The sequence below is a fragment of the Pan troglodytes genome, chromosome X (assembly GCF_028858775.2).
Source record: "Pan troglodytes isolate AG18354 chromosome X, NHGRI_mPanTro3-v2.0_pri, whole genome shotgun sequence".
NCBI lineage: Eukaryota > Metazoa > Chordata > Mammalia > Primates > Hominidae > Pan > Pan troglodytes.
In genome coordinates, this window is record NC_072421.2 from 35,231,594 (window position 1) to 35,303,682 (window position 72,089).

General features: G+C 37.2%; 1 protein-coding gene across 1 annotated transcript; it reads right to left on the minus strand.

Moving 5' to 3' along the window:
• Positions 1-23,524: 23,524 nt before the first annotated feature.
• TMEM47 (transmembrane protein 47) lies at positions 23,525-53,800 on the minus strand. Its single transcript, XM_016943833.3, has 3 exons — positions 53,294-53,800; positions 35,733-35,873; positions 23,525-26,952 (listed from the first exon to the last, which is right to left on the minus strand). Exons 1-3 carry the CDS (start codon positions 53,517-53,519, stop codon positions 26,774-26,776), a joined length of 546 nt encoding a protein of 181 aa, XP_016799322.1. The 5' UTR covers positions 53,520-53,800; the 3' UTR covers positions 23,525-26,773.
• Between the last annotated feature and the right edge of the window lie 18,289 nt (positions 53,801-72,089).

Here is a 72,089-nt window from a genome sequence, read left to right on the forward strand (position 1 = left end):
AATTTGAACAAATAGGGCTGGAGCAACTTAATAAATATAGGGAAAAACTAACCTTGTCCCCTTTTTACCCCGTGCACAAATATTAATTTGAGATGGATTAAGACCTTAATATAAAAGCTAAAACTGCAAAAGTTTTTAGAAGAAAACATTACAGAATATTTTGGGGAACACAGAGTCTGCACAGATTTCTTAGAGTGGTCACCACAAAAATATATTCAGCATAAAGAAAAATGATAAATTGGACTTCATCAAAATAAAAGTCTGCTTTTCAGTAATCATTCTTATGAAAATAAAAATGCTAACCACAGAGGGAGTGAAAATTTTAGCAACACACATGTCTGACAAAGAACTTGTGTCTAGAATATATAAATATCTCTCAAAAATGACTAATAAAAAATGAACAAAATACTTGGACAAATACTATATAAAAGAAGATTTGTAAATAGCCAATCAGTGTATGTAAAGATTCGCATGTTATTAGTTATCAGGGAAATGGAAACTAAAACTGCAGAAATACAAACACCTCAGAAAACTGGTTGACAATATTTTAAACAGTTAAACACATACCACTCATATTACTCTATGATGCCACTTCTTGGTATTTATTTAAACAAAAAACAAATTTGATCACACAGACTTGTATGTGAATGCTTATAGTAGTTTTATTCAAAATAGTCAAAAATGGGGAATAATTTTAAAGTCTTTCAGCAAGATGGTACATAAACTGAGATATATTCAAATAACGAAGTAATATTTAGCAATAAAAATGAACTACTGATACACAAACCAACATGTATGAATCTCATAGAAATAATGTTGACATTACTTGGAGTAGAATAATCCCACTCTTCTGTATTTGTCACGAGATGTGATCATTTGCAAATCTGGCTGTTTCTAGAGGAAATATACAAAACACTACATTTTTATGATTCTATTTAGATGAAGTTCTAGAACATGCAAATCTAACCGATGGCAATAGAAATCAGAGCAGTGATTTCTTATCAAGGGGAATATGATTAGAAAAAGGAAGCACCAGGGTCTCTTGACCTTATATTGAGTGGATATAAATTACATGCGTGTATATTATATGTGAATGTTTTTATTACATGTGTGTATATAAAATCTCATGAAATTGTGATACAAACAGGAGACAGGAAAATACTGGATAGAAGAGGGCAATTCCCTGGCAAAGGCCCCACCCTCGAGCCTGGAAACCCACAGCCATAAATGGGAATAGGCATTCCTGTTTTCACATACAAGGGTTGCCTTTTGGTCCACCACATCTCCCTATCCTGTACCAATATAAACCCCAAACCCCAGGCTCCACAAGCAGATGAGCAGATAAGCAAATGCACAGAAGAGCAGAAGAAAAGAGAAGAGAAGAGAAGAGAAGAGAAGAGAAGAGAAGAGAAGGAGAGAAGACAAGGAGTGTATGAACTTCGAGAGGAGTTCAGCTGAGGATGATCAGAGAGGAGATTGGCCGCTGAGCAGCCAAACTCCAGAGGAAGATCATGTTTTCACTCCATCCCACTTCCAGCTCCCCATCCTTCCTACTGAGAGCTACCTCCACCACTCAATAAAACCCCCACATTCACCACCCTTCAAGTTTATCTGTGACCTGATTTTTTCTGAATGTCGGACAAGAACTTGGGATACAGAAAGCTGTCACACTGGCTCACTGCCCTTGCGAAAAGGCAGAGAGTCCACTGAAATGTTTAACACTTAAGCCATCTGTGGGAAGCAAAGCTAAAAGAGCCCAAAGTAACACATACCCACTTGGGTTTTGGGAGTCTCAGACATCCATCCCTAGATGCTACCATCGGGCCAGAGCCCAAAAAAGGGCTCACCCCAGCTCCTGCACCTGCCCCTCTGCATGTTCCCCCTCCTGTAAGGGGTTTGAGTGCTGGACATACGAGCCACACCCCTGTCGCATGTCCTGCAAGGAAGATCAGGGAACTCTCCCATTTCAATTGTACATTTACAGTCTGTTCATTTCACTGTATGTAAATTTAACCTTGATAATATTTTTAAGTTTCAAGTTAATTTGTTGAGAAAATATATTTAGACTGATTAATACAGAGGGAAATTTGCCCAACATACAAGAATTCCTTTTCTTTTTTGATCTAGTTTTGTTTACTTGCAAAAATTTTACATGTAGTTTTGAAACCTCAATTAAAATAGCCGTGTGTTCTGTGGCTCTGTTCTTAAAAGTCATTCAGCATCACCAAAGCACATATATTGATTTAACAGTCAATATTAGCTTTTAAGTATAATAGATATATACCATGTAACTACTATTATACATATATATCTAAGTTATCATTTATGTGGGAGAAGGTTATTTAATTCCTTTTACTCAAGGATTTAAAAAATAGACCAGGAAGATTATTGAATAAATGCTCAAGATGCCTTGTAATCAGCAGTGTTGGATAAAAATCAGAAAAAAAATCTTTTAATTATATTGGTGGTTTGGATAAAATGAATTCAAACCATTTTACTTATTTGGATAAAATGAATTCAAACTTTTACATTACTTAGAGTAGAATTATTCACTCCCCTGCATTTGACATCCCCTAAAGGAGATGTGATTATTTGCAAATCTGACTGTTTTTAGAGGAAATATCAACTATCCACAACTATTTGCAGTACTTAAGTTCAGCGGATCTAAAGACTCTTGACACAAAATATTACTAGGCATGACATCAGAAATATACCATGACAGGTTGCTAAAAATTTAAAAGGGGATACACTATTTTTGTCTTGATTAGGATGCCAGCACTCATCTGTACTAGCTAATCTCAACAAGGAAAGGTATGGGGGAACTTAGATGTCTGCAGCTTTCAGCAATTGGTTCATCTATCTGTTTCTAGAATAAGTGAATTACTTATCAGTGACTCAGCACGTCTCTGGTGTTTGAAGGTGTATTGCACAGATTAAAATGGGGGTTTATTTTTTTCTGGAGCCAGGAAACAAATCCAATTAAATGATTTGAAAAGATTTTTATTTCTGAAAGTTATGAAAAATGTCTTTAATATAAAAATTGAGTGTCTGCATTTTATGAACCACCCTGTACTTAGACTCCAATGTATTTTCAATACTTGCCTTTTCACATGTTAATGGCTATTAAATGCCCATGTGTTGTAAATAAAATTTCAGAAGATATTAGAATAGGAAATAAAAATGAAAAAAAAAGCTGAAGCTACACTTTCTCTTTCCTAACAGAACCTCAATTTTGTTTGGGTATCTACTCCATCTCCAGCTCCACATGGAATGGCTATTTGCTGATGGAATCAGTGCAGTATTTCTCTTGGCTATTCTCGTCCAGATAAGTTATGTAATCTAAGTTAACTAATCAGAGTTAATTATATTCATCTTTTGGAGAGAAGTTATTCTGTTTTGTTTCAATGAATAAATTAAAAACTAAGCATTCCCAGGTCGGACACGGTGGCTCACGTCTGTAACACCAGCACTTTGGGAGGCCGAGGCGGGCAGATCATGAGGTCAGGAGTTTGAGACCAGCCTGGCCAACATGGTGAAACCCCGTCTCTACTAAAAATACAAAAATTAGCTGAGTGTGGTGGCATGTGCCTGTAATCCCAGCTACTCGGGAAGCTGAGGCACAAGAATCGCTTGAACCCAGGAGGTGGAGGTTGCGGTGAGCCGAGATCGCGCCACTGCACTCCAGCCTGGTGACAGAGTGAGACTCTGTCTCAAAAAAAAGTAAGCACTCCCAGTTGCCATAGGCATGCTCCTGAAAATAAGTTGATATTTAAGAGAGCAAAGTAAAGAGATGCATATTTTATTGAATCATTGAAACACTGGTGTTTCTGTATTTGAAGCCTGCCCTACCTCTAATCTTCCTGGTATGCCGAGAAATGTATTTCCTTCTGGTTTATGGAATTTGATTCAGTCTTTCTTATCTTTTTAAAAAAATTTTATGTAATTTTATATATTTTAAGTTTATTTATTTATTTATTTTAAAAACAGAGTCTTGCTCCATCATATAGGCTGGGGTGCAGTGGCTTGATCATGGCCTCAAACTCTTGGACTCAGGCAGTCCTCCTGCCTCAGCCTTCTGAGTAGCTAGGACTACAAGCAAAAGCCACTACACTCAGCTAACTATTTGTAGAGACAGAGTCTTGCTATGTTGCCCAGGTTTGTCTTGAACTCCTGGCAACAAGCTATCCTCCTGCCTCAGCCTCCCAAAGTGCTGGGATTACAGGAGTGAGCAACTGCGCCTGGTTAGTTTTTCTTATCAAAAATATTCTTCTAAACATCATGAAAGTACCTCGTTATATATACTTGGGCCTTGCTTCACAGTAAAACATTTTGCTGTTGGCCTGAGTTTTGGGCTAACATACTCATAGTTTATGGGTCTTGTCTACATTGCAAGCAATAGAGAAAACTTGAGTATATTTTGGTTTATACAGTGTAATCCAATTCTGAAGAGGTTACCAAACTATCTTCAAGAATACAGATAGTAGCATATGTTGATAGGTCAGTGGCACCAAAATTCTCAAAATTATAAAAAACCTCAGGTGTGAAATAAAGCCTCAAAATCAAAATCTCCCAAACACAGCGTCAAACAATCATGAATTGAACTCAAGAAAATTGGACTAAAGTATAGCAATTTTGGAAGAATAGAGATTCAAAAAGGAGTAATTTCTATTTTATCTGCTCTCTGACTATTGAATGATAATAGGTGCCAATGGCCTTGTTGAAGTTTTCTGTTAGAGAATTGTGGTTCAATTTCATTCCAGAGCATGAGATAGTGGTAAAAATATAGAGAGGAGATTATGTTAAGTGGGAGAAGAAGAAAAAAGATGACCTGTGCTTACGTTCCATCAAAACAGAAATAATTTTACAATGCAGGCTTAACTTTCACAAGTTAGGATTGGGAGGGCTGGAAGAAAAAGATCTAGCTATGTTAATAGAGATTCTTTATAGATATAAATTTTCCGCCACAAAGGACAGCTTTGCAGGGCCATTTCAAGATATGGCAAATAAACGTGTTTGGGGGTAAAATATTTTGACTTTCTTCTTTGTCACATAATGTTATGCCAGAGTCAGATTGGAAAGTAAGTCACGATATATAAGGTTCAATAAAACCCATCTGATGAGAATTTGTGGTTTGCAGGGCATGACTCTCCAGAGCCCTTAGATGGGAATTTGGGCAAGATAAAGAAATCAGAGCTTAATTCTCATCTACCTATTAAGCCAGGTTGCAGTTTGTCCACAAGGACTCAAATATAGAGGTATGGAGTCCTTCTCAGGCCATATTTAGTTTGCTTTGACACTAAATTAGGAAGAAAAATACAAATCGAGTTAAGCTGCAGTTCTACTTTCCACAGTAGTAGAAAACAGTAGAACATCAGGTTTGAAATGTGAGATTTGATTTTAGTCAAGTATTCTAAGCCCAAAGAGAAGCAAGTAGCTAACAATGATATAATTTTCTGAGACACATTTGGAAGTTTCAGAAAAGCTATAAAGATTGATTTATCTTGGGGAAATGAAATAGGGTGAGGATGGAAAAGAGAGAGATTTTAATAGTGTACTGGTGTTTACAAATGTAGGCCCAGATTTAGAACTTTGAAAAACACAGTTAAATTGTACCAGGCCAATCTCCTGAATGGCTCTGAGCAGTGAGGTACTTGACAAGTTGCAGAACAATGTTTCCCAAGCACTCATGGTCTTTCCTACCAAACTAGGTCAGTGGTGTTTGGATATGAAGTTTATTTTTTCACAGACATTAAAAATCCTAATCTTTAATTTCTCTCTCCATCAAATTGTAAAGGAAGAAATAAATTTAAAGTTCTAAATTGCCCAGATTGTTATCTAACTTTCTGAATTTGATAGAATACAGTTAAATATATTTTAACTGTCTCTAATTCAATGAAGGATCATGATTTGAAACCCTCAAATAATGAGCATCTACTATGCTTTGCGTTTTGCATGAATTATCTGAATTAATCCTTACTATGTCTCCATAAGATTTATTTCTATTATAATTCCCATTTTACAAATGAGGAAATTGAGATTTTAATTTGTTCAAAGTCACTATGCTAGCAAGTGGATGATTCAGGACTTAAATTCTGATCTGTCTTACTTCTAAACATTTTAAAACGTATGTTGTAACACAAACTGGGATACACATAAACCATTTTTTAAAAAAGTGAATAAATGATACTGGAAAAAATTAGAGTAGAAAATATTAGGCAACAACACAGGTTCGTGAACTTTTCTTTGAGATGTGTGAGTATGTGCACAGCATGTGCATATGAGTTATATTAAAATCATATTTCTGACTGTACCACAGTAAAAAAATGAAAAATACTGCCATCTATACTCTTGAATCAAAATGATCTGTGGCAATTATAATATGCAAAAGAAGAAAAATCTTAAAGTACTATGACTGTCAGATTTGATTGGTAACTTCCTCAGATTTAGAAGCTGTATAGGCTATTTTTTTATTTTCTCCTTCACTAGATAGATAAGCAGATATCTCTCAGATGGTTCTCTGAATTTTGCAATTCAGAATTTGATCAACAACTCCGTGGTGCTTAAGTGTATACAATATCTCATTTGGTGCCAAGCAGCACTGTGAGTTAGGGCTCGTGCAAACATTAGAGACAAGGACACAACTTAAATACCTTTTTCACATGTCACCCAACTAGTACAGGACAGAAATAGGAAACAAATATGGATTCAATGATGCCAACCCCTTCTCACTCTCCTCACCTGCATATGGGAGGTACTCCATCTACACACAACTTTTAGATTTAGAGCAGAAAACAGGATGGTTATGAAGAGTGAGTCCTTACATCACGAGTGTAGATAAGTTGCTATGGCTTGTTGTATGAGTATTAAAGGTATTAAAGGTATTTCCTTCTCTCTCTTTTTTTTTTTTTTTTTGTTTGAGATGAAGTCTTGCTCTATCACCCAGGCTGGAGTGCACTGGCAGGATCTTGGCTCACTGCAACCTCCACCTCCCAGGTTCAAGTGATTCTCCTGCTCAGCCTTCCGAGTAGCTGGGATTACAAGTGCCCACCACCAGCCCGGCTAATTTTTCTGTTTTTAGTAGAGACGAGGTTTCACCATGTTGGTCAGGCTGGTCTCGAACTCCTGACCTCAGGTGATCCGCCCGCCTCGGCCTCCCAAAGTGCTGGGATTACAGGCGTGAGCCACTGTGCCTGGACAGGTATTTCCTTCTTGATTTGACAGCATCAGGAAAATAAATCCAAAGGGTCAGTCAGTTTAGAGAACAATAAGTAACACAGAGTCCTGCAGTCTGGAAATAACCAGTTTGTCAGGAATGAAGAATCTTTTGATGTTGACTTTTGTGGTAACAGGAAGTGGGAAATTAAATTGGGACTATTTTAAGTAAGATGCTAATTGATAGGCCAGGAAACTTAATTTAGCAACAATATATTATATTAGGAGGTTCAATAGCTTATTGCTCTTTACAAATCTCTTATTCTGAATTATATAAAATGTTGATTATAATTGGAATAGTAAGTTGATTCTGATGGTCATTAGTCAATGCACTCAGTAGAGGCCATCTGATAGATGGCAGACAGGACAACTCTAGAAATATTTTGATACATCGTTTAGTGCTAAACATATTATAGGCACATATGTAAAAAGAACCCACCTGTAATTTATCTGTTCACCTAGCTCAAATATAATTAGATATACAAATAAGAAATAAACGTGAAAAAATACAACCACCATGTTTAGGAAAATACAAGTGAGATAAGAATGAAACACTGTATTTTGAACACTGTTGTTGGGAATGTAAATTAATACAGCCATTATGGAAAATAGTGTAGAGGTTCCTCAAGAAACTAAAAATAGAATTACCATATGTTACAGCAATTCCATTTCTGGGTGTTTAACTGAAAGATCTGAAATCAATATGTCAAAGAGATGTCAGTACTCCCATGTTCATTGCAGCACTATCCAGAATAGCCAGGTTATGGAATCAAATTAAGCGTCCATCAGTGGATGAGTGGATAAAGAAAATGTGATGTATATACACCATGGAATACTATTCAGCCCTAAAAAAAGAATGAATTCTGTCATTTGCAACAACATGGATGGCATTAGAGAATATTATGCTAAATGAAATAAGTCAGGCACAGAAAGACAAATACCACATTTTCTTACTTATATGTGGAATCTAAAGCAATTGAACTCACAGAAGCAACAAGTAGAGTGGTGGTTACACAGAGGTTGGGGGATGGGGAGAATAGGGAGAGTCAAATAACACAAAGTTTCATTTAGGAAGAATAAGCTTGATTTTTTTAAATCAATTTCACAACGTGGTGAATATAGTTAATAATTGAGTTCTGTACATTTTAATATAACTAACAGAGTAAATTTCTAATGTTCCTATCCCAAAAAATGTTAAATATTTAAGGTGATGAATATTAATTTGATTAAGCTTTCCTCATTGTATTCAAAAGTTATGACACCAATTTTAACCTCATAAATGTATACGACTGTAATTTGACAATATATACTAAAAAAAATAATTTTTAAAGAATAAAAAACCATATTTAGTCATAACTCACAAATTCTCAAGTGCTTTTGAGATGGCTTTCCTGAAAGTACTAATATAGTATTTAGCTACTACCAGCTTCATTTGCATTTCTAGGTGCAAGTAACCAGGAGACGGAATGCTACAGTGTTGTTATTGTTGGCAAAAGTCCAGGTCTTTCAGTTGTCAGTACTCCCTGGCAATGCATGAGTTTTATGACATTAAAGAGTTAGGAAATTATGTCTTCGTGTTATACATAAATTGATGTCAAAAATTATTTACCTATCACGAAGCATCTCAAACTACAGCTGTAATATAAGACAAGACAACTGGATTTTGAATCAGAAGACTATACTCAAATGAAAAGTTAAAATATAGTAGCTGGGTAATGTTGAAAATTACTTAGGCTTCAGTTTCTTTACCTGAAAATGATAGATGATAATTCCTTTTTACAACATGTTGTAATATTTGAGGTTGAATTATATAAAATTGCCAATATTTAGTCATGTTTATGTATAAAAATGATAATTTCACTTAGATCAACCTAATAGTAATAGCTACACACTTATTAAATCTTTGTTACAGGTACTTTGCTATAGTTTACATGTTACAGTAGATTACAATGATGGTATATTAGTCTGTTTTTACACTGCTATAAAGAATTTCCTTGAGAATGGGTAATTTATAAAGGACAGAGGTTTAATTGACTCACAGTTCTGCATGGCAGTGGAGGCCTCAAGAAAGTTACAATCATCGTGGAAGGGGAAGCAGGCACATCTTACATGGTGGCAAGAGAGAGACAGAGAGAAAGCGAGGGGGGAAGAGCCCCTTATAAAATCATCAGATCTCATGAGAACACACTCACTATCACAAGAACAGCATGGGGGAAACCAACCGCATGGTCCAATCACCTCCCACCATGTTCTTCCCTCAACACCTGAGAATTACAATTTGAGACGAGATTTGGGTGGGAACACAGAGCCAAACCATATCATTCCGCCCCTGGCCCCTCCAAAATCTCATGTCCCTTTCACATTTCAAAATCATGCTTTCCCAACAGTCCCCCAAAGTCTTAACTCATTCCAGCATTAACTCAAAAGTCCAAGTTCAAAGTCTCATCTGAGACAAGGAAAGTCCCTTCCACCTATAAGCCCATAAAATCAACAGCAAGTTAGTTACTTCCAAGATACGATGGGGGTACATGCATTGGATAAGTGTTCCCATTCCAAATGGGAGTAATTGCCTAAAACAAAGTGGCTATAGACTCCATGCAGGTCCAAAACCTAGCGGGACAGTCATTAACTCTTAAAGATCCAAAATAATATCCTTTGACAGCATGTCTCACACTTAGGTCACACTGATGCAAGGGGTGGGCTCCTAGGGACTTGGGCAGCTCTGTCCCTGTGGGTTTTCAGGGTAGAGCCATTGTGGCTGCTTTCACAGGCTGGCATTAAGTGCCTTCAGCTTTTCCAGGTGTACGGTGCAAACTGTCAGGAGAGCTACCATTCTGGGTTCTGGAGGATGGTGGCCCTCCTTTACAGCTCCACTAGGCAGTGCCCCAGTGGGGACTCTGTGTAGGGGCTGCACCCTGACATTTCCCTTCTGCACTGTCCTAGCAGAGGTTGTCTATGAGGACTCTGCCCTTGCAGCAGACTTCTTCCTGGACATCCAGGCATTTTCATATATTCCCTGAAATCTAGGCAGATATTTCCAAACTTCAATTCCTGACTTCTGTGCAACTGAAGGCCCAACACCACATGAAAGCTGTGAAGACTTGGGGCTTGCATCCTCTGAAGCAATGCCCCAAGCTGTACCTTGCCCTCTTTCAGCCACAGCTGGAGCTGTAGTGGCTGGGATGCAGAGCACCAAGTTCGTAGGCTGCACACAGCAGTGGGGCCCTAGGACAAGGCCAGGAAAACATTTTTCCCTCCTTGGCCTTGAGGCCTGTGATGGGAAGGGCTGCCATGAAGGTCTCTGACATGCCTGGAGACATTTTCCCCATTGTCTTGGTTATTAACATTCAGCTCCTTGTTACTAATACAAATTTCTGCAGCAGGCTTGAATTCCTCCCCCAGAAAGTGGGGTTTTCTTTTCTACCACATTTTCTTGCTGCAAATTTTCTGAATTTATGCTCTGCTTCCCTTTTAAACATAAGTTTTAATTTCAGACCATCTCTCTCAAGTTCAAAGTTCCACAGATCTCTAGGGCAGGGGCAAAATGCCACCAGTCTCTTTGCTAAAGCATAGCAACAGTGACCTTTGCTCCAGTTCCCAAAGAGTTCCTCATGTCCATCTGAGACTACCTCAGCCTGCACTTTATTGTCCATATCACTAACAGCATTTTGGTCAAAAGCATTCAACAAGTCTCTAGGGAGTTCCAAACTTTCCTACATCTTCCTGTCTTCTTCTGAGCCTTCCAAATTCTTCCAACCTCTGCCCATTACCCAGTTCCAAAGTCGCTTCCACATTTTCAGTTTATCATTATGGCAGTATCCCACTCTACTGGTACCAATTCTCTGTATTAGTACATTTTCACACTGCTATAAGGAACTTCCCTGAGACTGGGTAATTTATAAAGAAAGAGGTTCAATTCACCCACAATTCCACGTGGCTGGGGATGCCTCAGGAAACTTACAATCGTGGTGAAAAAGGAAGCAGGCACATCTTATATGATGGCAGGTGAGAGAGAGAGAGAGAAAGCAAAGGTGGAAATGCCCCTTATTAAACCATCAGATCTTGTGAGAACTCACTCACTATCATGAGAACAGCATGGGGGAAACTGCCCCCATGATCCAGTCACCTCCCACCCTCCCTCAACACCTGGAGATTACAATTTGAGATGATATTTGGGTGAGGACACAAAGCCAAACCATATCAGATGGCTTCAATTTTTTATCCCTCCCTGTATTTGTGTTTTTTTGCAATTTACATTTTCAGTGTCCTCTCATCATGAGTGGGCTGACTTACCCTGTCCCTTCAGTCTGGGCTCAACGACTTGATTTCTTTTGGTCAATGGCATATTAGCATGTTTGAACAAGCAGAGGCTTGAAGTGAACTCATGCAATGGGATTATCTCTCTTTTGTCATGAGAATATGTCTAGAATAGACTACTGGAGAACGAACACATATAGAAGAGAGCCAAAGATACTATGTCATCTTAACCTAGGCTATCTTAGGTTACGGATATCCAGCCAGTCTACAGACTTGTTGATGAGGCCAAGCATGACTAGCATAGCCAGCTTCTAGCCAACCACAGGTATAGTTGTAGACCACTGAGGAGTTATTTTGCTATACATATTATTATGAAAGTAACTAATGGATACAAATGATTATCTCATTTCATCTACCCAATGCATCTGTAGGCAGCAATGTTATCATCACTGGACAAAAGAAGACACTGAGACCCAGAGAAAAGTTCAGTAAACCACCCTGGGTCACATTACCAGACAGTAAATGACAGAGGCAGGGATGAAATTAGGGAGCCTAGCTCTAGAGGCCATATTCTAACTAGCACACTGCATAGCTTTGTTCTCGTGAAGATGAAATGAGATTATTTTTTGAAAGTACTTTGTCAATGTTAAAGCACACTAAAAATATGAGGCATCATTATAAGGCTGCAACTCCTTTTCAAGGATGTAAAATTCCAGCTAAGTTTTTTCTTTATCTCATAAAAAAATAAACCCCAGGCAAGCACTAGATGATTTAAAATGCACTGTTCTTTGATATGCCAGTTACACAGAGAAAACTGATAAATGGTGAAATTTAACATGCCACCTTCCTTCCAAATCAATGATAGACCGCTGCTATTTGCTAGGCAAATACCAAGTAAACAGAAAAATAAAGCCACAGTTTTCTTGGCAAGTGTCATTAAAAATAGATTAAGTTTACAGTAAATGTAATCTGTGATACAGATCACATAGACAAAAAAAACCTGAAGGGGAAATGAAGGCATTAATAAGAGATTTCTTAATTTTATGAAGCGTTACACACATCAAGCCACTGAACCAAAATAACCTCAGGGAATAGTAATGAAACAAAGCATTTATTCCTCAGCCTAGAGGAGGCATGTATATACAAATGATGCTAAACAAAAAGCTGATTATGCCTTGACATTGGAATAAATATAAAAAAGAAAAGTCTGGAGATGCTAATAGGTATTAAGTTTATGAGCTGTGACTTTATTTACATGGAATATTCTCTTTGGGCATGAATTTTTAAAATTCCATTTGATATTTCATGTTTCCTGTATTGAAATCTCCCAGAGTTATTATCTTTTGGAAAAAAATAAAAATAGAATTCTGCACTGAGTGAAATGAGTAATTAGGAGCGTGACTGGTGAAGTATGGGATCTAAGCTGAGCAGGGCATGACTAGAAGAGGAACTTTCTGATCTGGAAGGTTTTTGTGTGCAGTATTCTTTTTTTAAAAAAAGAAAACACAGAAATTGCCATTTTTAAAAGGGAGAAAGAAAAAAATGGATGTAAAAGAAGAAGAGAGAAGACAAAACAAAAAAGAACCCAAAAGAAATGTATTCGACAGAACAGGAAAAGAAAATTCTGCTTTGGAAAGGGTAACTGAGACTTAAATGATTTATACACAACCTGTTGTTGCATAAATGTTTCCAAAAAACCTTGGGTTTGATTTAACTGGTTCTTATTTTAATCATCTGCTTCTCTGGTAATTGTCACCTATTTTTTTCTATTCTTTAAATAAAAAGGAAATTTAAGGGGAAGAGAGAAAGAGAGCAGAAGAGCTTTGCTTTGGAGTGTCTTTACATTCTTTAATATTCAGCTTTGAGCTCAAAGCATTCACTCATTCACTCATTCACATATTCGTCAACTTAACAAACATCTACCAAGTGAAAGGTTCATTTCTCATTGGCGGTTGGCATATACAAGCTCTACTTAGGGAAAACTTACCCTGCTAGATTAGATTTAGATAGCACTTTTCTTTTCTGACTACCACACACTTTAGTAATATTCCATCACCTTTTTCAAGTGAAATTCCGTGACACTTAGTCTCCTCATACTCTACTTGGTCAGCTGGTGTAACTTTGTTTTGCTCCTGCTGAATTTTACCTAACCATCATTGCTTTATTGTCTTATCCTGTCAATAATTTTTAATACTGAGGCTATAATCCTATAATACTATCTAAAAATTCTTATGTATTCTTTAAAGTCATTGAACAAATTTTCAGCAGTCCGGATGACTAAAATATAAAAAACAAAAGAAACTAGAAAAATTGGCACTCTGTTACATAGCTAGTGAGCAGGCAAATTGGTACTACCACTTTGGAAAACTGCTTGGAAACATGCTAAGCCGAACATGTAAATTTCCTATTACTCATCAATTTTATTTCAAGTTTTAAATATGCAAAAGAACTGTATCTACAGTTTTATCAAGGGATCTGTTCAAGAATAATTATAGCATCAATATTTGTAATAGTCCAAACTGAGAGCAACCTGTATGTCTAACCGTAGTAGGATGGATAAATAGTAGCATCTACATATAATGGAAAACTGTACATCAATGAGAATGACCAAACTACAGCTATATGCAATGACAAAGATAAAGCTCAAGAGCATAATGTTGAGCAAAACAAGACAGGCACAAAACAAATACTCCATGAGTCCATTTTCCTAAGTTCAAAAGACTGACTAAATAAAACTGATGTAGAGAAATGAAGAGTTACATGCTCAAGCTATTTTTAAAAGGTGGACAAGGAAATGACTATCTCTGGGATGGGCAAAATGGAACTACAGTGATAATATGAGCATGAGAGATCTCTAAGGTGCTGGCAATTTCTGTTTCTTGATCTTCATTACGATTAAATGAATGTTCACTTTGTGATAAATCACTGAGCTCTACATATGTATTTGTACACTTTTTTGTTTGTGTTTTATTTTACAATAACAAGATTTAAAAAACACTAATCAGAATGTCATGTAGGGAAGGACCCCTTCAAGATTATCTTCCAGCTCATCTCCAGTCCTGAACCTAAGCTGCGATTAAACATCATAATTTTTTAAATGGTTGCTTTTATAAAGAGGAAATGTTTCAAATAAACTGCTTAAAGTCTTATCTGTTTTTTAACCTTTTTTTTTTTTAAATAAATGACATATTAGCTTGGAAATGCTAGTCTGGAAACATTTTTCAGAAGATTCATATGTAAGTCTTCTAAAATAAAAGGCATTAAAGAATAAGGACTAAGATATGTGAGACAATTGATTTCTTTTTTTTTTTTTTTTTTCGAGGCAGAGTTTCACTCTTGTTGCCCAGGCTGGAGTACAATGGCACGATCTTGGCTCAGGGCAACCTCCGCCTCCCGGGTTCCGGTGATTCTCCTGCCTCAGCCTCCCAAGTAGCTGGGATTACAGGCGTGCATCACCATGCCTAGCTAATTTTTGTATTTTTAGTAGAGACAGGGTTTCACCATGTTGGTCAGGCTGGTCTCGAACTCTTGACCTCAGATGACCCACCAGCGTCGGCCTCCTAAAGTGCTGGGATTACAGGCGCAAGCCACCAAGCCCGGCCGATGTACTTAAATCTCAGATATTTTAATCCTAAGAGGTAACTGTGAAGTGAAAGTCCTTTACTTAAAAATAAGTAATAACTATATTTCATCAATTCTAAAACATATTTTTACATAATGAAATCAGAGTGCATCTTATAATCAATAATATGCTTAATTTCTGTCAGCCTAGATTGAAGTCAGGGTCTTTCAGAGAGAATTTTCACTTGCTTTGGCCAGCCAACTTCAGGTACTAGCCACCTGAGACCACTTTAAATTAAATTCTCTGCGTGAGGTGTTTTGGGTCACACTGGTAATGTGAATTCAGACCTCAAACCTGCCTGAATACTAACTGGTGGTTAAAATTTTCCACCCTATGCCAAGGTTGAGATATGAAAGTTCCCTTGCTATTTCTTTCTCTGTGGCCACACTATTGGGTCATGTAGTGTTGCAATGAAGGTATAGCCTTTGGTGTCTCTGTTTTATTTAGAGAGTTCCTGTTTGATCACCTCTCCACAAAATCTTGGTTGCATTATTTCTTTCTTATTGGTACATAAAATCTTACAATCACTGGTGCCTTATTTTATACAAAATACAGGTTACAGGTAATTAGAGACTTGGTTTTGTTTCCAAAAGAAAATATTTAGCCCAGAATTGGATAGGAAGACTCAGATTGATGTTTACATGTATCATTTTGCTTAAGCACACATTAAATTTGATCAAAATCTTGCTACATACTCTATATTGTTAGTAAAAGTATCAGGTTGCAATAAGATTAGTGAACTTACTTTGAGAACTGTAAGTAATACCACAATATAAGGAATAATTATTTCTACGTGCATACTGCACTCCCAACTTGAATTCTAAGACCCTAGAAGTCTAAGATTATATTTTTAGTAATGTCCTGCTGCCTTGTACAGTATTGGGCCCATATTAAAGATGCAATAAAACTTGTTGAATGGTTGGAGAGCTGAAAAATGAACATATGAAATGAAATACAGTTGTAAGAAACACAAAAACTTCTGTAAATTTGTGTGGGTGTGTGTGTGTACAACCGAATGCAAAGAAAAGGTCAATATCAGGACACAAGAGCAAAGACAGCTTCTGAGTCGATCTTCATTATGAAAATGTTTTGGCCTTGCCAGGATTTGATATTATGGAAGAGTGCTTGGGAGGAGATTGGAAATCCTATCTACAATGCTTGCTCCAACAGATTCAATTCACAGCCTTAGCAGGTAATAAAAGAAGCCTCTGGACCATGTAAGAGATTGCTCTGGCATAGCTAGGTGCATTGGCCATTTTATGTATTAATGCCAATCTCAGATAAATCACTTTTCTGGTCTGCTGTGGAAGAAAAGTGGATATTTCTTTCAGTAAGCGAATGGAGGATTACTGACTTGCTGACCTTTCCTGACTGTGATAAAAGATGACTTATTTCCTTTCAGCAATACTTCAAAAATGGAAATTGCTCTTTTAAAAGTACGATGTAAGAATGAAGTAGGGAGCCAGCTATTATTCCATAAATAGATGGTGGCAGAGGGCATCCCTTGGGAAAGGGAGAGTTCTCATTAGGCCTATTTTTCTGAGAGCTGTCAGTATGCATGTATTTGCATTTAAAGATTGTGGAGAAAGGAGGAAGCAAGTCTTGACCGGATATATTTTTAAGACTCTATTCTTATTCCTGCTACACTTAAATATAGTGTGTAAAATACAGCACTCTTAAATGCCTCATGCTATGTTTGTTATGTGGATTCTTATGTCATTTTCCTGATGAAGGAGTCAGGAATGCAAAATTATTTTACCCCACATTGTAAGATCCAAAGCAGAATGGAAAATAACAAGGCATGTATTTTCTTTTGACCCAGGAAATGTGACAGTTTCCTAGTATTTCAAAAACAAATAGCTTTTGCTACACAGGCCGTAGGAAAAGGGAATGGGCTAAAGGGTTAGAGTTTTCATTATATATGTCCAAGAGTCTTTTGAAGGCTTGAGAAATGTAAACAAATGAGAAAATTATAATGTAGACTACATAGTAATATCAAATACTGACAGAATTAAAATGGCCTGTCAGAAGTCCCCCCCATATTGCTCAAGTCTTTTTCTGTCAATCAAGTCTTATAGGGCTCTTCTTTCCATGGCAAAAGTTGTCAAAATCATCCCTTTGTCTTGTGTTCTGAGTGTATGTGGCTTCGCTACCAAACTTGAAGATACTGTTTACAACAAATTAGGGATGGTGTATTATACCAGTGGATACTTTTGATGATGAATCAATTTGTCTCAAGGGCCTAAGGCTATCTTCGGTCATACAGAATCAGAAAAATATCCATCAAAGCTTGATTGTCCATCAATCAATAGAACTTTGTTTTTCGGAATTAAAACTTCTCGAAGTGGAGGAAAAAAAATAAAAAAACTTCTCAAAGTGGATGCTTTTCTTTGGCCATGGAAAAAAGCTGTGGAAATGACAGATAATTTGATTGCCTGTAATACACTGTGATTACAGCTATCAAAGTCATTCTACCACATCATTTAAACACCTAATTTCTTTTATTGTTTCTTTGCAAAAAAAAAAAAAACTTTCCTTTTTTTGTAGGTGTTTATCTATGTCATAGGAAGCTGTCCTTTATTTGAAGGTTTTTATCTATGTCATATGTGCACTTGAGATTGGAATACATACAAGTCATAATCTTTTCACACACAAAAAAGAGAATAAGCAGATTTGCCTTTAGGAAACCTGATAGCAAGAGAGGGGGATTTTACTTCCCTTCTTTTATTTAACCCCAGGCTGACTTGGGAACACAAATGTAGAGACTAGGTCCTGACCTTGGGTTCAGTTGTCCGTACTTGTGTATAATCATTTTTTCATATGCACAGTCACTATGTTAGCCAAGGGATGATCTAACAATAGTTGTAACTGTTAGGCTGACTTGCTTAAGCAGTCATGTAGGTCAAGTCACCAGAGATTTGGATGAGTAGAATCTTTGTCCGTAGTCAATTAACATGTCTGCTTCCACAAGTTTAGTTCTACCTGGGCTTGATTCACCTGAGCCCAAAGTGGCACTAGAGTGAAGGCGGTAGAAACCCCATTTGGTAGTTATTTGTGTGAGACATTACTGTAACATCCTCAAGAGCAGCCATAAGCACAAAGAAACAGTCAACTAAACTAGCATTACTGAAGAACACACATGAATGATGCTCTCTTATAGGCCAATGCAGAGTGCCGATGTATCCTAAAGATAAGATGGAGAAGAAACTACCATGAGTGATTTCAGAGATTCCAGGACAGTTTTCATGTCATCTGAGAATGATTGATTTTCTCCCCTTAGCACATGACTTTGATCCAGAGAAAAACAAACACAAAAATGGAGAATTAATCCTAAAATGTTTTTTACTTAGTTATATTTTACTGTAAGACAATTGGAACCAACTTTTGATGGGGCAGTAGAGAGTGCTTGGCACTCCCGGGTGGGATGGGAAGTTTGTAAACAAATCTTTGTGTACTTTTCAATTCCTTTTTGGAGAGTTAGCACAACATGAATATTGAACCATTTAAAACAAGGATCTTCGTCAAGATTCTCTTGCATCCAACTAAACCTGGTTTAATCAAAACAGGAAATTATTGGAAGAACACAGGAGTATTTTATGGAATATAAGGCAACTTGACCTTACTAGGAACTGAGACCACCCACTCTTGTTCTCTTGACTACTTCTCTGTACATATCTATTTCATTTCTTTATTCTTCCCAGTTTGTTTTCTTTGCATCTCTGCACACCCCAAAGCCCTGTAGTTTACGCATTTTATTACTAGCTACCTGCAGAGACCAATTCCAAATTAATAGGCAAGAGAAACAGAGTGGCTAGCTAAAGGCAGGAACTATCTCTGTGTAATCATCTTTGACCAGGGGTGTAGGGTCATGTGGTACAAATGTGACTGCCTGCCAAATCTTCTGTTTGTCTCTAAGAAATAATTATGGGTGGAGCATAAACTCCAAAGTTAATCAATTCCATCAACCAGTCAGATTTCTACTCTTTTTTTTTTTTTTTTTTTTGAGACAGAGTTTTGCTCTTGTTGCCCAGGCTGGAGTGCAATGGCACAATCTCGGCTCACTACAACCTCTGCCTCCTGGGTTCAAGTGATTCCTCAGCCTCCTGAGTAGCTGGGATTACAGGCACCCGCCACCACGTCCGGCTAATGTTTTATATTTTTAGTAGAGACAGGGTTTTACCACAGGGTTTCACCATGTGGGCCAGGCTGGTCTTGAATTCCTGACCTCAGGTAATCCACCCGCCTCGGCCAGATTTCTACTTTTTCTCATACCTGTGCACTCTTATAGCATGCAATCATGACTAAATGGCAGCACTTGGAAGATCCAAATCTTTGACTTCCTTTTCCTATTAAATAACTTCCCCCAGTTCTTACTCTTTATATTTCCATAAGTTACAAACAATTTTAAAAGTGCTCTCATTTCAAAATAGATACTATACAAACCATTCAAAGTATATAAATGTATGCAATTTATACATATTTATACTTATAAATAAAAACCAGCCCAACTTCAGGAAAATAGCATATTACAAGTGATTTCTCCATCCAAACAGCACAGTAGTCAAACAAGCCTAATTGAAGCCAAGCAGCACTTTTGGTTTGAATGAGCATAAGAGGGCTTAATTGTTGTCTCATCTTTTAGAGCATTTCTGATTCAAAGGTGTCATGCAATCATTGGTAGCAGTAGTTTGCTGTATTTTGGCTCATACTTGTAACATCCTCAAAGCTCAAATGCCTGGCTAAATATGTACTAATGTTTATTGACTGTCTGAGACAGACAGGGAAAACTTATTTTTACTCAAGTCTGAACAATGGGGGAAAGTAACTCAAAATATTCCATGTCTCACAAGTTGGCTGGAAAGATAAGTGCTAAATACTGAGGTTTGCACAGAGAAATATACTGAGCAATGCATTTTGCAAAATTCCTCTCCATTATGAAGCAGTGAAAAATGCTAATGTCTTCAAAGAATATAACTGGAAATTTTTAATGAAACATTATGTCCCTATAAGGATTTCTATATTGTCAAATTTATGCCAGTGGGTTCAAATGGGAAACAGCATTTGTACCTTGTGGTCAAATGAGAAACATACTTTTCATGATTATAAGTGTTAAATGTTTTATCACAACTTATTTTGCTGCCTTCACACAAACCATGTGCCTCAAAGAATTAATACAACTGTAATAGCTAGATAGTGTTTAAGAAGAGAAATCACCTAAAAGTTAAAAATAGGAAAACTTGTGTTTGATGTCATTAAGTTGTCACATCACCACTGAGCACTGATATGGACAAAGAGGGACCTACTCTCCAAACATGCTTTGATACAGCAGAAGTTTGCCTGGGAGAGGTTATCAAGCATGATAGTATTATCTGCCTTTTTGTTAACATACAGTATCAAAGACTAGCAAAGTAGTCTTTCTTCTCCATTTAACCCTTAACGATATAACTCTCCATTCATAAGAATCTTAAGAGAAATGTTCCCCGCTCAGGTTTAAAACAATTCCTTCGATGTCTTCGTTAACTATATTTTACTTTAAAAATTAAATAGAATGTAGGGATGATTTTCATTTATTTTACCTTTATGATGACAAATTCAAAGCAAACTGAGGGGTAGCCTATGGTACCATCATTTTATATATGTAGTATTTTAGGCTTAATTCCATGACTGACCGCTCTCATCTAGTATAAGAGTGCCTTCACATCATCACAGACGTAGCTTCATACATGCAGATGTAGCATATATCGAATTATTTTTTAGATACAATTTTCTTCATTAATCCTTGTCACATGCAAAGATTGAAGTATTCAAGGTTTCTGGTGCTTTGATGGCATGATTTTCCAGTACTTGTTCCAAGCTTCTTTTATAACCATTATTTCTATGAAGTCATTCAACTTGGAAATAATTGCTTGCCAAAACTGAGTTTCTCTGGTGAACCACTCAACACAGCTTTAGTTTTACAAAGAACACCATTCTTTGTGTGCTGTTAATCTTGGCTTAGAAACACCACATATTTTCCTTCCCAACTGAACAGTTCAGCTCCTGTTCTTTTAGTTATACTTTGGAACCATGAGAGTTACTTGTAGAATACAAATGTGAGTCACCTAGCTGATGACTTTTTGGAAAAAGATTTTCCACGTATGTGTACATATATTATATATATATGTATATGGACACTCTGCCCAGGACATCATTCAGTAGCTGTTAGAAATGTGAGGACTTCTTACAGTCCCCAAGCCTACCTTGTATAGGAAAAACTGTTGGCATTTTATTACATGGAGTTTTGTTATCTAGTCTGATTTTAACTTATTGGGATTAAGGTGCCATGGTACCATGACCCAATACTTGACATAGAAGTTAAAAAGTCAAATAAATTAGTGCCTCCTGTGAAAATACTCATAAGCACTTAATTCTAATTTCTGGTGGGGTTTTTTTTTTTTTTTTTTTTTTTTTTTTCTGAGATGGAGTCTCGCTCTGTCACCCAGGCTGGAGTGCAGCGGTGTGATCTCGGGACACTGCAACTTCCACCTCCCGGGTTCAAGCGATTCTCCTGCCTCGGCCTCCTGAGTAGCTGGGAATACAGGCGCGGGCAACCACGCCCGGCTAATTTTTTTTTATTTTTAGTAGAGATGGGTTTTCACCATGTTGGTCAGGCTGGTCTCGAACTCCTCACCTTGTGATGCACCTGCCTTGGCCTCCCAAAGTGCTGGGATTTCAGGCGTGAGCCACCACGCCAGGCCTAATTTGTGTTCTTTTAATCTTAGTTAACATCACACTTCTGAAAAGCTATGAACAGAAAATAATAGCATGAAAATTTGATAATTTAGGTATTCAGTAGTTTAGTCTACAGAATACAAAATAATTTCACTGTCAATTTACTTTGTAACCAAAATGACTTAAAAACCATCAAAATGGAACAGTGTTGACATAGCATGTGCCTGATTTCATAATTCAAACTGCAACAGCCCATATGGCCATTATGGAAAAGTAAATTGAAATTGCTTTTCTGTTTTATGTTCACAATGAAAGCTCTGAAGGCAAAGGATTTTTTCTTGTCAAATTCTAGTGAAACTATGTCTGCATGTCTTCCAAATTCAGAGAGACTGGGTCATGGATAATTACTAGGCAAGCCATGTTTGTAAAGGTGATTTACTCAAGAGTATGCTGTATAAAAATGAAAGTACTTATACTGAAAATACATCAAATGAATGCTGCTACTCCATCAAATTAGAATAAGGCCACTGAAAAGGAAAATTTCTAAAATGACAGAAAAACTGTGAAAAGGTTAGAAGTTATAACTTAAGTATGGCTACATTTGAAAGTGTGATATTAAATATATCATAGGCTTACAGGGGATTTGTAATATTTTCTTCTTAGCAAAACAAATATACTGTGATCTTTGCAAAATGTAATGGTTCCTATGAGACATGAAAAAACGTCTTGATGACAAATATATGTTTTATATTCAAACTGATTTTATCAACACAAGAAAGTTTGCTCAACTATGGTTCTATTTATATCTTCGGGAAAAATTTTTGGGCCAGGTGCAGTGGTGCACGCCTGTAATAGCACTTTGGGAGGCCAAGGCGGCAGATAGCTAGAGCTGAAAAGTTTGAGACAAGTCTGGGCAACATGGCAAAACCCCATCTCTACAAATACAAAAAATTAGCAGGGCATGGTAGCACGTGCCTGTGGTCCCAGCTACTTGGAAGGCTGAGGTGGGAGGATCGCTTGAACCCGGGAGGCAGAGGTTGCAGTGAGCTGAGATTGCGCCACTGCACTCCAGGCTGGGTGACAGAGTGAGACTCCTTTTCAGGAAAAAAAAAAAAATTGGCATACATGCAAGTGAATTTTATTGAATGTCTAATTTAAATTGCTTTTTCACATATTCTCACCATTTATATACATCAAAGGGTGATGAATTTTGACTTTATCAGTTTCTTCACACATGCACATTGCACACACACATGCTCATGCACACACATTCATGCACACATACACACTGAATTTTTAGTCTTTCTAAGAGATAATACAGACAAGCTGGCTTTTACACTCTGCAAACATTGAAAACTACACAAAGAACAAAATACCATATCAAACCCTTTGACTAATCATTTCCAATTGTGTGATTAGAGTCGGAATAATGGAAGTCTGCACTACATCTCCTTTGAGTACATTTTAAAACAGAAGGTTATAAAAGATATTTAATAGTATCCCTTTATCACTGACCGCGCAAAGGCTGTGGAGAATAGAAGGATCTTGGGAGATAATTTGTAATAAAAAATTTAAAAATGTTTTCAAGTAAAATCAGCATGTCATATTAAGATGTTTTCTAAATAATATATATTTTGAAGGAGAAAATGTAATGAATATATGTAATTTAGAAGCGTTGTCTAAAGAGTTTACACAACAGAGACGACACAAATTCAAACCACATCCGTGAAATCACTTTTATTTTTATTTTTTTCCACATAGATGACTTCATGTCAACTACAAAAATCATGAAATGAAGAACTGATTGTGAAACTGCAAACTCAAAATCACTGGAGTGATAAACAGGTTTTCCCCCAGCTGACTTAAAAAAAATAACCAGGATACCATGAATTCATGTTTAAGTAGTAAACATGTCATATATTTAAAAATAATAAATATAGAATAGCAGTACAGAAACTAATAGCATAAACAGCATGAAGTATATTTTACTTTTAAGACAGATGAAATTTCTAGGCACAGCTTTAGGCATTAAAGAGGACACAGAGGCATAGGTTAGAGTGCACTGCTCTGTACAAAAATACAGTCTGAATAAATTACATTGCTAGCCATACAATTAGACGTCACTTACCAGTCAGTTCATTGCATGTTTAATAATATACAGGTACATGCTAATCCATATATATCATTTATATTCAAACACATAAGTCTCTCTATATTTATGTCTTTAAAATTTACACGTTGAACTTACAAAAAGCTAAATAATTGTGCAAGAAATCGGAATAACTAGCCCTGCTGAGTATTTTATGCTATATGTGTGTGAGTATATATATGTGTGTATATCTATATCTATAGATGTAGATCTATATCCATAGATATCTATCTAACAATGGATTTGTGGCTAAAAATTCTGCTTAAGAACACATCTAACAAACCTAAAGCTGCAAAGACATAATGTTAATGTAGGTGAAAATTTCACTTGTGTTTATTCTGATAGACAAAATTGTATTTTAGATGAGAAGCAACAATTTTCATGTTGTACTGAGATTGTTAGTAATGAAATACTTCCAAATATTAGTGATGGTAGAAATCTAGTGTAGGGCTCTTTGCTGGGAAGGGAAAAAAGTCACATAAGAAATCTACTTTTCAGTAAACTGCAAATATGTGTGCTTCAACCTATAACATATTCTGTCACTTTGAGCTTGTCATATTGACAGAGAATGAAAACTTGATAAGACTCGAGATGTGATGATATTGGTTTAACAGTACACTGCATCCTCTACTAGGACCAAGAGAAGTGCCTCATTGGTGTCAGCACCAAAGTACTATTCTTTCATTATTCAGGAATAAAGAGATCTCAGAACAGAGAATGTTTAGTTGCTGAAATCCCTATCCAAATATCATATTTCTCATGCTGCTCTGACAATATGCAATTAACTGCAAGACACTCTGCCCCAGATTTTACTATTTCTCAAAAAATTGCTTCAAAAGACTCTATAATACTATCTTTCTGGAGAATTTCCACTCATAATTTCTAATGATTCTTTATAGAATCATATATTTTTATAAAGGTTTCTGTCTATGATGTATTTATTCGCTTTTGTCTATCATTGCTAAAGTAAGACTAAACCTGGTACTTCATATTCGTGATTTTATAGAAAATTCATGTGTGTTTTTTAGCATTTGGATAATAAAATAGGTTTTTTTTTTTTTTTTTTTTTTTTTTGGCTGTTGTTTTTGGCAACCATTCTTAAGACAAGCTGAAAGAAGAACTGTGTTTTGGGAGGTAAAACAAATTATTAAATACTATCGATGTGGTCCTGCTCTTAACAGATTTTGCAATACAGTAACATATAGCTACTTTTAAAGTAATTTTTCTAATGCTTCTTTCTGCAAGAGGGCCAAAACCAGAACATACTGTTTTAGTGTCTTTGTTAACAAAAATAATTATTTATAACTTTTATATTAGAACTGTATATTTGATATAAAAATATGTTTATAATTAAGCTATCCAAATTTGTATATTAAACAGAATTAACACAAGTTTGCAGCATGAGATTAGTTGCAAACTTATTCCCTATTATTAATACTTCCTTCCATTGAACAGTCAGTAAGTAATTCCCTTAACATAAATCCATCCTAAGTGTGTGCACAAATCGGTTAGCCCATCAGTTAACTTCAGAGGACCAGGTGATAACCAGATGAATTCTACTCCTCTACTGAGACATTTAGATATTTATATAAATCTATCGCTATTCCTTTCTTAAAAAAAGAAGACATTTAAAATACTTGCAAAAAATAGCAGCCTTCTATTTTAATGAATTTTACACAAAATGATCATCCTAATTGCTACTCTCTTTTCAACTACAGTGCTTACAGAGAATCATTAATTTTCAGATTAACACCATTTCAATTTTTATTCTTAGGCAACTCTATTGACACTTTCCAGTGAAACAGTAAAGAACATAGAGCAAAAGCTTTAAGGTACCATACTTTTGTATGGTAAGTAAGTATGAATACCAATCTAAGCCTCTTAACAATGTGTACAAGGTTAGTGCTCAAACCACTTCACTAGAGTAAATATTAATTTTACGTGTGATAGGCAAATGTATGTGGAGGGTTAGGGAACAACTAATTACCATTTATACTAATGGTTCACCTTCTATAAAAACAGTGAAGCTTGTTACATACGCACACTTGTTTGCTGCAATGTTTGGCAAATGATTTAAAGGGTACAAAAGCAACTCATGCAGATTTCTTTCTGTTTGCCCCAGGAAAAACAGAGATCCTCAATTTTTCCCCAGTCTAGATAGGGCTGAGGCACCAATTTCTAACCACATAATGAGAAGCACGTCTCCAAGTCTTGACTCTCTTCCCAGGGAGACGCTGATTGCCAAAGCATAACCTCCCATTAAAAAGAGTGTTCCTGAAGGTGGAATGTGTATCATTAACCAGTTACATTCACAACTCCCATTAGATGCTGAAGGGCAGTTCATTTTTCAAGGGCTCACTCAAGCAAATAACCAACAGCCAATGTAGTCATTGGGTAGGATAAGCAGGCGGTAAGGGCTCTAACAGTGGAATCCTTGTCAGCGCAAAGGAACTTCTAAATGTTGCTTATGCCAACTGCTCCCCTGCAGGCAATAGGAGATTGAGGCAAATCTCATTCCAACTAGTTTCTCACAATGGTTGCTGTCATATAGACCCTTCATTTGTCAAGAAAAACGATATGAACATATTGGAAGTTTGCAGCATTTGCCTATGTCTAATCAGCTCTCTTAATTTGTGCAGATTTCTAAAATGGATGTAAAAGCTGGTTATGATGTTGACAGCCAAAAGGCAAAAAAGATTAAATCAACTGAGCAAACTGCTTGATGCTCCACAAGTGTTTTAGAAAATAGTAAGTTAGAAAAGATGCAGACGTAATCCTTTTGTTGGATGGTGGTGGTTGTTTTTACTTTGAGACTATTGGTTCTAGTAGTAGTCTTCATAGTTCTTAGGGTTCAGGCAATAAAGGATGGCACCCCCAAACGAAAATATAGTTGCACCCCAGGCCAGGCCATAACCCCAGTTGAACTCATGGTAAATTTTCAAGCTCACAGTTTCAATGAACTTGATTGGGTAAAGGACCAGGCTGCAAACCTGTAAAACAACTGAAAGAAAAGCAAATCAAAATTAGAAAATGTTATTTACAGCAAATAAAATAATATAAATATGTAACTATATATGTATGAGAGTAACTTTGTAATCAAATATACATAAAAGCCAAAAATTTTAAAGATGGCTTGTTCTAGATGGTATACTTTAAAATACTAATAATTTTTTTGTTTAAATACCTTTTCCCAATATATAAGAATTATCCTATTAATTAGTAAATCATTATTAGTATAGATAAAATAATTAGTGCAATATAATAATTTATATGAGCATACAAAGTAGTGATTTTCACCTTAAAAATATAATTATCATTATTATTATGGCAAGTAGTACTAGTTAAACTAAATTGTGCCACTAATAAACCGTGTAAGTAGCTCCTCAAGAATAGTGACCCCAGCCAGGTGCGGTGGCTCACGCCTGTAAATCCAGCACTTTGGGAGGCCCAGGCAGGTGGATCATGAGGTCAGGAGTTCGAGACCAGTCTGACCAACATGGTGAAACCCCGTATCTACTAAAAATACAAAAATTAGCCCAGTGTGGTGGTGTGCACCTGTAATCCCAGCTACTCAGGAGGCTAAGGCTGGAAAATCGCTTGAACCAGGGAGGGGGAGGTTGCAGTGAGCTGAGATCATGCCACTGCACTCCAGCCTGGGCGACAGAGCCAGACTCTGTCTCAAAAAAAAAAAAAAAAAAAAAAAAAAAGAATAGTGACCCCATTGCCAACTGAAACTCTTGTTATTTATTTATGCTATTAAGGAATTAGGAAATTCAAATTAATTTCTACTGATGCAACTGGTCATCCTGTGAGTGATAATGTGCTTTTGATGTTGTTGCTGCTTTGCAATACTAACTGAGCCCAATATGCCAGAAAGTCTCACCATGATGTCTTTGCTTACATTACTCTGATCCAAAGCTACTTTCATTATTTTCTTCTCATCCACTCTATGCCTCTTGTCTTTAAAAAGTGGCTTAAAAGTTATTAACAGATGATATTTTCATATCTGTTTTCCACCTACTTTCAAAAAAGAATTAAGTTGATAAAGGCAAGAGAGATAATGGTACAGGAAAACCTAGGCCAATTATGGCTACTGTAACAGAGGTCAAAACTTAGCTCTTAGTCCCTGGTTAGATCCTACTTCTGTCAGGGCCAAAGGGGAAATATGATTAGTCATACCGAATAAAATAAACCAAAATAATCAGGAAGGGAATGTTTATTTTGTTTTTGTTTTGTTTTGTGTTGTTTCTACTATCTAAAATAAAATGAAATTTATGTTGTGGATATGCACAAGACATAATGTCTTCCACTTAAAATTCTTAACTTCCTATTAGATCAATTATTATGTAATTTTATTTTAATTAGTTTAACTACAATTAGTTAACTACAGCTTCATTCTCTACCATAGGACAGCTTCCACCCTCAAGAAATAGACAATCTTTTTCCCTAAAAAATACAGAGTACAGTTATATTTAACAGGGGTTGGCAAACTACCAAATCTGGTCTGCTTTTTGTTTTTGAAAAAGTTTTACTGGAACACAGCCACACTCATTCATTTACGTATTTTCTATGCAACAATGGCAGAGTTGAGAAGCTGCAAAAGAAACCACACAGCTCACAAAGCCAAAAGTATTTACTTTCTTGCCCTTAACAAAAAAAGTTTGCTAACCTCTGATATATGAAATAATTTTAGGGGGTAAAATAATTTTTGTTTAATTCATCTGAAAAGAACAAAAATGTGAATAATTAAAGAAAAGGAGGGAACAAACTGACATAGTAAAACTATATACATAAATAGTTTTGATATCGCTTATATGTTTTAAAAAAGAACACTAGGATGGATAGAGTGTTTGATTAAAATGGAATTTTATGTTTTAAAATGTACTCTCATCTATTTTTAGCCCATGTAAAAGATTATTACCAGTATGATGAAGATTCCTAGAAAGTCTACATAACAGTCATCTTTCTCTCCCATAAAACTGATGAAATACAGCAAATTCATGAGGAAATGATTCCTCAAAATTTCTTTCTATAAGGCTCTGGCTAGGTGTCAAAGGACCTACCTGGAACTAGATATAAAAACACCCAACATTTCTGCCGTGTAGCACAACACTGCTGAGTCAGCACTTTGCCTACCATTACTACTGAGAGTGGATACACAAGTAAGTTTGTATAAGAGGATACCCTACTGATATCCAAAATAGAAATCAGACCTTCTCAGAAAAGGTTTTGGTTGTTGTTAGGACTCAGCTGACGGCATATTGTATGACCCACACTTCATCTATTTCCAGTTAGTAAGTGCTAAAATGTGCATTAATTTTTAAAAAAGCCCAGTTGGCTCTGTGCCTTTGTGAGGAAAAGGGAGCTTTCATGTTTTAAATGTCTTAAAACTAACAAGAAGTCAATTACTATCAACCATAACTACAGAGAAGAAAATTCCAAAGTTGCCAAGTACATTTGAAAAAAAAAAAGGCACTTCTCCTTAGGTTTCTATACTCTGTTCACTCATCAAATCTGTACTGATCCTACCAGGATATGACTGAAACAAGAATGTGGGTTAGGTATAGTAATTCATTTACTCATTCAATAAATGCATCCATTCAATAAATATCTGAATGTTTCTAAAGCGATACAGTTTAAGGCATTATTGCTATCAAAAGAGACAAAGCTGCTACTCTCATGGGTAGTCAGTCCATTAGTAAACAAATATAGAATATAATGTCACATATTGCTAAGAGACAAGAAATGCAAGAAAGCAGACAGAATACAGGGATGAGGGCTGCTCTTTTAGATCAATCGTGAGAGAAGGCTGCTCTGAGGAGGAGATATTGAGCACAGATCTGAATGAATTGGGGGTGCAGAACAACATAGTGGGGACTGAGCATTCCCACGTGAAAGGCATAGGCACTGCAAAACTCCCATCACAGGAGCATATCTGGTGCACTGGAACAGAAGTCAGAAGGCTGTGATTGCAGTACAGAGAGCAGGAAGGGAGAAGCATGAGATATGATGGAAGAAACAGCAGGGGCCCTTCGTGGTTCATGGACAGCCTGTGAACCATATCTGGGGTCTAGATTTTATTCTATGTGTGACAGGCAGCTGGTAGAAGAGTTTGAGCAGAGAAGTAATAACTAATCTGAATTACTCTAAAATGATTACACTGCTTCTTTTGTGAACTGACTAGTCCCTGGAGTGAGGTGTTTACCTACGCTGCTTTTAATATTCATTTCAATGTGTTTTATTTAGCAAATATTTGGCCTCCATGGTATAATATAATGATATAATTTCCCTCTAGTGGAAAAATGGAAATACAACTCCATTAGGCCCTACTGGCATACTCTCCCGAACAACTTTGTTAGACTTTTATTGTGTTGGAGCTCAATAAAAATTACTGTAAAACATTTCATGCCTCTGAATTATTCGACTCCCTTTGGAATCACAGAGAAAAATGAATGTAATAGCAAAACGGAGAAAAATATAATTCTGCATTTGTAAATAATTTTCTCCATGTAATAAAATTCACAGATGTAGGTAAAAATGCCTCCTTGCCTTTCATAGATGCTGTAGAGGGAAGAAAAAAAAAACATAAAGAGTTCAGAAGTCAGGAAAATGCCATTATACTATATTTCTATTTTACTACCAATCAATGAAACAAAATAGGCATTGGATATGGTATTCTCTATGCTCTTCCTCAAAGATAACATAGGTACAGTTCTGGAACATTTTAGAATCTTAAGAGATTTGGGGTTCATTTTATGCCCCCTGCACTTTTTTGAAAACAGGCAACGAAACTACTAACCATGAAATTGTGTGGATCAGAGGCATGACGGGAATGTAGACCTACTAATTCTTGTGTTTTATTCTAGTTTTAAGGGGATATTTTTCAGTGTTTTCAACATTAAAATATTCAAAGCATTGATATTGAAATATTCAATATTTTCTTCTAAGGAGGACATTTCACTATTTTGACAAACATATATTGGGTGCCTACTGTGTGCTAGATGAAGGGGATAAGATAGATAAGACATGGCCCTCGCCCTTTGATGATTCATACTCTGATGGTGGAGACAGGCACACAAGTAATTATAAATCAACGCATTCAACAGCAATAGTAGAGGCATGCATGTTTGTTTATAATATGTTCAACACACATTTACTGAGCTCAAACATTGTGCCAAGTACTGATTCAGCTTAGAGAAAGAAAGGAGGGCTTCAGAGGGACATCATTTGAATTGGTTCTTAAAGGATGGATGAAAGTTGGTCAGAAGAGGCAGAGGAAAGAAAAGACGTCTAGGAAGACGAAGCATATTCTATAGTGCTTACAGCTATTAAGAGAGTATGGCTAGAAGAATTCGCATGGGTAAAATGAAGGGCGCATGCACAAGGCTGTTTAGTTCATACTATAATACCATAGTGTTTCATAAAGTAATAAACTTTTGTTTCTCTAGGGAGACCATCTGCAAGGTTATTGTAATTGTATATGCGGTTGGTGTCCTATCCATATATTTTTATCTTCCCCACTTCAGTACATGCTAGCCTGACTTCCAATTGCCAGCACCTGTATTTCTTTGCCTGAGTTACCTCTGGCCACTAAAGCCTCTTCAGCTGCCTATGGGGCAGGCCAGGTCCAGAAAATTAACACGGCTCTCCCTTGATTATAACCGACATTTCTCAACCAATGACGCTCCAAATTTGGTGCATTAATACTCCAGCTCCGTAGTCCTCCGAATGAGATAATTCTCGAGGTGTGTGTTTTACACCGGTTTTTAAAGTTTCCCCAAGAAGATTAAGCTCCAGCTGCTTCGAGTGACAACTGGCTTGATAATGTAACCTTTTAATGGCTGCTTTCCCATCCCTGTCTCATTTTCCATACTCTTTATCATATCCCTTCTTCTACCTTACAAATAAAGTATATGCACTTGATTTCTCGTCTCAGGGTTTGCTTCTGAAGAAATCAAAGAGACAAGTGACAAGACCAGATGTTTATTTCACAAGGAGACCTCATGTGTTGTATCCAAGACAGATTACATGGGGAAGAGATTAGAGAAGGACAGGCCCCTAGAAGGTCATTCAGTGTGTGGGGACCTGTAGGCAATGATGACTAAGGTGTCATCAGTGGGAAAGAAAAGTCAGGGAATCTAAAGAAAGACTAAAAGAAAGAACTGAAAAACTAGATACTCAACAAGGCAAAATAAAGGAGTCACATAAACATCTTAAAACAGTCAGATATTGCCATAGAAAAACAAAATAAAGTAGGGGAAGACCAAATTTGGGGACTGAGACGTTCCATTTAGGGAAAAGTTGTGGCCTCGACTAAGGCAATAATGATGGTGTACGAAAAAAAGGTACAAAATTAGGAGATAATTTAAAGGCAAAGGTTGATAGGCCCTACCAGCCAGGTTGGTCCCTAAATATAAAATTGACATAAAAGAAACAATGATTTGGAGAATAAAAAGCATTTGCCAGTGGAAGGTTAATATGAAGGTATCCATTTCTTTTCTTTTTAAAATTTAATTTGTAACTACTAGTGGCAGCAGTATGAAATTAATTATTGGGAAGTGATACTGTAAATTGTTCTAGCCGAAGTGTAGTTTGATAATGGTACAGGGAAATTAACATGTAATCTAAATATCCTGAATAGAAGAACTCTCTTATAGTTTGAAATCTAAACTGGACACTGATTTTTCTACCAAAATCTAGACTTGAAATGGTTCCAGCTATCTCACTGTGACTTATAGGATGGTGATGAGGGCTGTAAGACACAAGCCTCCAATCAGAGATAGCTCAGAGATGGAAATCAGCTGCAGGACCCTGAAAAAAAAAATCACCTTTCTATAAAAACAATCCTTATAGGAGGCTTTCTGCAGATATAACATAAAGAATCATCCTTAATAACATAATAAATGGGGATTCTGTATGTAAAATCGAATTATAAAAGAGAATTTTCTGCAATTTGTATTAAAGGCCTTGGAAAGAAAGAAAACACTCATCCTATATTCCTGTGGGACATACAAATGACCTGCAGATAGTTCAAAACTAGACAATAAAAGAAGAGAACGTGGCAAGAGGCAGTCCCTCTAATTTCACCAAGTCTTTAGTGAGAACTGGATGCCAGTTATCAGAATCACATCATATATTACCTATCACTGTCAGTTACACAAAAAGAAATATGCTGTAGTCAACTGTACTGGAAATGTGCACAACTTTCATTATGTGCTATGGTGCAGTCATGCTGCATCGATCAGTTTGTGGTCTTTATGACATCTCAAGGTACTAAATGCCTTCAGGTGTTGCTCCCGAGAAACGGAGTAACTGGAGTTACAGGACGGACTCCAACTGCAGTGCACAGTTGGCAGCTGAATTCAAAATCAAGGCTGATTCTGCACTGATTTTTCCAATATGTGATATGTACTGAAGTAAAGATAACTGGGGAATCCTCATTCGGGCTTTCAAGTCAGATAGGTATCCTGAATTTAAACCCTAGATGTACAACTTACTAGTTAAAATGACCTTGGGAAATTACTTAATTTTTCTGAACCTGTTTCTTCATTGATAATACGGAGAAAATAAATATCTAACTTTGAGATTGTTATATCAGAGACAGTGTATGTTAAGTGTCTAGCACGTGGCACATGACAGGTGCTTAATTAATCATTCTTATCAGCATTATTATTATAAAAATATCTAATTCTGAAGTCTAGATTTATAGGACTGGTGAGAAAGAGAGTTGTGGAAAAAAGGAGAGTGTTTTAGATGGGCTACAGCAATGGCTAGCTCTTAGCTATTCTAGCAACTATTCAAGAAGGTAATAAGCCCGCCCTAAATAAAAGACCTCAGAGAAAAAAAAAGAAGACAAAATCTTTATAATCTGTTTGGCTATCTTTATGAGACTTAATTATCAGTTTTCAGTAAAAACCCTTAGAGTATATTTTATAACACCAAGACTGTCTACTTGTATAGTGTAAGTGCCCAACATATTTATTAAATAAATAAAAACATAAATATATGAAAAAACATCCTTTTGATAATTATTACTTTTTTGAGCTCTTTTGGTCTTACCTTTGTAGTCATGTGAAACTAGCTGCTTCCTAAGACCCCAAAAGAGAAATTGCTTTAAAAAACCCTTCATTACAGTTACTTATTTGTTTACATGCCTGTTTTACCCCACCAGATTATGAGCTACATGCCTTAGTCATTTTTATATCATTCATTCGAAAACTATTTATTGAGTGTATATGAGTACCAGGCATAGCACACGGTACTAAATCAAGTAAGTGCGAAGTCTCGGATAGAGATGTTTCCAAGCGGTAGTAGTAATGTGTCTGTTTTGATTTTATGTACTGCACATGTCTCGGCAGAAAAAGGTACTTTTATTATTATTTTGTCCTTGAGATAGAGTCTTACTCTGTTGCCAAGGCTGGAGTGTAATGGTGTGCTGTCGGCTCACTGCAGCCTCGAGCTCCCAGACTCAAGTGATTCTCCCATCTCAGCATCCCGAATAACTGGGACTAAGACTTCAAAATATTTTTTGAAATTGTGCTTTCTACTCTATTAGTGAGTATCTGTGGTGATACTGTGGCCAGTTTTATAGGTGTCTAACACTGTGTTTAGCCTGTAATAGGCACCTAAGAAATAGTTGCATAAATAAGTGAGGAAGTCAGTGGTTAATGAACCACTAGATTAAGATTCAGAAGCCTCCCAGGCCCAGGTCTGCCAGTAGCTACTATGCGATCTTGAGCAAGTCACTTAAAGATTTGAATTAGATGTACTTCTGGATTCCTTCAGCCCTTTGGACCTTCATTTTTATGACACCCCCAATTCTGACCAGCCTTCATGGGTATAAGAAAATGAACACAAACAGTAGGGGGCAGCAGAACACTTCTGTTTTGTATTTTTAGCTCCAACTACCCTTTAAATCCTGAGAAATTTCATCTATTCCAATCTTGAAACAGCTTTTAAAAATCCATCTAACAGCCTAGATGGTTTTGTCAGTGTCTTCATTATTGATAGTCACAGAAGCTTACTTTGCAGTCTTCAAATCAGATATGACTGACAGGGCAAACTGAAGGCACCACAGAATATTGCAGTTTGAGCCAAAAAGAACAATATATTCAAAGGTATTTTTATAAATGAAAATTAAAGCTCACATCAAATCATGTATTGGGCTTTTAGTCTGCAAGCCCCTTTTCTAAACAGTCCCCTGTCTTTTCATTTCATTGGTTGATATTTTAATCCAAGCTGTGCTTCATAGAATGATGGTTGATAAATTAATTAACATACAATTGACTTCATATAATTGACTTGTCTAATGGTTGGAGTCATACATCACACATTTTCAGGATAACTATGTTTATTTTCAAAGAGATATACATCTTTAAGGGTAAACATTTTGGAATTTGTTTTCAGTTCCTTATCAGAAAAAATAATGCTGCCTTAAGATCACCAGGGGAGCAGTAAAAAAGGGGAAAAAACTGGATGTAAAAAAAGACTGTTAGTAAATACACCTGCTGCAATTCCTAAGGTAATAGCCCTGTCAGGCAGTATTATTTGTTCATGCTTTAGTCAGAGGTTTAGAAGCTGCCATTGTGCTCTGTGAAATGCTTAACACACTGAAAACTGATAATCTGATAAACCTTTAGCCAAGTTACCTTAAAAATATAGTAAATGCCTCTCAATTTTTATGTAATGCAGCAAACACATACCTCTTCTGCATAAGAAAGGAAGATGGTAGAAAGGTTCATGAAACTTTAATACTCATTTGAAAGTAATGAATCTGTTTACCTGCTGCAAAAAGCATGACCGCAACAGGTCTATAGAAACGCCTTCGAGATCCCACGCAGATAGAAATCAAACCCACCAGGAATGCAATGAGAATGATGGCAGCGCCGCCCAGGAGTAAAGCCAGAGTAGCAATCTGCCAATCTGGAAAGAAAAAAGAAATTGTTTTTGAGTAGTAAGTCCTCAAAGAATCAACAGAACTATGTTCAGCAGCCTTCACCTTGCAGTGGCTCAACAGATGTGATTTTACTGCATGCTAAGCATCCTTTGGGGTTTGAAATGTTTTGCAACAAAAATGAATAGGAAATGTCCTTATTCAGAAAAGTCTCCTATGCTAAGCTCAGCAGAGTTTTTAGACCAGGGGTTTGCTAGGATTTTCTTCCAAGGACTCTATTACGCATTCATGTTAAATCAAGTGTCCCCTCCATGACCTATTTTCAATATTATTATGATTTAAATTTTTATTGAGCAATAAAGTTCACAAATCTTAAGTATAGAAAGTAGAGAAGTTGATGAATTCTTATAGATATTTATACACCATCCAGATTAAAACACAGGGCATTTCTATCACCCAGATTTTTCTCTTGCGCTCCTTCCCAGTCAATAATGACCCTCCCACCTGGGCTACTGAGGACATCCGTCACCACAGATTGAGTTCTGCCTTTTCTTAAACTTCATATAAATGGTATGAACTATTTTGTGTCTGGCTTTTAAGTTTCTCATATTCATCCATGCTGTTGCATGTGACAGTAGTATATTCTTTTTTTTATTGCTATTTCTTGGAAAGCCTTCCTTAACCATATAAAAATCTCCAAAGTTTTTATTTGTCTCTCCTCCACTCCCTCTAAAACAACTCCCCATCAAATTAGCATCAGGAATATTGTTTGTTTTTTCCGCTTCTTTTTTATTTGATTCTAGTCTCACTGCTGTATTTACCATCACGGGTGTGGTTTGTAAAATTAAGTATTCCCAGGGAGCCAGAATGGACTCTGAATGGCTGCTCGGCCCCTTCATTCATACACGGAAACAGTAAGCATATATTGACCACTTACTATGTGCAGGCCTCTGTTCACAGATACTTCCAAACAGTTTCTCACACTCTTAGTGACACATAAACCTTATTGAAATGCATTCATTTCTTATAAAACAAAAATGTAGAAATAGTATGATGAAAAACTGGCCCATTTTCCATTCATAAGAATGGTAAAATATTCTCTCAGAAGAGACAAAGTGAATCTATGAAAGTACTATACAGGTTGGGAAACATCATATAAAACGATACTATGGAGAGCAGCAGTTGTTTAAAAGCCCCAAGCGCCTCTTCTGGCCCTCAGTTTAATGTAAGTGCAGAAAATGCAAATGGATTTTAATCTATCATTAAATTGCAATGGATTCTATCCTAAGTCCAGAAGTCGTGATATTTTGATGCTTCCCTCTGAAATTATCCCCCCAGAAAGCTTCCAAAATGCACTCTTTGTTACGGTAGGATAAACGATGAGCAGAGGAATTGCCAATACCCTAAGACTTTCTTTTATTTATATTTGTACATCCCTGCCTCAAGCATCCTCTTCCACATCTTCCCCTCCTACGAAATTGTGGAAGCTTCACAGGCTCTCAACTAGAACTTGCACTGCAATCAAGAAACAAACAAACAAGGGGAAATTGAACACATCCAAACTTCTTAAAATATAAAGATGAGTCACAACAAAGTGGAGAGCATCTTCTTAATGCCATCGATTTGTAACAAAGCCATACAACTTCAAACAAAAGTAGATCTGGCTTTTAACTAGAAGTTAAAAGGCTAGCCGTACTGGGCTTTTTTATTCCATAACAGCATGTAGCTTTGAATTAAAAAGCCAAAAAAAAAATAGTCCTTACATTTGAACTCTCTAAATTTCTTGGGAAAAGTTTACACAAGTGCACGATTATATTGCACTTTGGCATGATGGAAATCCTTCTAAAAACAGGTGTGTAAATTGAAATTTCTGAATTAAAAAAATCAAAGTTTAATTATATAAAAGTGTACAATGAAAAAAATAAAATCCATCCATCCATCCATCCATCCATCCATGCAATTCCTGGAGAGTTTGATTAAGAAAGCCTATGCTCCATATGTTCTAGTTGGTCTATTACTCTTATAGAACGATTATTACTGTTAGCAACTTTCCCTAAATTATTTTACATAAGTAAAAACTTTAAAGCATTGGCTTCATTTAAATCAAAATGTAACTAAATATCTACCCATATAAAATATCTTAAAGTGAAAGTGCAATAGATTGCTTTTTCCTGATAAGCTCTTTCACATAGCTCAGTGTGAAAAAAAATGCCACACATTTGACTCTTCACTTTCAGCCATAATTCAAACAGGAATGAATTTTGATCACTTTTCTCTATTTTAAATATCCTCAAAAAAATAGCTAAAATACACGTTTTGCATTTTGTAAAGACAGACTAAGGTAGAAAATGATAAGCAAACTTTCCATATAAAGGGCCAGATGAGAAATACTTTTGGATTTATGATTTATGGTCTCTGTTGTACCCACTCACCTCTGCATGATAGTGTGAAAGCAGCCACAGACAATGTGTAAACAAGCTGGCTGTGCCCCAATAAAACTTATTTATTTATTTTTTTGAGACAGAGTCTCACTCTGTCATCCAGGCTGGAGTGCAGTGGCACGATCTCGGCTCACTGCAACCTCCGTCTCCCGGGTTCAAGTGATTCTCATGCCTCAGCCTCTCGAGTAGCAGGGATTACAGGCATGTGCCACCACGCCCAGTTAATTTTTGTATTTTTAGTTGAGACTGGGTTTCACCATGTTTGCCAGGCTGGTCTCAAACTCCTGACTTCAAGTGATCCACCCGCCTCGGCCTCCCAAGGTGCTGGGATTACAGGCGTGAGCCACTGCACCCAGCCCCAATAAAACTTAATCTACAAACACAGGTGGTGAGTTGGTTTGGACTCCATGGCTGAGCTGCTGTTTGCTAACCATTATACTTTATTTAGCATTTCAAATGTTGAACTTTTTTCTAGGTAAAGATCTTTTAAACTACAAAACACACAATGAAGTTAATTTAATAAATGAATAATACAGGAGTGCAAAGTGATGCTTAACCAATATAGCGAGAGAAAATTCCAAAATATTCCTAATCGCATATTGCTACATTTCCTCAATATAGCAATTCTTCATTTCATTTGAAAAACCAGTAAAATGCTATAGTAGAAAGCACCAGGAGAATAAAAGTAAAAGGGACTAGAACCTAATTAGAAAAAGAACCTCCTATAGCATAGGAAATACTTCTAAAAAGTAGATAAACATAATCAGTTCTGGATTTTCTTCTAAATGTCCTATGTTTATTTTCAGCACTGAGGTTGTGGCTAATGACAAAGTTACCCTAGATGTAAAGTCAACAAGGAGAATCATCAGCATTACCACTGTTGTGATATTTCTACCTTTCCTTTGGTCCACAACCAGAGATATGACTGCTCAAACAGAAAAGCTATTTTATTTTCCAAAAGAAACTAGAAATGGGCCATGACTGCCACTGTTCTGGCCAAAACCTGGGGCTTAGACTGGATTATTGAGACTATATCCCTGGCGAATGGTGCCAAGTTTTAGAATTGTTGTCATTATATCCATTTGGAATGATTCACTCAGGCCAGTTGCCCAGCACCAAAACTTTAAATTGCTGATCAGTTTAACCTCAATCAGGAAGCTGAAAAAGTGGTTCGATATGGCTATCATAGTCAAGGAGGTCTGAGGTGCATTTCAAGGTTCAGTGTGGGTACTTTGGAGCTGCAAACAGGGCCTGTGGCATCATATCTCTTTCAGTAAACAACTAGAATCCATTGTCCAAATAATAGTGCCAGCCTAAGAGGTGAACTAAAATCAAGGACTATGTAAATCAGCCAGTTACCATTTCCCTCTCTCTTACTGAACAAGACTAAGATATGGGGAGTAAAAAAAAGTGAAAGATATTTTATAGACACCTACTAATGGCCATTAAAATAATAGGCTGGGCTTTACACTGACACAGTTAGACAGATATTTACTTACCATCCGAAGTCCAATACTAGATTTAGCAAGAATATATACATAAGACTTGGACAATTTTATAGTAATATTATAAGAGACCAGAAAACTTGTTCTACCCTGACTTTTCCACCAAAAGATTTGCATGCCACAAATACCTGCTAACCTACACTCAGTGTTTGCAAACAAATTAAAATTTCATAAAATTCTCTGTTTCCAGCACCATTTCTTCAAAAAAGTCATGCATTTTAAGTTTTCACAATCAGTTAATTTCTATATCAATTTTAGTTGTCCAATTATAGCCTTCACAGTATTTAGTCAGATGAGTTTTTAAGAGTCTGTAAAGATTTATTACTCTGCATTAGTTTTCTACCTTTCTATAAATAATATACCAATACTATAGTGGAACAGTAAACACAAACCAGACCTGCAGAACATCAATGACCATGGTACTGTTTTACAAATTGCAGTGCTCTGCACAATTAAAATGGGCCATTGCTCAATGTCACGCCAGTTGATTGGAAACCTGAGTTTGGTTTCTGAGACCACAGAGAACAGGTGATAATCAGTTTTGAGGAAATAACATACATCCTTGGTTGATAAATTGGTGAGGGCTCGAATGGGATGGGAGGCATGTTTTGGATCTGAAAACCAAACCTGAAATCAGGCTGCCATGTTACGTGTCAGGTTCTCTCAAGAGAATTTTGGCAAAATTGACACAGTGACACATTGGGGGCATTCAAACTGCACCGAAAGAAGTGGAGGTTCAAGATAAGTGTATGCTTCTCTACTAGTGTTTTCTATAACAGGAAAAAAAAAGTAAAAAGAAAAAAAAACTCCAGGAAAATACATACACATAATGTTATATTCCCCTTGCAGTTACAAGATAAAAATCGGGCAGTCCCTATACTACACCATCAAGTTTAACATTAACATGCAACTCAGGAACTGATTTCAAGTCCTCTTTCAAGGTATTTTTATTAGCTGGCATCAGAGTTTCCAATGTCTATAAACGGTTTAGTATTCTGCAGAATTGTGCTGACTTATTTTAGCATTGTAACATATGAGACTGGCCTGAAATCGCCACTGCATTATGAAAATTCTATGGACCACATTGTAACTGTCCAATTGGAGAATTATCATTCCCTTAGGGAATTCATGATCAAAAGTCACTTCCAATTTTCAGAAGACAAAATTTTAACAAGGATACATTTTCCATATTTTTGAGCCAAGGGCAATGCACAAAACCAGTTCCTAAAGCTTTCTGCCTCCACTCACCTCATTTAGAAACCTTTCACTTGTCAAACACTGGCTAATTTATTTACCTCTGTAGCTACTGGTTATATGCTGAGATTCATTCTACTATATGTAAATCCCTGAGCACATAATGGCTATTTCCTTTAGAAAATTAGATATAATTAAAAAGCAATGGAAAAACAAGTTTTTAACCTCATAAACAGAAGTCCTACTGTTTAGGTGGGTAGTATTTCCCTCAATGTATTCCGTTGTTTTTATGGATGATTCTCGCTTTTCTATCATTCTCATCACAAATTAAAACACTGATTTTTAAATCACACTCACATTTGTCAGACTGGCACTTGTATTTTCATTTTTGAACCCCTCCAAAAGGAAATTATATTAACTAAAATGATATCTATAACTGCAATAAAATAATTCACCAGACAACTTAGAACAATGATTTTTTTACCTATCATCTTGAATTACAAGTTATATACAAATTCTTCCTAATTCACCCAAACAGACTGGATTATTTTCACTCATTCCCAGCAAACATTCAGCTTTTCTAAATACTTGTATTCATTTGTAGGACATATTTATAGCAAAACATTTAAATTACATTGTTGAGAACATAGTTAAGTTAGTATTGCCAATCCCATTCTACCATCAGGAACCGGAAATAGTAGGATGGTTTAGTACTAAAGGAAAAAAGAAAGCTCAGATACAGAAGAATATTTCAAACTCACATTCCCTAAATTATCCATCTATTCACCAAAGACTATGTCTTTTTCCCAACTAGCTCACTTTGTCAGAAATTATGGCATTTAATTATTTTCATGAAATGTAACTAAAGAATTTATCTTAATATTAATGCTACGCATTTCTGAGTTTGGATAGGAAGCCTGTATCCTCATACACAAAGAATGGAATGCTATTTTGTGTAGAACTATAAACTTAGCCTAACTACTTCTAAAGGTATCAAATGATCTACTTAACTTTTAAAAGTTAGTCTGCATGTGCTAATGAAGTGGAAAACTGAAACGTTACTGAGGCAGTTTAAATCTTGGTTTATTGGCTAAGTTGCATTCTGACCTAAATTTGTCAATACTGCATTAATTTTCCACCACTCTGTGATGTAGACACAAAGAAAGGCAGCCAAATGAATTCTGATTCTAATTTCAATAATTAAAATGACCACTTCTTTTATTAAAACTGGTATCAAAACTATAATTTCTCACTTGCAAAGAAATATTTCTTTGTATATGAGGATACTGCCTTTCTATCCAATTTAAGGCAAGTAATTATTTGTATTTTATAAAATTACAATATAAATACTATGTGTGTTGTGACAAACAAAGCAAAATAGATGTTTGCCAAAGCAACTATGTTAGATATCCATAGTAGTAATCAGGTTGGCAACAATTTGATTTCGAATACTACCCTTTAGGCCCGTTCACAGATGAAGACTGCCTCCAAAGTACAGTGCTAACCTGATTTTAAACTACAGACATAAATGACCCCAGGTAACCATCCAAACAGATGATACAATAACCCTAACGACCAAAATGCGTGTTAATTTTGCCAAATTTTGGAAAATCCCGGTTGTCCAAAATGCCAGATGGGTTACTAGTGTTTAACAATGACAATTTCATTCAAGATCTTGGAGTTGTTTTATGTTGATGTTAGAAAAAAAAACACACATACTTTTTATTTTCAACAAATAATGGAACATTTTAGCTGCTTCACAGAATTCTGTCTTAGATAATTCAGTGGAAATGTAATTAATAATCTAAACACAATAACATATGGTGTTTTTTCCTCAAATAAAACCACTTGAATACAGTATTTAGCAAAGAGCCTTGCTGTTAAGGCAAGTTCCAGTATTTGGACAAAAAGAAAGACACTATCACCCCTAATGACTGCTGTTTCTTACCATGCACCATCTTTGAAAGTTTTCATAAGCATTTGATGGTAACTAGTGTTACCTAACAAGTACTGGTATTTTTCAATAATAATTTCTAATCATGGTATTTCTACAAAGTTGTGATGACTTTGGTATTTTGAACATTGTTCTTCACTCTTTGAATAAAAACCTAATTAGGTTACAACTTGGAAAACTTGATTATTTTGAAAAGCACAAAGAAAATCTACTACTCCAGGATTAGGAGTGGGTGAAACTTCCTCTAAGCAACTAAAGTTACTGTAATGGGTTTAGGGGAGCTAAGAATAATCAAAGAGTAGAATGAAGAAAGCCAGACAGCCACCCATGATAGTATTAAGATACCCCTTTAGTAAATATGGAGGAATAAAATTGGCAAAGCTAGTACTCCCACCAGCTCCTTCTTAATGCCCCGCTGCAGAAGTAGAACCTTTGTTTCCTCCTTCACAGCACTTTGCACATTTATTTAATTATTAATAATTTGTTTAAAAGACACCATTTGTTTCACTCATCATTTTATTCTCACTACCTTCCACGATGCCTGGAACACAGACTAACTGGCTGACTTTGTATCAGAATAATGTCTACCCTCTGCTAGAAAACCAATGACTACGTTTCAATGAAGTTAACTCATCGAGTATATGTGAGAAGATGGGAAAATAGAGGGAAGCATTCGAATGTACCTCCCTTTAAGTTACCTAGAGGAGCTAAGAATAGATTCTAGGCTTCATTCACAGAGCATCATGACAGCATTCTGGTGAATATTTGGTTTAGGGACCTTAAACATGACGGCAATAAAATCTTCTTTGATGAAAATTTTAGTTCTTTTGTGTCTGTCCCTTTTTATGTACAGAGAATAAGTAATTCAGGGGTCTCGACTTCTATTTTTTTAACATTGTTTTGCCTAATAAACATAAATTTTGAACAGAAAGTATAAATATGTGATCTCTTGAAACATGGCTCATTAAAATATCATTTTAAACCTCATAACAGTCAACAAGCTGATAGAGACAAAGGTGTTATAGATATTTTTTCTCAGTTCTTTGGAAGACCATGGATGTTTCGTTGTACATTTTTTAAGTGAGAGTCTTCAGTGTCCATGATTAGAATAGAAAATTGATGATCTACGAGTGTACCCAAATCACACACAAACTTAGGAGTAAAAACATTAAGGAAAGGTGTCCTTGTCTAATTTTCAAGGGAGGTGAACCAATAGTTTGAAAAGATTAGTAAAATTGAAATGTCAGTGCCTTTAATGTGTGAGGTTGAAATTCTGCTGAAAGAACATTCAATCTTTTTTGATAAATTAATACATACTTTTAATAAAGCCAGAATGCAATTAAGTTGTTGAATGAAAATTAATATTCATTTAATCAATTTAAGAAACATACATGGTTGACTTCTACATGATTTGGAAATTCTTTTTCAACTTAAAATTAAGCTATTGTTAGCCAAGCTGAGAGCCAAATCAGGAAGGCAATCCCATTTGCAATTGCCACACAAAAAAATAAAATATCTAGGAATGCAGCCAACCAGGGAGGAGAAAGATCTACAGGGATAATTATAAAACACTGCTCAAAGAAAGCACAGAAGACATAAACAAATGGGAAAACATTCCATGCTCACGGATAGGAAGAATCAATAGCATTAACATGGCCATACTGCCCAAAGGAATTTACAGATTCAATGCTATTCCTATCTGGCATTCTTCACAGAACTAGAAAACCTATTTTCAAATTCATATGGAACCAAAAAAAGAGCCCGAATAGCAAAGGCAATCCTAAACAAAAAGAACAAAGTTGGTCGCATCACATTACCTGACTTCAAACTATACAACAGGGCTACAGTAACTAAAACAGCATGGTACTAGTAGTACAAAAACAGGCATATAGACCAATGGAACAGAATAGAGAGCCCAGAAATAAGGCTGCACACTTATAACCATGTGATCTTTGACAAAATTGAGAAAAACAAGCAATGGAGAAAAGACTCCCTGTTCAACAAATGATGCTGGGATAACTGGTTAGGCATATACAGAAGATTGACCCCTTTCTTACACTACATACAAAATCAATTCAAGGTGGGTTAAAGATTTAAATGTAAAACCCAAAACCATAAACTATAAACTACGTTGTCAACCCTATAAGACAAGGTAGGCAATACCATCCTGGACATAGGAACGGGCAAAGATTTCATAACAAAGTCACCAAAAGCAATTGCAACAAAATCAATAATTGAAAAATTGGATAAATTAAAGTTAAGAGCTTCTGCACAGCAAATGAAACTATCAACAGAGTACACAACCTACAGAATGAGACAAAATATTTGCAAGCTATTCATCTGACAAAGATCTAATAGCCAGCATCCATAAAGAACTTAAACGAATTTACAAGAGAAAAATAAACAACCCCATTAAGAACGGGCAAATGACATGAACAGACGCTTTTCAAAAGAAGACATACATGTGTCCAACAAGCATATGCATAAAAAGCTCAATATCACTGATCATTAGAGAAATTCAAATCAAAACCACAATGAGATACCATCTCACACCAGTCAGAATGGCTTCTATTAAAAAGTCAAAAAATAACAGATGCTGGTAAGGTTTTGGAGAAAAGGGAACACTTATACACAGTTATTGGGAGTGTATATTAGTTTAACCATTGTGGAAAGCAGTACAGTATGGTGATTTCTCAAAGACCTAAAAAAAGAACTACCATTCAACCCAGCAATCCCATTACTAGGTATATACCAAAAGAACAGAAATTGTTCTACCATAAAGACACATGCAGGAGAATGTTCTTTGCAGCACAACTCACAATAGCAGACTTGGAATCAATTTAAATGTCCACCGATGACAGATGGGATGAAGAAAATGTAGCACATATACACCATGGAATACTATGCAGCCAGAAAAAAAACCGAGGTCATGCATATTGTGGGAACATGGAAGGAGCTGGAGGCTATTATCCTTAGCACACTAACGCAGGAACAGAAAACCAAATACAGCAGGTTCTCACTTATAAGTGGGAGCTAAATCATGAGAACTCGTGAACACAAAGAAGGGAATAACAGACACTGGGGTCTACTTGAGGGTTGAGGGTGGGAGGAGGGAGAGGATCAGGAAAAATAATAACTATTGGGTACTAGGCTTAATACCTGTGTGATGAAATAATCTGTAGAAGAAACCCTGGTGACATGAGTTTACCTATATAACAAACCTGCACATGTACCCCGAACCTAAAATAAAAGTTAAAAAAAAAATTAAGCTTTTTCAAATTTATTTTGATACGGAGTCTTGCCCTGCTGCCCAGGCTGGAGTGCAGTGGCACGATCTCGGCTCACTGCAACCTCTGCCTCCCGGGTTCAAGCGATTCTCCTGCCTCAGCCTCCCGAGTAGCTGGGACTACAGGAGCCCGCAACCACGCCCAGCCAATTTTTTGTATTTTTAGTAAAGACAGGGTTTCACCATGTTGGTCAGGCTGTCCTCGAACTCCTGACCTCATGATTCACCCACCTCGGCCTCCTAAAGTGCTGAGATTACAGGCGTGAGCCACCACGCCTGGCCCCCAAGCCATTATTTTAACGTACTCCATCATGGAGAAACTTAAAGTAGAAGTGTTTATTTTTAAGCACTAGTCATGGTTAAAATGTAAATTTGATGGTAATAAACATCTGAAATGTACTTATCAACACATATAATTCTATTTTCAGACTTTAATTCTATGTGAAATCAAATCATGGATGATAAATAATCTTACAAAAAGTGGGCAGCTATTTCACATGCAGTCCTTCACCTCTTCATCCAAGCTTCCATACATGACATCATTCAACAATCCTTCAAACACCAAGTGACAGTTTTCTACAATATTACAGAACATTTTAAAAACCAACCCTCCAAAAATACTATGGCAAAATGTACCCTCTCTATTGAGTGTTTAACATTGTATCCTTCTTCATTTTCCTTAATCATGTAATAAATTTGATTAGACTGGATTATGTTAAAAATCTTGTCTATTTTATTAAACATGTTACAACTCTGAGATTCAATACATGGGCAGTAGTTAAGAGAAGAGCTATGTTATTAAAACAAAGGAAAAGGAAACAAACAAAAAATAACTCTAACTCCAACACTTCTCTAGCACTATAAAACTTGGCTCCTGTCTGGAATTTTAATGTTTTAGTGTTCATGTACCGAGCGTATCATCAGATGCATTCATAACTTTCTAAAAAAAGAATAAAATTTTATCATACAACATAAAGTAGCAAATTACATTCCAGATTCATAATCAGTTTGAGCCTTGGTTGTTTGAGACTAAACCAAAGATTTTGGAAGGTTTTACATGTATCTCTCTGTTTGTGGAAAAGTTAGGTTCTCGAGTTCATTCCATCTCATATCCAAAGTACAAGTAACCAGTCATTAAAGCCATACGCTGGCTGAGGGAAGGTTTTGTCCCAGTCAGACATTATTTATATAATCAATTCAAAGTTCTTAAGTACAGAAGCTACAAAGCAAAGACAAACTGGTTGGCCGTTTGTTGTTGTTGTTGTTCTTCAAAGGCAATAAAGAATGCAGATTTGCAGTTAGACTCAGTGTCAGACTGTGTGCTCCAAACACGGCCCAACAGCAACTCCTATCCCACATTCTCTTCTACAATGTGACCTTGCCACTGCTCCATCAAAAGGTGGTATTCAATTCTCCTTCCCTTAAATCCAAGCTGGCCATATGGCTCCTTTGTAACCAACTGAATGTGGTAGAAGACATGTGTGATTTCTCAGCCTAGTTCAGAGAGATTCTGGCTCTTATGACTCTTGTCCTGCGGGACCCACTCAATTTGTAAGAATTCCAATATCCTAAGACCACAATGCTAGAAAGGCCACCTGTAGGCATTCCAGGGAGAGTCACAGCTTTGCCCAGTATCTCACAGCCTTCCCCACCGAGGTGCCAAACCTGTGAGCGAAATCATTTGGAAAATGACCCTACAGTTCCAGACGTTCTGGTTCCTAGCCATTCAAGTTATCTTCCACAAGGGCTCCAGACATCCATCCTCATTACGTCCTATCTGAATTCCTGACCCACAGAATTCATGAGTATAATAAAATGGTTATTTTACACGACTAACTTTTGTTGTGGTTAGTTTCCCAGCATTAGCAACTGGAATACTCTTGGTAAGAATCCATCTTTACCACTAGTTAATTGAGACCTTGGTAATCTTAACAAAAATCCAAAGTTTCCTCAATAATATATAGGGATAACTTTAGCTACCTTGCAAGTTTATTGTGACATTGGGAATAACTGAGGTGTCTGGCTTGTAATAGGACTGAATAAAAGGATAATAGTTTTGTGATCATGATCTACCAAGAGCATTGTTAAATGTTAGGTAATGCATATCAAAATTTAAATTTGAAATTGACAAAGTACTTCATTATGCAATTCATTATGCAATGCAGAGATTTTACTACTTAAAGGGGGGAAAAATCTTCAATTATTGAAAAAAGTATCACTGGGATTTTCTGAATATATAACCAGGAAGAAACATAACACTAACAAACAGGCACTTTCATATATTTAATCTTTATGATAAACCATTTGAGGACATTAAGTTGTATGAGGTCACATGACTGGTAAGTGGCCAAGTTCAGGTCAGTTAGAATCCAATGTCTCATTTATTCTCCAACATACTACTCTACTCTGATACAGAATTACATTACAATTTAGCATAGCTCACATGGAAGTTTGTTGTGGTATTTATTTATTTATTCAGTTAGTTATTTTGGGGTAGCCCTCAGAACCAGAAGTGGTTCAGAGAGCTCCCTGCTGTGGTATTTAGGTTAGGTATTCCAGAGACACATTTTGAAGCATCTATATTCCTTTCACTAACATGTCTAGTAGCACTGACTATATCTATGGTCTCTGCAAGTGGTCTTACTATTAAACAAAAACTTGCAGGAAATTTCTTGAAATGTATTCCCGACAGCAAGTAAAATCTATTGCTTGAGATATTCTTTTGTTTGTTTTTGTTTTGTTTTGAAATGTTTTACGAAAGGCCAGGCTTTTCCCACACCCATCAAATCCCTTAGCTGCCAAGACTGATCTAAGTGGCTCCCTGGGAATTATAATCCTTCTATGAATGTGAGCAAAAGAGAAATTATATCTGTTCACAAATTAAAATGTCCTTTGTAAAAGTAAGTCTAAGGAACCTGAAAATCTAAAAGACATTAAGAGAAAGTCATCAGGAAGATCTTGAAATAAGTTATACTTGGTTTTCTCTGGCTTATCAGTGGAGAAAGTTTTGGTGCTCTCTGGTACTCTTAACTGTCCACCCGTCTATGATGTCTAGGTTAAACAAAACTGCATTTATTCTTCTTATGTTCTTTTCAAGGAAGCCAGAAGTGGGTATAACAATAGTGACTTCCAGGCTTGCGGAGCTATTTGTAAAAATGCATCAATATCAACACATTTCAAGCAACAAGCTGAACCTTCCCCGGAGCAAATCACATTGTGAGGTTTCCTAATGAAACTGTATTTTCGAATTAAGGAATAAATGCAAAATATGAACAGATGAAACATGTTTGAACTCAGAATCACTATATCTCAGATTTGCTAAGACGTGCAGGTGGTTAGGCAGTTCCATTTATCTTTAACACCTAAGATAGGCTTTCTTATAAATTCCTTTTAAAGTAGCTTTTTATACTAAAGTTAAAAAAAGATCTACATATAAAGCACTCTAAAAAGAATTTCTTGTCAATTAGAAATGATAATATTCACCTGTTATTAGCATATGGTATACTGCCATTTCAAAACTACCAATGACTCACGTTACAAATGCAGCTATTTTTAGGATAGTATGTGAATGATGTTAACAATATCCCTTGAAAAAAGGTACTATTTGATCAAGTATTTTGGGATAAAAAAAGGAAAAATGAATTTGTTATATCCCTAAATTACTGTTAGTAAAAGTGTTCATTTGGCCATCTGTATGTCCTTGCTTTTTCCTTAGTCAACAAATTACACAGACACCAAAAAGCAATCTGCTTTATATGAAATAGCTATGTATTTATACATTTTAAAGAAGAAATGTAAAGTCTCCTTAGAGGTTATAGAGCACATTTGATATCAAATTTAGGGCATCAGCATTCTGTATACACTTGTGCCAATCCTATTTACACTAAGGATTCTTGTAATTGCTGTGAAATCCTAGCAACTATATCCTAGAAATAAAGTTAGCAAACTAAATGTGACTAAGCAGAAGTCTAAAATATTACTATAATTTGTGTAAGATTTAAGGTTTATTAAAAGGTTCCCCAAAACAGTACTGGGGAAAACTACCCTTAGAAAGAATTCTGTGGCCGGCAGCCATGTGAGTACTGCGTATTCTAAACTTCCTAACAAGCACACTTTATTTTTTTTTTCTCTTTCCACCATTAATCACAGTCAATTAGCCGCTTTCTCATATGTCTTTCTGGAACACTTAGAACTTAAGATGAGTGCCTCAACTGTCCTCCATACATTGAATTGGAACACCAGAGAAAAGCATTACGGCTGACTGACAACCGGATTACTGGTTCATACTAGAAGAGCTGACGCAACCTTCAATACACCAGAACACAAGAGGCATGGTTCTACTTTTGCTTAAAATCATAAAACAGGTTATAAACAGCAAATGATGCACATTTGGTACCAAAATTAAAATGCAAGTTTAAAAATAATGGCATAGGGGAAAGTTTCAGTAGAAACTGGGTCTAAGTAGGGCATACTATTGTGAGTAGAAACATTCCTGAAATGCTCCTTCAGTAAATACAGGCCTGCCTCTTCACAGCAGTTTTAATTCTAATTAAGACAAACATTTTTAATTAAGCCTTAAAGATCCTGGTGAAGGGCCTTCAGTAAAAGTGTCCTCGGTGGTTCCTCCCAAGGTAATTTATTTTGAAAGACAAAGATGTGGATCTCTCAAAATCTTCAGAGAAGACATTTCCCTCCCTGTTTTCTGCTACTCCACACAGCAAACAGACTGAAAAAAGCTGCTTGCCCTTTGGAACAGACAAGAAAAGCACTGCTGGTTTTGATTCGGGCATTCCCCTTCCTTTCAAAACACTGGCGGACAGAAGCTTCAAGTTCACATAACATAAGAAAGCACATTTTGTAAAGTGGGGACACAGAGCAATTTTCCATATCTTGTTTCCTTTCCTCCACCCCCGCCCTGTGTCCCACCATCACCGTGGAGAGCAAAAAATGAACTGCTATTATATATACACAAAGTCAAGAACTTGTTCCAGAAAACCTCTAACAAAACCATCTCTACTTTTTACCCATTTGCTTATGAATTCTACTTTATCTGGGCTGAAAACTATTTTTTTAAGGCAAGATAAGATGAAAGCTGATTTTCAGAAATCCAAATAGAAATACACGCTGGGCTATGACTTTCAGCAAGGGGGTAGAATAAACAGGGAAAAATCCCAAACTGGGCCTGCCTTTGATTTTTACTTTGCAGAGTGCTATTACCGCTATATTTGCATTAGGCTTGCGTCTCCATATTTCCTTGACTAGAGAGGAAAAAAGCTGAGATAAATGGGTATGAAGGCAATTAAGAAAAGGTTAGCAAACACTGTATGTTGCTCTACAAACTCGAGCTGGCTTCTCCCCATTCCCTCCATTCCTGGCCAAGAAAAAAGGGTACTGGCTTGAAAAGCAAATGTGAGTTGAAACTGGTTTCTCTAACCTATCTGAAAAGTCTTTATGCAATCAGGGGTCTATTATTTCAGGAGACAGAGAGAAAGGGGCAAAACATTCACGTTGCCAAGGAGTCGTGCAGTAGCTGTCATTCCTACATAAATTTTATTATTGAAGAGGGGAAAGGAGATATTTTCGCCAAAGTTTATTTGGATCCCCTGGTTACCGAAGAAAGAAATTCTGCCGATTTATTTTATCTTTAGTTGTAAACAGCCAACCCTGAAAGAATTGAAGGACCTAAATGTTGACCTCCTGCTGCCAACCAGTTCCCTCCACAGTGAATTAACCAACAAAGAGGAAACCCTTCAATGGGAATTTTGAGGTAGTATCAAAGAAAAAGCCTTTTTTAAACACAAAATTAAATTTACAGAAGAAACTTGGTCAAATTTTCCTGTGTTATAACAGGAAACCAAAGACAAAAGAAAATCAGATTTTTGTGGCTTTTTGTGCTATTTCAACTTTGTTACAACTTGAAACGTTTCCAGGAAAGCTTTATAAATAGTCCCAGAGAAGACATGAAACTGGAAGGAATGTAATGAGTTTCTCAGGTGTCTATGTGTGTGTGTGTGAGTCTGTGTATGTGTGTGAGAGAGAGAGAGAGAGAAAGAGAGAAAGAGAGAGAAAGAAAGAAAATCGCCGGCAGGTCCTCTCTCTTTATTTCCCTTTCTCTTCGCTGACACCAGCAGTTGAAGAATCAAAATTAGAAAGGAAGGGGTTTGTAGCGAGAAATCATAAGTTGACTGATTTCTGCTAAGGGCATAACTGGGGCGCCGGGGAAGGCAACTGGAGGGTCAGGGAGGGCGGAAAGCAGTAAAGCCCCCTGGGACTGGTAGCCTCAGTAGCTACCTTATTCTCCACTCCCCACCCCCATCTTATCCATTTGCAGCTTTCAGCGCTGGCGGAATAAAGCACAACTTTCTAGGCATCTGTGAGTAGCTCATGGAGAAAAGAAAGGTCTGGAGGAGAGAAGAGTTACTTAGAGTGGCAGAGAAAGAAAGGCAACTCACAATCAACGGCGGCGTCACCAAAAAAGGAAAGGAAAACAAGCCTGTCCCTCCCTCAACTCTTCATATCCATCAAAAACGTAAGGAAATAAAATCCAAACCGAAATACATTGGTGAAAACGCAGATAAGGTGGAGTGGAACCGGCAGAAATGTGAACACTAGGCAAATTCGTCCTCGAGAGAGGAAGGAAAAAGAGTGGGGAAGACCGAACAGCGAACCCCCGCAGCATCTCGGTGGAGTTGGGGAGTTTTTGCCTGCTTCTTTTTTAACGGGGGTGTGGAAGGCGTCGCATTTTTTTACACAGCCACATGGCTCTCGCCTCAAATGATAACAAATACCCGAAATAGCGTACGTGTTACTCCAGAACAGGAGGAATGGCCACGGGGAAGGGAGAGGGCGTGGGCTGTCGCTTTAGGTTTGGCGACCAGGGATGGGGAGGGAAGAGGGGTGGATGCCAGGGAGGTGGCGGGAGCCCCAGGATCCGAGAAGGGCCTGGACGGGGTGGGACGGGCCAGGGCAGAGGATGCGGGGACGTGGGGACAGGCGGTGACTGTCCTGGCAGTGGGGCGCGGGGCAGTCCGGGGCGGGAGGCAGGGGTCGCGGCGCGCCAGGCCCTCACCGCTGCTGAGCGTGGACTCGCAGTGCCAGATGTCCAAGCTGGCGGGTTTCCGGCAGGACTCCCACAACGACAGGTAGTACTGGTGGTCAGCTGTGACCCAGGCCGGGCTCAGCACCGCCCCCAGGTCCAGACACAGCGCCAGGAAGATGCACACCAGCCCGACCAGCTTCAAGGGGGTCAGCACCGACACGCGCACCTCCTCCATGCCGCTGCCCGCCGAAGCCATTCCTGGGCGCCGCTGTCGTCCGCCCCGCCGCAGGCGAGGACGCCAGGCGGGTCCGGAGAGCCGGAAGCCGGACCTTCCGAGGGGAGAAGCCGCCGAGCTGCCACGCGCGGGGACTCGCTCCCTCGGGGCTCTGCGCGCCCCCTGCCGCGCGGCCAAGGTGGGTCTGCGGAGGCGGCCGGCCGGGTGTGGGTCGTCGGCAGCCGCAGCGACGTCGATTCCACCCCGGACCTTCGCCGCCGGCCCCGCGCCGCGCTCTGCCAGCGCCCGCGCCCGCTCCGCCCGGCTCGGCCGGGCTCGCTCCGCCCCGGCCCCTCCCCGGGCTGCGGGAGGCGGTGCCGTACGGGGAGGGGCGGAGGGCCAGCACTTGGTGGCTTCGGCTCCAGTTCCCAGTGCCGGAGGCTCGCGCCTGTCCCGCCCCTACCCCGCCTCTGGCCCGCGGGCGGAGCCCGGTGCCAGCCCGCGCCCCCGATTCGCAGCGCGCGGCAGTTCCTTGAAGCAGCCCCGCGCCCAGCCCAGCCCTCGCCCGGCCCCCAACCTCGCTGGCTCCAGGTCGCCGGGCTCTCCCGTTTCGCCCAGTCACGTGGGTTTCCTTTTCTTAAGGAGCAGGAGTGGGCCGTTTTCTAGAAGGCGCCAGAGGTGGATTCCTAGGTTTCCTAAGCTGTGCCTCTTGGAGCAAGGACAGGTCCTCTGTCTCTCAGTGATGTAACACGCCCCTCCCCGGACAATTTCACATCCTGAGAGATTTGCAGGACGGAGGAGAAAAGTGACTAAATGCATTTTGCCCTCTTTTCAAAACCAGACGGGCCCAGAAGTCCCCCGGTTTTCCCTGTTTCCTCACTTCTCCGCTAGCCTGCTGCCGCTTCTGTTCTCTGGGCTCACCTGCTTTTGCGCCCCCCTATGAAGGGCATTTGCTCTGAAAACGCAGGCGCTAAAAAGGAAATGAGAGCTCCTGCGAAATATGAAGTAAGTCTTATTTCCATCTCCACTGCTCTGCCCTTTGGGTGTTGGCTAAAACCTTTATTAATTCCGCTTTGCATTATGCCAAGCTGGATCTAATTCCCCTCCTGGGTATTAGGATGTCCTTGTCCTTAGCAAGATCTAGCCCAGGACCTGCAATAGGAAAAGTGATGTGTATATTTCCTGAATGGTAAACTAAGCAATCTACAAATATTTGTTGAGCATCTAAGGGCTAAGGATTCAACACAATAGGACATCGTCCTGTTCTTAAGTAGATGCACCATATTTTCTCCCTTATGTGAGGACTAAACACCTCTTGAAATTGAAATTGAAATTTTGTAATTGCCTGGTTCAGCATGTGATTGGTGGGTTATCTGTCTCTTGTAGCTCTTTGACTCATCTCCATCTTTTCTATAAAATAAATAATTTATTGAATACATTAATGAGGAGGGGCGATGTTTCTAGATCTTTAGTCATCCCAAAAACTTGGTGAGACTCCCAAAACAGTGGTTAAGAGCTGAAGAATGCAAGAAACATGTTCTCTCTTCTATGAAACACAATCCTCAATGTTGCAAGATTTCATACTTTTGGTTGATAAAAATTATTTTCCCCCAACCACATCTTTCCATAGGTTGAACACATGTTGACTGCAGCAACATTTTGGGCTAAGAAACAATCGAGTTAGTGTCAAATGAGAACAAACCTAATGTAAAATAAAGGCCCGGGCTTTTCTTATATTTACAATTTCGGGAACTTTTCTCCCACCTCTCAATCATTACCATGCTAATTATTGCAGGACCCTTGACAAAGAATGCCTAGAGCATCCAGAGCTCACTAACCTCCAAATCCCAAAGGGCTTCTTGGCTTCTCAACTAGAAAGAAGCCTAAGTGCATATTCTCCTTAAAAAATTAGGGAACACTGAACAATTTACAAACCGGGACAATTAATAGGTGACCAGGATTGTGTGACTGTTCTTTTACCTAGATTTATAATGTGTATTCAAAAGTAATAAGAAAATGTCTTGAGTGTGCTCTCAAAGATATAAAGAAATCTTTATTTTGCCTCCAACTTCTATCATCTTCTCTTTAATAAGTTTATTTTCCAATTAGCCAACAGTTTTCTTTATTCTCTTCAATGCAGGCTTTCTTTCCCCTCTACCCCTACCCCAACCCCCACCTCCACCCACATTTTTGCTTAATTTTTTCTGGCTTGTTCTCAACTGCTTGCTTGAGTTACTCCATCCTTCTTTATACTATCTAAAAAAATTGTCTCTATACTGTCTCCAGAACTAGAAAAGTAAACAATTTTTAACAAAAAGCCAAATTTTCCTTAAAAAACTCTATTCCTCTATTAATAATTTATAGAATTTTGCACAACATAGGCCCATCAACCATCCCTAATCCTCAATTTCAAAATACAACAAACTCTCAAAAGTATTTTTTTTCTTTTCATATATTTGTAGCAAACTCAGGGGCACAGGGACACTTCCTCTCCAACTGCTGAAGGTTCACTGGAAATGAACTGAGAAAAGGCAGATTAATTGGAGAAAAAAAATGCATATAAAACTTATTTTATGTGCACAGGGAAAAAAATCACAGGAGTGTGATTACCCAATAACACAATGAGGTCCAGATGCTTATATACCCTTCTTCACTGAAAGAGAGATGAGGGGTGTAGGAGTAAATGATTGCCAGGGGAAACTGGGCCCAAAGAACATGGCCTGAAACAAAGTTTTTCTGAGCTCTGGGGAAGGTGGCAGTAAGGTGAGGGGCAGAATGTCACTGTGAACAAAGGTTGTCTTGTTATGCAGATTGAGCCTCCCAGGTAATTTCTGAACTGCCCTGGAAAGAATAGATGAAAAGTCAGTCCTGACATAGTGAGAACTCCCAGTCTCTTCTGGGTGGTTAATCTTTCCTGGTTATTTGATGAGATTTCAAGGGAAGGGGTCTTAAGATAATTGCATTTTTTTTGGAAAGGAGTTTTCTTAGTTATATAAGGAAATTCCAGAGGGAATTCCTCCTGGTGCTTCAGGAAGCAAAGAGAGTCAGAGAGACAGAGAGGCAGGGAAAAGTCAGAGAGAGTCCTTGAGGCTGATTCTTGAGTTCAGTATGTCAAAGCACCATATTTGGGGGTTTTGTTTTATCATCCAAAAGACCACCAGGATGGCTAAATACTAGAAAGAAGAGCTTTATTGTCGATATTAGTTTTCAAACTGGGAAGAGAAGGTCTCTGGCAGGAGCCGAAGGTGCTCCCTCTTTGAATAGGGGAAGGACAGGTTGGGTTTTATACCTCACGGGGTCCATATTACAAAATATAATCATATATATTTAGCAAGTTTGGGAGAAAAGCAATACATATTTATCAGAGGAGAAGAAAGCATGCACAATGGGTAAACATATATGTAACATCCCATGTTCACTTTGGGGCAGGGTCTTAGCACTAAAACGAGGTGGAATTTGGCTCTTTACATCAAAAGTTGAACTGTATGACACAAAGACAGTTTCTATGCAGCCTCTGTAAGCTGGCTGAAACTGGCTTAAGGTCTGTAATTGCTTATGAGAAAAGAATGTTTATAAGGTCCGTACTATGTCCAATCAGAGTTGCAGTGGTCTGGGTTGTAACTTAGAATTAGTAGGAATCTGATAGCTCCTATTGTTTGGAAGTTCAGAACAGTAGGAATCTGGAAATTTGCCATGTTAGCTAGGCCCTGAACCCTAGACCCATAAGTCATTTTGTTTCCTTAACCACAGGGTTCATATTAGCTAATATAGGGGCATCTATTTCTCAGATTAGAGCTTTCTGATCCCCAACAGTGGGAAAACATATTTTAAACTGATGTGAGGCTATCTATGGTTTCAATTTATCCATTTAGTGTGAAGAAATATGTAGGCAGAGATCCCACAGTGTATGCACCATAGTATTCTTCGAATATCTGAAAAATCATGAATTGCCCAACATAGCTGGCCCCAAAAGTTTCATATAAAAGACAGTAGACTTGGCCTGGTGCAGTGGCTCATGCCTGTAATCCCAGCACTTTGGGAGGATGAGGCGGGTGCATCACCTGAGGTCAGGAGTTCGAGACCAGCCTGGCCAACAGGGCGAAACCCCGTCTCTACTGAAAATACAAAAATCAGCCGGGCGTGGTCGTGCATGCCTGTAATCGCAGCTACTGGGGAGGCTGAGGCAGGAGAATCGCGTGAACTTGGGAGGCAGAGGTGGCAGTGAGCCAAGACTGCACCATTGCACTCTGGCCTGGACAACAGAGCAAGGCTCTGTCTCAAAAAAAAAAAAAAAAAAGATGATAGACTTGTATTTACCCTAAAAATGGGAAAAGTAGAATGGGAGATTCCAAAATTAGCAAACATTGAATGAAAACCTACCCCCCAAAAAGTATCTGACTGGAAGTGGGTGGTAGTTGGGGTGGGAAGTGACAGGTAAGATTTATGTATGTATCTTATGTATGTATCATATATGTGAATATATATGTGTGTGTGTGTATGTGTGTGTGTATGTGTGTGTGTGTGTGGCAGAAACAAAAGTTAAAATAGACCCAGATTTGAGAAATGGATTGAACTGTGAAGAAAATTCAAGTCCCTAGTCAAGGAGATTTAAGATCTCTTAAAAGGGATGGCTTTGTTGGCCCTGCACTGTCACATCACACAAAGGCCAGAAGCCACCTCCTTTACCCGAGGCTAGCTGAGGCACCATATCACCATGATCACCCCTGTCCTGGGACCTCATGGGGCAAAGGCTACAACTAGAGTCATATAGTACAGGAGCTCCATGAAAATTGGGTATATGAGTTGTATAGCCAGGGAAAGGCAGGAAGTTGTCTCTCTCTGAACCCTGAAATAAAGGATGAGATCATCTCCAAGCTTGAACCACTGAGGCCACAGAAACAGGTCAGTAATGTGAGAGGTCGAGGTCAAATGGAAGAAACTGGAAAGTTCATCAGGGAAGTGGAAAGTGTCATAGCTGGAGGTAGAAGGTGTGGAAGAGATGTAGGGAACACATTTCAGATGTTGAACTGGTCTTAAGAAAATAAAGAGGACTTACTGTCATGCTGTTAGCTTATAGCCTATCAGCAAGTGCACTAACTCTGTGTTTTTTTTAACAGTTGAAATGTGCAACTACTTAAGTTCAGTCACGTGGGATAAACCACTAAGGACTTAACCAATTAGGAAGGAAAAAATTATTTACTGTTTTCAAGCCCAGCAAATCTCATACATTGTCCAAGTTCCCAATGTGTCACTGTCACAGCAGCCACTGGTCACTGCCAATCTTAAGCCCATTTTTTAGATGGGCAGTGGGAAGGTATCCTCCAGTTTTTCCGACTTCCATCCATATAGAGTAGGCTCTGTCCATTGGGTACAGGGCCACCTGGTTGGGCTCTTTCAGTTGCACTTCTCCTTCCAGATCCTGGAAAGTTGTTCATACACTGTGGATTTCAGCACTGGGATCACATCCAGACATGCACTGGTTAGACCTCTTTGCTCTCAGAGAGAAGAAATTGAATGGAGGGACAAACAGATTCCTTGAGAGAAAAAAACAATTAAATATTCATTGAAAAATTAGAAATACACTAGTCCTCCCATTATCTTCAGGGATATGTTTCAAGAACCCCAGTGGATGTCTGAGACCACAGATAGTACCTAATCATATATATAGTGTTTTTTCTATACATTCACACCTCAGATAGAATTTTATTTATAAATTAGGCACAATAAGAGATTGATAACAACTAATAATAAAATGGAACAATCATAACAATATACTGTAATAAAAGCTATATGAATGTAGTATCTCTTTCCCTCTCAAAATATTTTACTGTACTAACATGTTTTCAGATCGTGGTTGACCTTAGGTAACTGAAACTGAGGAAAGCAAAACTATGAATAAGGTAACACCATTGTACCCATTGCTTGTCCAGTGGAACAAGTAATAAGGTCAACAAGATACTTTAGGAATAAGAAATGGAAAAGAGCACGTTAGAGGTTTACTGTCTTTACTATACTTTTATTCTTGAAGTCCACTCCAGAAAGACTGTGATTTGAGTGAAACCATAATATAATGAGGCCTACCTGATATTTATGGTAATTAATGAGGTCAAGAGGGTTCCAGATTCTGGTGCATTCTGTTTCATTTCTGGGATTTCTTGTTGCATTGTTGCAAATTTTTTGGCTTAAAATTATCATAAATGACAGTGATTGATAGTTGCTGTTTCTGCTTTTATTTAAAAAATACCATTTATAAAAATTAATAATCCTGCATCTAAAAATCAAAATTTTATCATTTTCTAATGTCTTTTCTATTTTAAAAATGTACTATAATGTTGAATTAGTTAGATTTCGGTCAGTAATATCAAGTAACTTACTATTCACATTAGACGCTGTTTTGATTTCAGATTAATTGATGTTTCACAGTAGGATCTATGACCATAAAAATATAGTTGTCCACAAAAAAAGAAAACAAATCATGGAATTGGAAACACTAAAAGACATGAGAGGGAAAGGATGATTAGTTTTAAAATAAATACGTTCATTGTAATGAAAGAAGTGTGCGTCAGATGACCAGGAGGTAGGAATATGGGAAACTTAGACTATTCTCACTGGGACCAATTCTAAATGCCTTTTCCATTTCCTTGTCAAGCATTCATTTCCTTAACAATGGTTACATATAGGCACAACTCTTCTTCCACATTTGTATTGTATTTGTATTCATTTAAAGCTATGTGAAGAAATGACCAGGTGTATGTATATCAAGCACATCATTACTGCAGTTTTAATCTTTCTGTCTCCTTGTTTTTACAACTACAAGTTGAATCTTCTGGTTACACTGAAGCAAGTGCATGCCTACCAACTTACTCTCATCATGGTGGAATTTTGGTTATCCTTGGACATCATCATCATGATACATCATTTCTATATCTGTTTTGGAGTGTCCTGTGCTTGGGAACTAAATGGAAAATGGAACACCATAGCCTCAGAAATAGTTACCCTGAATAGCTGAAACATTGGTAGAATGAGCAGGCTTAGCTTATTCTTGCTGGAGCTTGGAGGGCTAAGTGTAGACTCATGACTTAGGTGTTGACTGAGACACAGATCAAGAGGTCAGAGTAGAGAAGGAAGGCATCAGGAAGTTATTTGCCCTCCCCCACTGCTCTTCTTGGAGCTGGCTCGCTAAGCTTTATCTGTGACTTTAAATTTTAGTCAAATCCATCTTTATGGACTTCTTGGTGAATTTTCATAGACAGTCTTCATAGAGACGTTTTGCCCTTGTGCCTTTGAATGAAGATGCTTGCAGATAGATGGAAAAAGTCTAAGAATTTCCAGCTTAGACACCCCCTTCCTGAATTTGAGTCCTATTTTGTCAGTTTCCCACGTTAGCAATAGATGTTGATTGACAAGATGACCAGCACTGTTATATTCGCTGCCATGTGCTTATTTTTTGTAATACAGAAAATCTCAAAACTGTTGTAGCTGGGAGCCCTTCCCCAATGTTCTCCTGATGGACACAGTATCTGTAGCATCAGAAAATTCTCCTTCATAGGAAGTATGGGTACCTCCTCTCTTTTGTGGTCTGAAGGACTCACATGTACAATGGGGCCAAAAGTGACCCCAAATCATACATCTAAAGTATAGTGATGGCTCAATGTCAACTAAAGGAAAAGCTGAAATTAAAAAGCATTTAGTAGAAAGAATACCTACAACAGTTTATACTCACATTCCAACTTAGAAGAATGCAGCTAAGCTATTTCTCTTGAGTTTCCAAAAGCTGGTCTTAAATGTCAGCAGTACCAGGGGACTGAGGATAGTGGAATAAAGATTCTCTTAGAAATTTTTTTTCAGTGTAGCTCCCACCTTTAGATTTCACCTTTTAATATTAGTCTGTAAAGTGAGTATTACTGCATGGTATGTCTACAGTCTGTCAAAATTCAAAATGTCAGTTGATTCATGTCCAAACAAACATAGGTGGAAAAATATTAGAACAATATGAAGATCTGTGCTTATGTCATTTCTGAATCATTTTCTTTTCAACTTTTCTCTAGTCTACATGTTTCACACTTTCCCCCCTCTCCTTTCAAGCTTTCTTATCTTTGGTAAATAAGAATAGGAATCTCTTTAAATTCATCAAGACCAAGGTTAAAATACTCGCTTTGGAACCTACTGACTGTATGGCTTTGAGCACGCCATGAGCCTCAGTTCCCTCCTTTATAAAATGATATGATGCATCACTGGGTTGTTGTGAGGATTAATGTGGTAATTTACATAAGGTGTAATGTCTGGCATATGGTATGCACGAACCATGATTATTACATTATTATAATCCAGATGTCAACGAGGGCCTCCTGGTCCCTGAGAGATTTAGGTAAACTTTGCTCAAATCTCCAATTTCATGATCCTTCAGAGTACAAAGTCCTTTCCAAAATTCTTACTTCTTCTTGTCTCTGTATTTGGTTCTGCATCTTACACTGAATTCTTCCCCTTGAAAACCTAGGTGCAAATGCCAGCCCCTTTACCAATTTCTGGAAAAAAAAATCAAACGGCACTATTTAGTTTTGAGTTAATACAAGGCTTTTCTGACTGCTTCAGAAGTCATAAGAAAGGGGTGCTACACAATGAAGAGGAAAGACTTCCATATCTTGCTTGGCTCATCAGAACCCACATCTGCGCCCTCTTCTCTGTCAGCCTTCTCCTCCTTTTTCTCCCCAGTGCTCATTCAGTAGTTTCCATCCCTAGTGCTCTAAACTCTTGCTACATGAAGTGCATATGCCATCATTACTGGCATCACCTGGAGGTTTGATGGTAATGCAGATTTCTGGCCCCACCAGAAATTCAGACCTACTTAATCAAAATCTGTAGTTTAAACGGGATTCCTAGTGACTCTTGCACAGGTTAAAGATTGAAAAGTGCTGATCCACATCATCTTCTCAGGCCTGTTAGGGCTCAACGTCTACCCCAGTAGCTGTATCAAAGTTAAGAGAATAAAAATTCACTATTTTATACCCTACCTTTCAACACATTATGCGGTGACCAGGTGAATGGTGTTTCTTTCATGTCCACTTCTCAGTAGGCTCTATTTGTCACTGATTTTGGGCCCATTGACAATGATGAGTCAGCTTTGTTTTAGCTGACATAAGTGTATTCTTCACTCAATTGTTCTTAACCACCTTGTTTTGTTATGCTCCCACGACTGGGGGCTGTGATTCTCAGTGCAGCCCGTGATTCTGACAATGTATTAATTGGCTGATAAAGATAAATGAGGATGTCTCTCTAGGTACACCTAAAACACCAACTTTTAAGACAGAGGAATAAAAAGAGTGACATATGGCTTCTTGTGAATTCAGTTTGTGACATTCATATAGCTTCACGATGCATAAATAAACTACTAGAAATTTAGAAGTAAAAAGCAAAAGTTCATTTATCCAAGTCATCTGAAAAAACATCATGAAACAAAGTACAAAAAAGCTGCTAATCCCCACTGATAAAAACTATCAAATAGGAAGGGTCACAGACTTGGAAATGATACCTCTAGTTAAAGTAAGAGGATGAAGCTGCATTGTGGTTTCAAACTGTGGCCACGTTGACATTTGCTCTCTGAGCTCCTTTTCAATCCCTTATCTTTAGCCAACCCAGTTGTCAGATTTTAGGATAGTCTTCTTAATTGACAAACAAGAAATGGTGTGCCCATGAACAGTGCTGTGAATAGAAGCCGCTTATGGAAGCCAAAGCACATTAGAGATGGCATTTGGAAAAATGGATCCAGGTGACATGATGTACAGAGATAGTGGATATAGGGTTTTTAGAATGATGGCGAGAAAATTAAAGTGGAAGCCAAGTAAAATTTACTTTAAATAGAATTAGAAAAGTTCAATTATATATGAATCGTTGATAGGTTAGGAGAAAAAATAGAAGAGAAATAAAACATTGATTACTTGAGTTGATAATTAAGACTAAAGGACAGGCTAGTTACCTTTGTAGGGATCAACTTTTCATGGCTGACATTGAATCAGGATGATTGACACCATCATTCTGTGTTTTGACACCACTGCCCTACAGTGAACTAAGTAAAGCTGTGATATCTGATAACCATTTATTATTTCTTGACAAGATATCACCAATTTTGATAAAGCTAGACAGATAAAGCAGATTCTTAAATATATTCAGAGAAATACATTTTTCCAATATATTCTATTCAATGCCAATTACAATTTTTCTCATAAGGTTTTGAATCTTTTTATCAATTCACTGTCACTTTCATTTCAACCTCTGGGCATTTCTTTGGTCATGCATTTTAATACTTTGAGTGTTCTCAGGAAGGGGAGCACATAATGTGTGTGTGTGTGTGTGTGTGTGTGTGTGTATGCATGCCTTCAGTCTTCTTATTTTTTACAGCATTAGTTTCTCAGTGACTGAACTAATGTGCATTGCTCATGCCTTCCCTAGAATGTGTTTCTTTCTTAGAAACAGGCTTCCTCTTAAGAGAAAAAAACAAATCTGTTTTTCATTATTTGTTCAAGTTTCTGAATGGAGGATCAAATAATGTAAAAGAAAATAAATACATTAAAGTTTTGCTTTAAAGTCAGCAAAACCAAAGTGGTGATTATTTTAAAGGATATGGTTATAATTATAGACTTGCTGCAAAATAGTTTTAGTTATTCCATGCTTAATTCTATATTCATTTATGGTATCAGTTTACATTTATGGTATTTTCCTGATAGTTTTCAATGTTTACTACCATTTTCCAAATCCAAAATGAGAGAAACAGAGACAGAAAGAGATAAAAACAATCAAAAGGCATTCCTAAAGTACGTATGCAAATTTACAATTTTTCCATTTAAAAAATCTTACTGCTTTTTATTTCTTTTTCTGCTCTTATTTTATTTAGTCTCTCGCATGATCCACATTTTTTTGGAATAAGAAAGCAGTAAATCAAATTGTGTGAAAACACACACACATTCACAGGCACACACACACACACATATATATATATACACACACACATACACCATACACACAGACCATACTGTATTATTTTGTGACATCCCATCCTTGTGAATATTCTTGTGTTGCCCCAGGAAAGATGTAGAACCATCTTTCTCTGAAGTATAGTCACATTTCACCAAACTGAAAACTATCTGCATATTTGGGGATAATATTTCTACTGCCATTTTACTGAATATAGTGCTTCTTTTGCCATTACCAAGTCAGATCCATGCCAACCAGTATGTTTATCAAACACAAATTTGGGACACAAGGTGTGACAAACTAGACAAGGTGTTCCGAAGGAACAACTAGACAAAATATTAAAAATCAGGCATGTCTTGCCAAATTTGCAACATAGGATTGCTAAATCTGCAGTGCAAAATGTTCACTCTGTCCTTGATCTCTCCTCTCAAACTTCTTTGCCGTTGAAGCCAAGCATTTAAATGGCTTTGTCCTCACTCCGTTTTGCCTTCACACTTCCAAATGTTTTTCTGACCATGCCCAAGTTTCTCATCATACGCATTAATGCTGCACTATTTAGTCTTGGAAGGTATTTCTTGCCTTATCATTATCCCTTCTGGGAAGCATAAGGATAATGTAAGATAAAAGTAGAATATGTGCATAAAAGAGGATACTTTTGGTGGTGATCATTAATGATGATATAAATGCAGAGATGCCAGAAGTAGAGAAGTTAGTCTAGATTGAGCAGAGTTCACTGAACACTGAATAATTGATTTGGTAGCGATTCTATAAGAATGAGACATTAGAAAAAGCATTGCATAGGAAAAAATGCAAAGCCTGTTTGGAAACAATCAAGATATGTGAATGCTAAAGAGTGAAGAGTTGGAAATGATTCCACAGTTTTTAGGTAATCAGTCTGTTTGAAAAAAAAACCTGATTCAAAAGGCAACTTTATTTTTCATTCTCTCTCAAGGTCACTTTAAACATTTTTAGTATGGGCTAATTTTTCTTCACTCCTAGTTGAAATCTCTTACAGAGCTCATGGGTTCTGTTCACTCTCAGGTAATAGAGTCCCATGATCACTTTAGTTTGCAAATACAATCTCAATTCAGTGATTAGAATAGCTAGCTGCAATACATTAATCAAAACTTCAAACTTGATTTAGCATTAAATCTTCTTTGTAGCTCAGGCCTGATCCAGGTCAGACACATAAAGCTGAGCCTTTCTTTAAGGGGTGCTGCTTCCCTTCTAGGGATATTTTTATGTCTTTGATCAGGCTGAGGGGTTCAATAAATATGAAATTGGTCCCACTTTGTTTTGCTTGTAAATTCAGCAGTTGGAGAAAGGGGGTCTGTTTCACCTTTATCAAGACACTCTGGTGTCTTGGTATCTGTTCTATTTGGCACCTCACTTAAATTTGAGGAAAGGGGAGTTCCATTATGACACCCAGTTACAATGTGCTGCCAAACTTGGCCAGGAGGTTGAAAAAGAGAGGGGACAGTATGAACATCACTCAGATGGCTGGTCAAGAACTGTCAGAGATTTAAATCTTATCACAGGTGTGTATTAATAACATCATGTGAGATCTAAATAGCTCCTAATAAGATTTTACTGCACGTTATTTTACTAATATCATTTTTTATAACTTACTGAATGCCTACTATGTGCCATCATTTTCTAGGTGTTCTGCACATGTGCTTATATTTGTTAAATGAACATAAGTACACTAGATGCTAGCCCTTCTTTTCAGGTTAGGGAACCAAATTGCACAAAGTTTGAGTTACTTCCCTAAGGCCACATAATTAAGCAGTAAAGCTGAAATTTTAATCTTATGTAAACTGAAATTGATAAAACATAAAAGCTATGTTATACAGAGGGAACAAGGATTGACAAGCACTGCTAATTGCCTTTTGTTTTATTCCTACAACTATAGTAGACCAGCTCAGGACTGACTCCCATCACTCCCCCTTTTCGCCTTGGTATTGCTAATTGCCTTTCCACCTTGAGACTGAGTCTTTTAGACTAAGCAGTATTTACACAAAAACACACACCAAGTTAATTTTATGTAAAGCATGATCTGAATACACATACAAAGAAAAAATTTGTAAGACTACTACAGTTTTAATATCCTTTATCCAAAGTGCTTAGGACCAGAAGTGTTTGGGATTTTGGGTTGTTTTTTAGATTTTGGAATATTCACATATACATAATGAGATATCTTGGGGATGAGACCCAAGTCTAAACATGAAATTCATTTATGTTTTATATCTATCTCTTCCACCCATAGCCTGAAGGTAATTTTGTACAGTGTTTTTAAATAATCTTGTGCATGAAACAAAGTTTTGACTACTTTTTGACTGTCACCTGTCACATGATATCAGGAGTAGAATTTTCCACTTCTGGTCACATGTTGCTTCTCAAAAAGACTCAGATTTCATGCATTTTCAATTTAAGATGTTTGGATTAAGGATGCTTTATCTGTATATTAACCAGAGATGAATGGATGTGTCTCAAGCGAGAGATAATAGATGTCAGTACACTATTGTTTCCTAGTTCAGATTTCTTTTGTACTATAATACTTTATATATCATTTTGATGTATCATGATCTCATGTAAGGAATCTATTTCTACTTATCCAACTCACTAACTTAATATTCTGCACTCTGTCTGTAAAGCAAGCCAAGACATACTCATGCAAGACGCGTGGCTAGTAGACCACATTATTGTTGGCCCACTCACATATGGAGATATTTACCAGGAAGGGTTTGTGTTTGTTGTGATACCGCATGGTGATATTGCACATGTTCTAGTAATTGTTAAATTAACTGTGGAAGAAGAAATGGTAGAGCTTTGGAAATAATTGGACAAAAATCTAGATGCAGCCCAAATCCAGAATGACTCCAAATCATCTAAATTTTCTTTCTTCTTAAAAATCAAACAAACAAATGAACAAAAAGGATAATAATTGATTCACGAAAGATATTAGGGAACTTCTATCTGTGGACCTTTATTCAAAGGAAGTCTCTTGAGCCTGTATCACATGATTGGTCAATTGATGCTCATACTCTGAGAAAGTCTTATTTTATGTTGAAGAACAAGGGTTGAGAATGTTTGAGTGTGACACTAAACACACACACATACACACAAACACACACACACCCCAAAGATAAAGTTGGAGCCCTTGCCAGGGTACCCCTGTGTCCCATGAAGGGTGCAAATCACCGAAGACCTGGGTCAGGCAACCATCAGACTTTAGAGAACCAGAGTTAAACTAGAATCCCTATGGCAACAACACAATGGCATTAGAACAGGACTTTCTAGCCCTCTATAAGGATAACTTTTGGGAGGAAAACGGATTTATTTGGATCAAGTAAATTATCTTTTTGCTGATTGCAAGCTAAAGGGCTTAAAAAGAAGAAACTGGATGTTCTGCTAATAAAGGTATGTGAGGTTTTAAACAACGCATTAGAAAAATAAAAGAGATGTGACCGTGTTTACATCTCAACCTACTGAGAAAGGTCATACACATTAAACCTGATTTTAGGACATATTATTAGATTGAATGTAAATCTAGCTATCTTTACAAAAGATTATTTAGTATCACTTTATTTGCAAATGGAAGAAGATACAGACTTAGAGAAACAATGATTTTATAAAAAAGAATTATAGATTGAGCATCCCAAATCTGAAAATTTGAAATTTGTAATGCTTCAAAATCCAAAACTTTCGAACAGCCCCAAAAAGGTGCTCAAAGAAAATGCTCACTGGAACATTTCAGATTTTGTATTTTTGGATTTGAGGTGATCAATAAAGTATAATGCAACTCTTCTAAAGCCCCCGAAAATCTGAAATCTGAAACATTTTTGATCACAAGCATTTTGGATAAGGGATACTCAACCTGTATAATGTCTTGCATTTAACATTATTTTCTTGCTTTTGGTTTATCCAATAATTCCACTTATAGGTACATACCCTAGAAATATTCTTTATAGTTAAAACATAGGCTTTCTTGCTTTGGCTACCACAGTGAGCCAATGTCTGTACTTAGTTCCACCCAGGTTATTTGTTTTTAGCTTCATAAATATTCTGTAAATATGTAGTTAAAACACCTAAGCTAAAGCAGGTGCTTATAACCCTTCCTCCCTCATGAAAAAGAAGGAAAAGAAGTATGAGAGAGCTCTGGCATTGGGCCAGAGCATTACTTCTTCATGAGCAGTGCAATGAATGCAGCTAATTGAAGACATGTAAGGGACTGCATCCTGGGGAGAAACCCGGCAAAACACATCAACAGATTTTCAACCCTAAGGTGCAGACCAGGAAGTAAAATCCAGGCCTATGGCAACCAGATGGGACTGAAGGAATGAGATGATATCTAGAGGGTCCACAATGAAAAGTGGAGAGGTAGAATACTGAGAAATCCTCTGAGAAGAAGCAGTAGCTGCCATGGATTTTTACAAGATGTACAAGACTTCACACTTGTTCAGGAGGGAGCTGTCACTAGCTCTCACATAGCTTGGACAGTGGTGGGTAATTTCTCAGCTGAAGAAATTTTTTTTTCAGTTTCCACTGGGTTCATGCACAGTGTTCTAACTTTGTGAAAACACCAGTGGGCGTGGGATGGGGTTGGGATGGGTATTGCAACCTGGTGTAGGTAGGTCCTCAGAGGTTGCTATACCAAATCACCATATAGATGGTAAATGAGTTCCTCCACACCAAAGAAGCAAGTTCACATTGGGCAGCTTCTGCCTCTGAGCAAATTACCAACTCTAAAACCATGTTTCTTCCCAATTAGTTCTTAATAGAAGTACAACATACTTATAACAAAGGGTGTATAAATATAAGCAACAACAATTAACTGAACACTCATGTGCCCAACCCACATTTAGAATAGAATTATTATCAGCACCTTAAAACCCCTGTATGCTCTTCTTCATCTTCCCCTCTCTATTCAGCTTAGAGGTTCCACAGTACAAAATTTTATATTAATTTTCTCTTGCTTTTACTTTGCATTTTTCCCACAAGAACAATGTGCTATTTAGCTTTACTTCATTTAGTGCTATATGAATGTAATTCTACAGCACGCATTTTTCTGTGACCCTTTTCTGAGTTTCTTCCACAATGATACAGGTAGTTGCTATCCATTCATTTCTTCTGTTGTATAATATTCCAATGTATATTCATACAATGAGAAAATATGTGTCCATTCTTTTGTGGAAGGCCATTTGAGCTAGTTCCATTTATTGCTTTTAAGAACAATGCTGCTAAGAATATTCTTGTAAGCATTGCTTAGGGTGTATGTGCAAGCATTATGTACTCAGGAGTGGAATTATGGGTTATAAAGTATAATCTTATTTACTTTTATTGGACAATAGTGAACTGTTTTCCAATTTATACTTCTACCAGTACTGCATGAAATAAATTTTATGTTGATCCATGTTTTCATGAGCATTGAGTTATCGAGAAGCTTTTGCAATAACATCTCAGAATTGTCCACCTGGGGGAAGAAGGAAGGAAGGACTGATTGATCCACGGGTTCTTCTACCCTTCTGGTGAAGACAGACTCATGTGCTGCTAGCTAACTACCTTGTACTTTTAGGTTTCATATATGTGAATGCAGGTGAGTTCATGCAGGCAACCATAGACAGCATGGATTCTGGAAAGGAGAGGTACAGGGTGTACCCTCAGGAGAGGGAGCTCTTTAAGGTAACTCCTGAGCAAGCTCATTAAAGACAGTATGGAAGCAGTTGCTAAAGCAGGGGATGAAACAAGAGTTGATACACAAGAGAGTACAAAATTTTTTTGTATTTCTTGTGTTATTTTTTGTTTGTAGGTATCCTTTATCGAGTTATTAGTTCTCTTTTGATTTTTATTAGCTTTAATGAAATAAAATATGCGTACAGTAAAATTAACTTTAAGAGTACAATTCAATGAGTTTTTACGAATGTGTAGTCATGTGACCTCCACCCTCATCGTGATATAAAATATTTTCATCAACTCTATAAGTTTCCTCATTTTCCCTTGCAGTCAATAACCTTCTGACAATGGCTGATCTGCCTTCCATAGTTAATAATAGTGGTTAATGATTCCCTTTCATTTCTAATTTAAAAAAATTCACATCAGGAAAGGATGTTGAATTATATCAAATGTGTTTTATTAATTTATTGATATGTTCATCTTGGGTTTTTCCTCTTACAGTCTCTTAAAGTAGTGAGTTGCACTAATACTTTATTACTATTTAAATAATTCCTTAGATAGCAATTTGATGATGATTTTTTAAAATAAACAAGACTATATTCATATTGCTACTAGTTTGCTTATGAGTAAACATCTATATTCATGAAATGTTCTTGTAACTTTGCATCTCACACTCTTTGGGAGGAAGTCACTATACACGGTTCACACTTAGGAGTGGAGAGTTATCATCTACCTCCTTGAAGGATGAGTATTTACATAAGTTATTTGTAAATCTTCTGCACAAGAGATTTATTTATTTTCTTCCAAATATTTATTTAATCACTTATTTATGTAGCTATGGACTCATAGATATTTATTTTATAGTTTGGGTTACAATCCAATGCTACATTATTTTGTTGCTCATATGTTGGTTCCTGTGATCCTTTCACACATCACAATCATTGTACTTTGTTTCATTTTGTTTTTTCAAACACTTCCTTACTTTCTAGCACTACAAGATGCGCTACGCTCATCTTGTACATTTCTAGCCCAAGTCCTAGAATCAACTATTTCTCAGGGAAGCCCAGTCCTATATATTTTTAATGCACTATTCTTTAAAAATTTTTGCTATTAAGGTTTTTATGGAATCATTGAATAATTTGAAGTATTCCTTCTTTTTCTTTACTTGCCTGTAAAGCCATCTGATTCTAGTGTGTGTGTGTGTGTGTGTGTGTGTATGTGTGTGTCTGCGTGTGTGTGTGTGTCTGTGTTTTTGGTAGAATAAACTATTGATGCTATATTTTAATGATTTTTAATTTTTTTTAATTGAACCAATTAAGGTGGGTTATATTTTTTTAGAAATTTTCCCCATTTCATCTAATATTTTAAATTTATTGACAAAATTATTTATAGTATCTTATATTTTTAATCACTTTAGTATCTGTGGTTATTTCATCTCTTTCACTTCTAATAGTCTATTTTGTCTTCTCTATTTTATTTGATTTATTATTATGACTAAGGATTTATTAGTCTTTTCAAAGAATGGTTTTTGGAAGGCTTTGTTGGCCTCTTTTGTTCCAATTTTTTAAATAATCTTTATTATTTATTCCCTATTATGTGGGTGAGGTTTGCTCTGTTGTTTTTATTCTGAGGTTGGATACCTAGTTAGTTATTTTTAAATGTTTATTGTTTTCCAATATACATACTGAAGGCTTTAAAAATTTCTCTAAGTACAACTTTAGCTATATCCTAAAATTTTGATGTGTATAATTTTTGTTATTTAGTTTGAAATAGCTTATAATTTCATTATGATTTTTTCATTTATGTTTTTTTCTAACTCAAAGGTTATATAAAATAGTGCTTTAAATTGCAAAATTCATTCATTTTTTATTTATTCAACCAGTATTTGTCACATACGTAGAAAGTACCAGAAACTATTCTAGTCATTAGTGTTATAACAGTAAATATAGCAGAATGAAAACTATAGGAATT

Excerpts from the sequence above, each read along its gene's own strand:
- TMEM47 (XM_016943833.3), bottom strand. The coding sequence starts at position 53,519 with ATGGCTTCGGCGGGCAGCGGCATGGAGGAGGTGCGCGTGTCGGTGCTG. Across the intron at positions 35,874-53,293 it reads CGAGTCCACGCTCAGCAGCG|ATTGGCAGATTGCTACTCTG; the intron begins GTGAGGGCCTGG and ends TTTTCTTTCCAG. Across the intron at positions 26,953-35,732 it reads GGTCATGCTTTTTGCAGCAG|TTGTTTTACAGGTTTGCAGC; the intron begins GTAAACAGATTC and ends CTTTTCTTTCAG.